This window comes from Calypte anna, chromosome 1, assembly GCF_003957555.1.
Source record: "Calypte anna isolate BGI_N300 chromosome 1, bCalAnn1_v1.p, whole genome shotgun sequence".
In the NCBI taxonomy this organism is placed as follows: Eukaryota; Metazoa; Chordata; class Aves; order Apodiformes; family Trochilidae; genus Calypte; species Calypte anna.
Window position 1 is genome coordinate 88133864 of NC_044244.1, and position 68759 is coordinate 88202622.

The following is a 68759-nucleotide window of genomic DNA, read 5'->3' on the forward strand; positions in this document are numbered from 1 at the left end:
AAGGTGCAAAGAGCATTCATTTCTAGTCTCAGAGCTTCAAAATACCTTCAGACTCAGCTCAAACTTTCCATGGCAGGCCTTTCTTCATATATGGCAGAAAGATGTAGATGGGAAGAGACCTCTGGAGATCTCCAGCCCAGTCAGCAGAGCTGACACCAAAGCTAGGTCACATCGCTCTGCTTAACCAGGAGCATTAACTGGTTTTATTTCACCAGCATGGAGTTCAGTTGCCTCCTCTCATGCTAAGTACCTGCAGCTCACCACCGTAGCCAGAGCTCTCCCCTTCAGGAGGCTGCACCTGTATGGTCACCCAACAAGGCCCACCTTGCATCCCAACAGTGTTGTCCTGGCAGGCTCAGCACTCCTTGCTATGGCCACAACACTCTCATGGTGAGTTTGCCACCCCAGTGTGTCCCAGTCCCAACCATCCAGTGACCCCTGCCATCCAAGCTAGGATGGAACCCAGATAAGACCTGGTAGTGGCTCTACCTGCTCTTTGAACTGTCATCTGTGTTTGCTTTTCTAAAACACACAAAATGTCTGTCAGAAGGGGAAATTATCAGTCTAGAGGGAATTCTATGCAAAAGCATGAATGCCCCACCTCCACAGCTCTCACATCAAGCAGACCCAGAGAGGGATGAGAAATCTCCAGTGTTCCTCGGTTGCCTGTACCAGACCTGCCAGAAGCTTGGAGCAGGTGCCATCAGAAGGAAGGAAGGGACCATGAACACTGGACATTTCCTTGACAGCTCTAATGATACTATGGTTGGAGCAAGCAAGTTGCATAAGGAAAGGCCTCCTGCCACCAAAACTTCTCTCAGGTGAAACCACTAAGGACTTTGTTCTGAGCTTATTTAAAACTAAGGTCTGGTCTGCAATCACACTTGACCCAGTGGTAAGACCTGATAAAAAGACAGTTAAGTTAATCCAGTACACATTTCTGTGAAAGCTCTTGCAGTTTAACCCCAGTATGGACTTCTAGCCTAATGTCTGGCAAAACTGATAGCTTTGAGGGAGTTCTGCCCCCAGCGGATGTGGTTAACAGATGGTCAGAGAAATCAGATTAGATGAGTGGAGAATCAGCACAGAGACAAGAAAGGTGAATAAGGCCTGCAAATGGTATAATTTCTTCTGAGAAATCACTGATGAAGATGGGCTTTGTTCTTACTTTGATGACAACAGAAGAACACTATTGACTGTGGAAGAAGAATTGGATTGAACTATAAAAAGCATCTTTAAGTTTGCATGCAAATCAAACACACAGGCAGGCTTGAGATCAAGTGCAGTGCAGAATGCTATGTCCTCCATTTTTTCTGGAAATCTATGCTACTTGCTGTGATCATCTAGTCAGCTAAAATACCACCAGATACAGTACGGATCTTTGCAGATCTAAGGAAAGGAAAGATACTCTCCAGATTCCCATTATGTTATCAGTAGACCTCACTTCAAGTCAGAGATTATGTCCTGCTGGTCAGCGAGATGAAAAAAACCCTTGGCAGACATTTTAACTATTTTTGTATCTGTAGCTGTATCTTCTAATTATCTTTTGCCAATGAGAAAGGTGTTCAGTAAAACTGAATAAGGTGGAAGGACTAACAGAGACATGGGGAACCTGGATGGCAGCCCTTTGTCATTTCCCTCTGTCCTGCAGTGTCTCCCTCGGAGGAAAGGAGGGATGACTGCTCACATTGCCAGTCCTGGCCTAACAATAAGACACTGACTCACTCCCTTGTAGTTCACCAGGTGGATAGAGCCAGAACTACTGGTGTTGCATCTACATAAGAAGCACAGATGTAGTTCTTTCTTCACATCTTATCGGCACGTACATTCTTCACTGCCCATGGTCAGGCGCTGCTGCAGTGGTGAAGTGCAAAACGTGTAATCAGCCTCTGCAGAGATTGTATCATCTGCTAATTATTTATCTTCGGTACCAAGCAGTAAAAGGTGACTGGGCACCAAAGAGTTTGGAGGAATCCTGAGGACCTGCTGCACTTCCGAAGTATCTTGAACTTAGAATCCACACTTTTTGAAAACTGAGCAATTGTAGGAATACAAAATTGCAAAAGCGCAACCAGAAAGATACATGCAGGCTGAAGCAGCCCATTGATCACAGCTCCCAGGGCGGGTGGGAACTCAAGAGTGTGTGGGGTTTGTGGGGGTGGGGAGTGTGTAGCAGATCAACCCCAGGCAGCAGCTCCCTGCTTTGGCAGCAGCTGTTTGGGGCGAGGGGGACACAGGGGATGGGGAAGGCACACACTGTCTGACTGTCTCCAGCTGCTGAGGCAGCCCTTGGGAAGTGGACAGAGCTGGAGTGACCATGGCTGTCAGCTGGCACAGCAGCCGTGCTGCAAAGGCCCCTGAACACAGAGCCCAGCACACGGCTCCAGGTGGAGATGGGGATGTCCCCGGGCCAGGGGGACTTCCTTGAATGAGGTCCATCCCTGCTGGAGGAGAAGGGCCCAAAGCCCCACCCTGACAACCAGATAGGAAGAAGGGAAGGGGCCAGGGCAGGAGCACCAGGTGGGAATGGGGGGGCCTCAGCAATAGCTGTCCCACTTGCTCCATGCTTGGGTCCCTCTGTGCCCAGGGGCAGCTCTTCAGCCACATGCAGCCATTTGGAGGCACAGGATTGACACTTGGTCCTTCCTGGAGACCAGCACCTGTTTGTGCTTCCAGTACCTGCTGTGCTTCTGCAGCTGCACAAGCAGGAAAACAGACTCTCAGACAGACTCTAAGACAGACTCTCAGACAAACGTTGCTACATTTACAGCTCCTGATCTTGGTGTCTCATTGCACGATTACCAGTGTATGAGTTTACAAAGGTGCACCAAGACAGAAGGACAAATGCTTGACGGCTCTCTCCTGAGGAACTGGTGGGACAAAGCTCCTACCTCCCAAATCACACCCCTGCTGCTGTGGCTGGGTGGGTCAGGCCTGCAGCCAAGCAGGACACTGTACAGCTAGAGCAGCACTTGGGCCCCCTTCCCAAACCTCTGCTGCCTGGTTCTGAGACCCAGCTGTGGTTCTGGCGGCTTCACAGTAGCCCTAGAGCTTTATCCAACCTTCATGCACCCAAGTGGGCAGTAGCAGCACTGGCACGTTCTGGTGGTCTCCAGCATGCGGTGGCCATTTGTGTGATTAACACAGGTCTTTTGTCAGATTTAAGAGTTCCCCTTTCTCTCCACTGCTGGTCAAGCCCCCCCATCTTTCAAACCAACGTCTACTGATCCAATCAGAACACAGCCCAAGACATACAGGCACAACCATCCACACAAGGTGTTTGAAATATTTTTAAACGCTTTTATTTACAGTGCTAGTTGAAAACAATATATATATTTATATCGATCATCCTCGTGATGTCTGTGCCATAGAAAATGCTGTGGCAATATTGCCTTCAATTTACAAAAAATGGTCACAAGAAAATCTGAAGGGAAAAAATGGAAATCAAAGTTTGGTCCCAAATTGTTTCTTGATTTGTTTTAAAAAAGCCTTCAAATTAAAAAAATAGGCAGTTCAGATGAAATTCATATATAAAAACAACACTTATCTTCTGAAAAATTCACGAGGGCCAGCTTGCTGTCATGTAAACTTGAAAAAAAACCAAAAAAAGCTTAAAGTAAATTCTGTCTCTGCGTGTGGTTTAATAGAACCATTATTTGCTTGTAACATTCTTTTTCTTTGTTTCTCAGGGTTCAAGGGGGAAGCAGATGAGAGGAGGCCTAGGACTGGAAAATGCACCATGAGATCTGTGCCTGCAGCCTCCTGGACTCAGGGAGGACACGTGACAGCAGGTCTGGGGAGCAGAAGCTGTCGAGAATCTCTGTCATACTAGTGACAAGAAAAGGAGGGGAAGTGAAAAGGGAAGGAGAGGTGGCTGCCAGATGAAAAGCCTGGCATGGGGGCCTGGCAAGGTTACGTACTGGGCCTCAGGAAACAACAAAATTCTTGAGGGAAGAGGATAATTTGTAAAAGGGGCACAGCTGAAAGGATGTGTGGGACTGGAATAATTTCAGCTGCAGAGTGCCACAGACGGGCTAGATCTTCAGGTGAGAAGGAAACTGCAGTCCTCCCCATTTGAGAGTATTTCTAATCTTTCCTCATCTGAGACTGTGTGAAGCCAGAGGCGGATGGGACAGCATAAGCACAGGCTGGAATGGAGGAGAAGAGATGGACGGAACAGAGGAGATGGGAGGGGAAGACTCAAGCTGAAGACCCATTTTCTGTCTTCTGTCTCTTTGGATCCACTTCATCCTAAGTAGGTCATAGAGAGGGGAAAAAAAAAAAAAAAAAAAAAAAAGGAGTTACCCTCTAGCAGTCACCCCACCAAAGCACACCATTTCTCTACAATTCTTACTGCTGTTCTTTCCTCCATATGGAAATCTCTGTTCGGCCCACCCTAAATCCCTTCCTGTTTTGAAGGATCTCTGAGTGCCTGACACAACTGCTCGGTTGACTGCTGCCATGGTTAAGAAGTGGACAGCTCCATTTGTCCATTTGCAAGGAGCCTGTTACTTTAGAGAAGTATAATAAGCCCAGACTCACATCACTTCAAACAGACCCTGAGATCTGCCCTTACAAGTCCATCTTCTGGCCTGAAGCCCAGGTGTCTAAGAGGCCACAGCCCAGCACAGTCTCAAGCACCTTGGCTCTCAACCACTCAGCATGGTGACTGCTACTGGAGGGACCTGGGCCCACAAGGAGTATACAGAGGTTTATCATCCTCCTGCCAAATCAGATTTGCTTTCAGCAGATTTTGCTGCTGAAATCACAATAAGACCCAAAGCCAATTTGAGAAGCTCAGCAATGGCACCTACGTGGATTTGATGAGCACACAGCAGGTAACCTAGTACCTTCTCACTGACATTACTTTTCACAATCACTCACCTCTTCCTCCTCTGCAGATCGTTTTTCTGCATGACCATCCTGCTCTTGCCCATTCTCATCTCCTTCTAAGCACAAGCAAGAAAGGAAATCACCGGTTAATTGAAGTGGCACTTAAGGGAATGTAATTTCACAGTCAGAGGGCTCAGAGGAAGAATTTCCCTCCCTGATCTTGCATTCCCCCACAGCCTATTTCCTCCTATTCTCCCTGTACCAATTATTCCTACCTTCATCCTCATCACCACCTTCTTCTTCATCCACATCATCAGGATTCTCTTCCTCATCTTCTTCAGCTCCATTTTCCTCATCCTGAGTGAAACAAATTGGTCAGAGCAGAAACTGGTATCAGGCTGACATCCCCATGAGCTTTTTCCTGCGAATGCAAGAACAATCTCCACAGCTCCATCCGATTCAGACTCCAGCCTCGGATGTTCAAGTGAGTGACCTCTACACTGTTATTCAGGCAGTCATTCCCACCATCCCAGCGGAAAACCTCCTGTCAGCCTTCCCCACCAAAACCAAACCTCCCACCAGGCCTTGCCCACCAATATAAAACACCTTGACTTCACAAGCTGCCATCCCAACAAACTGCTGCCATCCCATTCCAACAATGAGAACATCTCTCTGGTTACAGGCTATGCTTGTAGTACATCTGCTTCCACATCCCTTCTGTCCTCCAACAATGTGCAATTCCTCACTGTTCCTCCTCCACCTTCTTCAGCTTATACTCCTCATGCACCCTCGGGACACTGCAGCAGGAGCAAGGCCACTTCTCTGTTTGCTGCCTCCCTCCTAACTCCTCCTTGCCCCTGTGCCCACTCCCTTTCTGGACCCTTTCTTCATCACGCTGGGCCATGTCGGCTATACTAATTAAATCAAGGTTCATTCTCCACATTTATTCTATAGCTTGCTCTTCATTTCCTTATGAGCTTCTGTGGTCCTGTCCTCTGTCTTAATCTCCCATGTTCTCTTCATATTCATTACCTGCAGAGAGCCAGACTAATCACCCCCTACAAAACCCTCCCCGAAGCCTCTAAATCTATCCCCCAGAAGGACCTCACCTCTACTATTTCCTTCTTCTTTTCTTTGTGGACTGTTTTCTCCTCAAGTTTTTCCTTCTTTTCCTTCATTTCCTACGCACGAGACGAGAAAAAACATTCAGGCAGTCAGCAGTAAGAATATAAGACTGGGATGCTGAAACAAAGAGGGCTTGAAAGAGATGCGGTATACGGCTGAGGAGAGAAAACCCGTAAGGCGGCAAATCTGCCCTCTCCTGACAAAAGAAAAAGCAGCGCGAACGCGTCACAGCTACTTTTGGACAACGCACATGTGGAAAACAGAAGTACGGAAGAGTTTAATGCGCTTTTTTTTTTTTTTTTTTTTTGGTGTTTTTTCTGGCTTTTTTTGTTTTTCTTAAAAGCCTCGTCGGTCGCATCGAGGCGTTTCCGGCCGTCCCCCAGCGACAGGGTTGGAGGGGGGCGGGTGGGTGGGAAAGAACGTGCCCCCCCCCTCTTTATGTCCACACAACTTTAAGCCCTTCCCGCCGCCACCGTTCGTAACCGTCCCCTAACGGCTCCCCCCTCACAGCGCCTTTCCCCCACCCCCGCGCCGCCCCCGGGCCGAACGCAGCGCGCGCACCGCCCGGCCAATGGGGGGGCGGGAACGGGGCGGGGCGGGGGGCGCCCGGAGCTCTACGCACCCCCCCCCCCCCCCGCCCCCCCCCGCCCCGCCCCCGCCCCCCATTGGCCGGGCGGCGCGAGGCCGCCGCGCGCGCCCCCCGCTGGCCGGGTACCTCGGGCGGCCCCGGTGAAGCGGAGGGGGTCGGTCCCCACCCTTCCCCGGCCCTGCCCCTCTCCCCCCCCCCCCCCCTTCTTCCCCCCCGTTCCCCCGTTTCCCCCGCATCCCGCGCCGTTGGGAGCGGTGCGGCGGGGCTGGGGGTGTCTCACCTTAGCGGTAAGCTCCGCCGGCGCCTCCTCGACGCGTTTTTCCGACATCCTGGCCCCGGGTAGCGGAGGGAAAGCAGCCGGTGGGAACTGTCCGAGGGAACCCCGCGGGGAGAGGGTCGGGGGCAGAGAGGAGGGGGGGTGAGCGGCGGGAGCGCAAAGTCCCAGCGATCCGGAGGCGGTGGCTGGCTCCCGGCCCGGGGGCCAAAGTACCAGGGTCTCCCGCGGTGGGGGGAGACGCCGGCGAAGGGGATTTATACACTGCCCGGTGACGAGGGAAGGAGGGACCTGAGGAGGGAGGGGAGAGGGACGGGAGGCGGAGGAGGGAGGGGAGAGGGACGGGCCGCGCCGCGGGGAACGGGGCCGCTAGAACAATGTGCGCTCCGCTCGCTACCCGAGGCTGGCAGACGGCCGGTGGCACAGCGCAGCCCCTGCCTCCCCCTACGGCCCGTCGAGGCCAGGCGGGGGCACGACGCACCAAAGCCCTGTTTGGTTCTCCGACCCGAGCCGCTACACCAGGCACTGCCCGGGGTGGGGAGAGCTAAGCCCATTGCCCGCCATCCCTGCAACACGGCTCGGGGGGATGGTGGTAGTGGAGGGTGCCGATCGTACAGCCTATCCGCCCCTTCTGGAGAAAACGGGTGGGTGAGGAGCTGTGCCGCAGGGCTGTATCGGAGGGCAGCGCTGGCGGCGGCTGTACTCTCACAGCCTCCTGCTTGGAATTTTCCACTCCATTTGCCCGCCCTCCCGCCCGCCAGTAACGCTCCGGGCGGCGGGGCTGCCTCTCCCCAGCCCGCTCCGCCCTGCCCCGCCCCTCCGCCCGGCGCTAGGCCCCCGCACGGCAGGAGCGAGGCTGCTTTTCCCGCGCTCTGTCGGCAGCGGAGGGAGAGAGGCGGGGCCCGGCGAGGCAGCTGGCAGGGGAAGGGGGGGAAGAAGGGGGGAGGGCAGCGAGCGCCTCCCGATTCCCCATATTAGGAGGGTCCAAGAGGTGGGCGCCTGATGGGTTATTCAAATGAGCGTCTGCCTAGCAACAGGCTTCCCATTGGCTGCCTCGGAGAGGCTGGCGGGCGGGGCGGAGGGGCTGCTGCAGCGGAGAGGGAGGGGCCGCCGGCACGTGGGTCGCCAGGGAAGGCGCGCGAGGGACCACTGGCGTGGGGGGATCTCCGCGGTGTGTTGGGGCATCGCTGGGATCGGACCCCCGCCCAATGGATGAGGGAAGGGGTCCTGGTAGGCGGCCGGGGCGGCTGGAGACGAGAGGGCCCTGTTCGGAAGTGGCCGGACGCTGGCTTCTGAGGGCGCTCGGCGCTGAAGCCTGGGGAGCCCTCGATGGCCTCAGCCCCGTGTGCTGGACGGGTAGACGGCGGGCGTTGGAGCCGGATCGAGTCTTCCCTCCCTTAACCCACATGCCCCACAAATTCTGCGGCTGCCCGAGGCAGTGGCGGTGCCCCGCTGATGCTCCTCGCCGGGGAGAGCGGCAGCCGCCCGCTGCCAGCCCGGCCTCCCGCCCCGGCAGCGGGGGTCGGGCGGCGAACGTCGTGCAACACTGACCCCTGCTGCCGCGTCGCAGCCGAGGCACTGGCCGTGTCTCCGGGCACGCTGGTGGGAGGGAGGGATCAGCGCGCAGCTCCGAGTCTGCTTTTAGCGAAGGTCCTTTATGCGGAACGGCAGGCTGTGTCTCGCAGCTGCAGGGGTTTGTTGCTATCTGAACAGGTGTTCTTGTAGCTGCGCTTCAGACTGTTGTTTGTCAGCTTGAGCAGACTGGGATGACTAAATTCCCTTTCCCAGAAGATTTATACTGTCTGTCCCTTTCTTGGTTACAGGCACGCACAGCAATCTGCACGCGTTTGCAAGCCTACGTACAAAACTAAGCATGCTCAACAATACATATGGATCCACACAGCCATTCTCACAGGTACAAGGCAAGGTTATTAATCCATCTGGTTGGAGAATGTGTTCAGACATGCAAGTCCTTCTGGTACAAACAGTCTCTATACAAACCTAGGGTTTAGAACTGGTGCTCTTGAGTTTAATCAGTGTTTCAATTCGAGCTTTAGATAGAAAAAGCAATTGTTACTTGTAGACTGGGAAGGCAGTGTATACAGTATCTCCTGAAAGAAAGTATGAAAGAGATTGAATACAATATAATATAATCTGTGTGACAAGGAAGTAAGAGGTCCCCACCTTGTCACCTCCTCTGCAGCGACAGCTGCTTCTCTCAGATGATCTGACTAACGTATGTTCTTCCTAGCTACACACACTGCATAGTGCCTGCCCCAATTAAATTAATTGTGATATAACCCAGACACACAGAACTAGACTAATACCAAAATAACAAGCCATAAAAATGCATGCATACATTTTATTTTCTTTCTGTTCCATAAAGCCCCTCTGGCCAACTTGTCAGGCCTAGCTGCTATCATCATTCAAGTCCTGATTTGGTTCAAGTGCCCCTCCTTCATCCCTCTCCTCTGCAAGAAAAAAATCTTAATTTCTGGAGTTATACGCAAAAATAGGTACCAAAAAAAATAATTACAAAGTCACTAGATATTGCTCTTCTCTCCTTCGGTTTGTCAGGGGATACATGGCTCATGGCTCTGCTGGTTCAGTTAATCAGTCCAGATTTTTCATCCTTTCCTTTACACTCTTGGCTACTGAAAATGTAAAAATACACCAACATGCGTCCCTTGGCAGAGACATTTTCCTATTAATGCACAAGCAGGCCTTGACACAGCCTCCTAGAGGAGAGAAAGCAAGGATTATATACAGTGATGCTGCTATGCCCAAAACGCAATGGTGACACAGGCAGCACAAATGCAAATAGGTGAAGAGTTGTTTGTGTAAGGGAAGCGTGTTTCCAGCAACATGTAGGATGGGGCCACTTGGTCACCTCTACAAACAGTGCCAACTGTGGTCTGTTCCTTTGCCTTAGCACTTGCAGCATGCAGCCTCACACTTTCCCTTTCACTGTTTCTGCAATGTCCTCTGTGCATTTTTTACCTCATCTGTTGCTTCTCAACTTCTGCCTCTTACCTGTGTTCTTGGCTGTGTTCTTCACATGGTCCTTATGACATCCTTTAAACTATGTACAAAATTAATCTTGCATTTCCCCTTCATTTTCCATGTGTCCCTTTCACTCTGAATGCCTCCATCAAGTATGCTTTTCCCCTAAATATGATGTGGAGCTCTTCTTCACGCTTGTGACATGCTGGCTTCTGCATTCCAGCTCTTCTTGCTATTCAGATCCTGATGGTGAGATTCCCTCAGTTTCTAGTGTTCAGCTGCTCCACTCACACCCTGAGGGCATCCCTTAACTGTGTCAGCTAACTCTTCCCTGTGTCTCCTGCTCCTCCATCTCCTTTGTGCCCCTCTGCATTTTGTCTACCAGATCGATTCGCAGCTCTTTTCTGCTCCCCTCTCCCATCTGTGTTATTCCTTTTGTTGCAAATGTGAGTATGCTGATTGTGTGGTCCAAAGATGCCAGTCCTTTTTCAGTTAGTTCTGCTGTCTTTGCCTCAAATTGCTTCACCATCTCAGCAGAATATATGCCATCCTTTGTGGAGTCTTACATCCCTAAAAAAGAGAGGTGCAGAAGTTACGTGATACACCAGTGTTTGGGAACATAGAGAATATACCTGTCTGTCTGCAGTCCATAGAACAATATGAATGCAATTTTCTCTGTACAATAAGTTGCAATTTTTGTGCTGTACACTATTTTTGCTTTGTGTTGATGCAGGTGTGTGCATGTGTTTAGATGCAGTATGTGCTGTACACTGGTGATACTTGGTTACATCCATTTACTTTTGGGAGCATATAAAGTACAGTACTCATCTACTGATGCATGTGTTAAACTTGCATGTATCTTCATATGTGAGCATGTGCTTGAATGTGTGTCTGGTCTTTCATATGTGTTACATATTTTTCTGCTTCCAGCATATGCAGGGTGCACGCACTTAAGAAGCATATATTTATGTGTTTTGTTTTAATACCTTGATAGTCTTGTTCACTGCATGCTGTTCTGGGGGCGCAGGAGCAGGGACTTAGTTGCTTGTGTTGAAGGCTGGACTAACTGTGAGCCACTTTCTGAGCAAAAGCAAAACACAATACTGGGTATTTCAAGAATTTTATTTGCAAGCTAAATCATAAGTGGTTCCAGAAGTCTTCCACACTGTTTGCTGAACAACAGACGAGCAGAAGGTTGTGTATTTGTATTAACTTTTCTTAGCATTTACATAAATTCAGAAAAAAAAAAGAAAAACAAAAAATAAAAAAAAAATAAAAATAAATCTGCTCTTTGGCTTCAAGTGAAGCTAGCAAAGTCTCAGTGTGTGGAGGGAATGTGCTGGAATGCACTTATGGATTTAATTCTATCCTGTGCCCATTACAAATCCCGGCAGATGATCGGTTTTGCTCTTCTTACACGATGCTATATGCTGAATTCAAGAGAAAATATAAAAGAATTCAACCACTGGCCAACTCTGGGAGATGGCTTCCTGAGAGGCAATACGTTTAAATAAGCACTGCAGAGGGGTGGGAAGTGGGGTAGGTGACACAAGAAGAGGAAGCAAGAGGAGTAGAAAGGAGTGATGAGGAGTGGCAAAGCCTGTCAGAAGACTGGAAAGGGAAGGGAGGTTTTGAATCGTGATTTTTGTGCACTTCTCTTTGCTCACACAGCACAGACGGAGGTCGTGGTTCTCACAGTGCAACAGACACATTCTTAACATGAGCAAAATATTCTGAAAGTAATCACTGCCACGCCTCAGAATCTGCAGACACCACAAGCTGGCTGTAGCATCCCAAATACGAATTGTCAGGTTTGAGGATCAAATCAGAGCTGTCCTTCACTCAGGGTGCCCTTCATCTGAGGTCTGACTTAGCTGTTGTGTGAGGATTACGTAAGAGGCACAGAAGAAAGGAACCAATGAGGAAACGGCTGTGGGTAGGTCTGACTTCAGATAACGAGGATTTCTTTGTCTTACAGGCATCCACTGGGGCCCTGGAACATTTGGACGCATTAAAAAGCTGTTTCTGTCTTCATGGCCAACATGATGGATCCCTGGAAGCAGCAGGTAACAAGGCACAGTTTTTCAGCGTACTGTTTATTTATCTTCACCACGTGATACTCTCTTTGCTTTTAAATTGCTTCTGCTGTGGCTGCCCCTTTGGTTGGCTGTGCTGCCCAGGGCGATGGGCTGCTGGGAGGAGGCTGCCTGGCAGCCAGAAGAGGTGGAGCTGAGGGTAGCAGCGCCATTCATCCCTCTTCTACTTTGCCCTTCCCTCGCCTCCTCCCGGCTGCCTGCAGCGTTCCTGCTTACCCCACCCTCTCCCCCCATCCTCCACCACTTCAGGCTTAACCTTGTCCGCCTGAAAAAAAGAAAGGAAAAGGAGAGATGTAGTTAAAAGAGAGGCAGCCTAAATAGAGAATGCGACAGGAGCAAGAGGGGAGTCTTGCTTTTCATTCACACCACCATATGCTTTGTTATTCTAGCCTAGCAAGTAGCCATCCATGTGGTGAGGACTGTAAGAAACTCTCTCCTACAAATAACAGCTTCTGCATTCCTCAGAACTGTGGGCTTGTCCATGTTTCAGAAAAAGGTTGCATTTCCAATTCTTCTTGCCAGGATATCACCCAGCATTTGCCATCAGCACTTTTTGCAAGCAAGATTTGCTGAAATGGTAATACCACTGGTAATGTCATCTTTGGTAACATAGGTTCCTTTGGGTAGCAGACCCCTTGCAGAGAAGCAACATTAGGGTCAGAAAAAAAGGATCTGCAAAGCAATTTTTGTTCTAAACTCTGTTCTATCCCTTCCCTGTCTCTCTTTTTGGAAGGCAGCAATGCCTGACTTAGTATTTGGAAAAAACTGAGGGGCTCCTACGATCTCTGGGACATTCCAGGAGTGGGAGGACCACTGGTATCTGGGGGAGACAGCAAGTCATTTTATCCCAGATCAGGGGAAAAAAATACAACCATAATAAAATAAAAAAACTGCTTACATTCCTTCCTAAGAAGCTCTTCTACCTGCCTTTGAATCCTGCAACTTGAGGTCAACTCCATAGACTAATCAAACATCAGGACAACCCGAGAGCAAAAGGAAAACACACCAAACAGGAATGGCTGTTCTGACTGAAGGTCTGTGAAGGATGATTCAGGGTTGCAGAAGCAGCAGCACAGAGGCAGAGGCAGTATTAGCAGAGGCTCTGTGTGATCTTCAGGGCTCACAGATCAACTCTGAGCTGGTGACAGGAGTCTGTTTCAGCAGCTTGCCTATGAGCAGCCTCCATAACAAGCACTGCCCAGGGGTCTGTCACTGTTTAGCTCATGCTCTGCCCGTAGCATCTGTCTTTACCTCACAGCTCTGCACCACTGTGCTCTCCACAACTTTCATGCTGTGGACAATAGTTTCAGCCTCTGAAGGATGCAGTGGATAAAATGGGGGACACCTGAACAGTATAGGCATGAGCCCTCAGTGAGAAGTCTTCTGTCCTTTCTGGACAACAAGTTTTGAGACCCTCTGTAGCAAGAAGTGTTGCCTGTGCGCTCCACCACATACAGCACACTACTGGGTTATTTTCCCGTCTGACTAAGGAATCCAAGGAGATATCTCCTGCCACTCCATCTCTCAACCACACTGTACACACAATTGAAGAAGCCCGCCCTAGCTGAAAGGTATCTGAGTCAGTCTGAGCTCTTCCTTCTAATCCAGCAGCGCTCGCAGTAGATGAGGGCAACAACCAGCCTTCCCCAGGGATGGTGACACCTCACGGACTTGTATGGTGGAGTTTCCCTGCCACTGCTGTGGGTGCACTCACCAAGTACCTGTACTCCATCTGTAGCTCCTGGTGGCTGCCCAGGCCCACAGCCTGGCTCACAGAGCAGCCTCTCCATTTCTGCCCGGCAGAGCCCGGGTGTGCATACCCTGCCCGTACTGTGCAGAAGGCCCGGGGTAGGAGCTGATCCCTGCCGTGGCTCCAGCCTCACTGTGGATTCCAGCAGTGAACTAATGTACCCAGCCACTGCCGGGGTTATCCTTAGGGTGAGCTGCCAGGTGCCACCCTCCTTGGTGGTGGGCTCACCTGGCTGGTGAGCGTGGCAGAGGCACCCATCAGCTCACTCCTTCTCGTCCCGATCCATCGAGCACTCGCCAGGCCTGCCAGCTGCCCCTCTTACCGAGGTGGGAGGCAAGCAACACCCCGGTGCCTGACCAGCATCGCCTCTGCCCCGGGAACAATGGCTCCTTGTGTCTGGACATGTTTTCACTTGCTGCCAGCTGCCGCTCGCTCCCGGACCCGCCAGGCGCTGCCGTGCGCCGGGCCGGCTGGCGTTGGCAAGACCCGCCGCTCCGGTGCCCGCCGCTGCCGGGCCGAGGCCTCTCAGACGGTAAGGCGGGCTAAGGAAGCCGCCGTACCGCGTTCGGCCTATGACCCCTCAGGCCCGGGGCGTCCTCCCGCGGGTGAGCCCTTTGCCCAGCCGGCCCACAGGCGTCTCGCTGGCTGCGCAGGGCTGTACGGGGGCGCGGGGCTGCGCCGGGGGTGCGAGCTCCAGTGAGGAGTGGGGGCGCCGCTCCTGCCCGCGGGGGACGCCCGCCGCTAGGGGGCGCTGTACCGAGCAGCCCCGCCGGCTGAGCGCGCGCTGGGAGAGAGGCGAGGGGCGGGTCCCCCATTCCCTCGGCGCCCGGTGGTGCATGCGCGGTGCGATCCGTCTGGGGCGGGAGGGGCGGAGGGGCGAGTGAGGTGCCGGGCCGGGATGGCAGCGGAGGCGTGAGGAGAGTCCTGGTGCCGCGGGAGGGGAAGGGTTGCGCCCGCCGCTCCGCAGCCACCTGCAGGCAGGGGAGGGGGCGCGGCGGAGGGCGCTGGGCCGGGGCCTGGGGCCGGGATGGCCGCGGAGTGCGGGGGGGGATGGAGGGGCGGTATCGCGGCCTAGGGCGCGGTGAGGGAGCGCTGCTGCCGTCGCCGGTCCAGGATGGGGGCGGTGCAGGAGTCGCGGGGTGGGGAGGGCCGGTTCCGCCGCTCGTCCCCACCCCGCCTTCCGCCTCGGCTGCGCTCACCCACCCCCACCCCCCCTTCTTCCTTCCGCAGAGGCCACCCCGACCGAGGGAAGCAGCATGTTCCGGCTGATGAGGGATGGCGAGCCGGAGGACCCCATGTTTGCCATGTGAGTCCAGCTCGGCATCCTGCTCCGGAGGGGGGGTGCTGCGGCACAGGGCATCCTCGGGGGCTGGGGTGGGGGGAGGGAAAGGGGGGGGGGGCAGGTGTGCGCTACCCCCGCGTCCGAACAGGCGGGCCTTAGAATCACGCAATCGTTTCGTCTGGAAAAGACCTTTAAGATCATCGAGTCCAAGGGAAATACCGCAGCGCAGAAGCTGTCAGGAGAAAAATACGAACGTTCCCTTCAGGGGCTGCACAGGGAATAACCTGGTTCAGCTTGGTCTGGTTTCTGTAATAGGCCATGGGTTTGGAGGAAAGCTTAATTAAATAAACTAGGCCAAAAGGCATTGCGCCTGTCTGAAGAGGAAAGGGGCTGGAATCCCTCATCTTTTTCTTTGTGTTGGGGTTTTGTTTTTTTCTCATGCAAAGTAGGATTCCAATTCAGATAGATGAAATCTCCTGTCCAGTGTTTGTTGCAGTTCAGCACAGGAAGTCATTAACAGAGCTAGAGAACACTGCTAAAGGAGTTGGTTAGTCGTTAGAGGAGACAGCAAATAGTTTTGAAATACAAGTCTTGAAATCTAACAAAGGTCTGAAGATTTCCCCCTGGGATTCCTTTTACTGAATGTTTTTGCTTCGGTTCACAGAAATTGGATACAATTGATAAATTTTGGCAGTGAAAGTAAGCTGGCAGACTTTGCCAAAACAGATGAGGAATACACTGTATTATGGTAAAAATTTGATTATGTTAAGCACAGCACTACTATAAATGGTTGGTATTAATTTCTTTAGCAGAATGAAGTCTGGATTTTGCTTGTGAAATTGATAATAGGCAAAAATTTTATCAACTCTAAACAAATTAGCAGAACAGGAGGCCTTGATGTCCCAGTTAGTCACAGAGTGACTGTGTTCTCATTGATGTGGCAGGTATGAGTCTGGCTTTTACTATGTGAAGTATTTCCAGTAGAGACAGAAAAGTATGGGTTTGTAGCAGGTACTTTTGTGAGCTCAGGGATATTATATGCTGTTGAGATTAATCAGACTCAGAGGGATAAATGCAGACTATAAGATGCATGAGGAAGTGCTTTGGTGTTCCCAGATGTTGTTTTTTTTTAACCTGTGGCCACTTCTTTCTGTGACTGTCTGTATTCTCCTTTTTATCTCCTTGCTCCTCCAGCACGTGTGAATGTGACAGCCCTTAAAATGGAAGCTGCAGAAGAAGGAAAAAAAGGAAAGCCAGTTTAGGCAGCCCAGTTATTCTATTTTCTTCTCAAATCTGCAAAAAGCTGTCTGTGGTCTTAATCTCTTAGCAGGTGTACCACATAATATTGTAGGAAAATCAGCAGATGAAGATGACTTGGGGTGGAAGGATGTCACACAGTGTCAGGCCATACATTCTGTTCTGGAGGTTTCAGTCTAGCATTTGAGTGTGTTTGTGCACAAGTATGTGAAGGGGTGAGAGAACAATGTTAAGGAAGGCACACTCCCTGGTACTGTTAAGCATAATTTTCTCTTTGCAGCCATGAGGGTCTTTGTGAACCACCCTGCAGAATGCAAAATTGCTCTTCTAAAGTGGTTTGATTGTTTCACAGAGCTGTTAGTGTTAAGGGTTTTGATGGCACAAGAGGAAATGAATATGAAATGATGGTGGTATGAGAGGTGGCTTTCATCTGCTAGAGCAGTAAGGTTCTGGAATGGGCATGGCCATGCCTGGCCCTAAAGCGTTAGAGGGAGCAGAATTCCAAACAATTTTTGAACAGACATCAGTTGGTGCCTGCGAGGGTTCTGTGGTAACCCTACTGTTACAAGAAGAAAGATGGGATTCAGAGGTCCCTTCCAGCCCCAGGAATCACTGTAAGCAGCACTGAGTTCTTGGGATTCTGGATTCTCAGCTTTGAAAGGAATACACAGTTACATAAGAGAAACTCAAACTCATAGTGGGTGGATTAAGCAGGGGTTTGTCTTCTGTCATTCCTTCGTCACCATTGTTCTCTCAACCTTTCTGAAAGGGACCCGTTTGCAATGCACCGGCAGCACATGAACCGCATGCTCTCTGGAAGTTTTGGGTTCGGCCCACTCCTTGGCATCACTGATGGGACTGCACCTGGGGCTCGCCAGCCTGGACGTAGGATGCAGGTAACAGGGCCTGAGTACAGGATAGGATTTGTTAAACTGCCTCGTTAGCTTCTGCCTGCCTCTGTTGCTGGGCTGGGCATGCCCCTTGCCTTCGTATGAGTGGTGGGTGCAGAATTAATCTCTAGAGTGATGTCCTTTTCTTTGCTCCATGTGCATTAGTACATTGAATGCAGCTGTGTTCTAGGCTGAATGTGGGAGGAAGGGAAGAAATATGTGTTGTTTCTCAAGGACATAAATCAGTATCACTGAGAGGAATGTAGGAGCATTGCCTGTCTGGTTTGTTAGGGATGGTATGGTTTGAACCACTGTGAGTCTGTGGGGTGCTTTCCGAACTGTTTGTTAAATCTGAGTGTTCACAGTTCTGCTTCCAAGAAGAATGAGGGTGTTCTGAGGAGAACCTAGTGACTGGCTGTTGCAAGGTCATTCTGTGTTCTGTTTTTCTGTTGTCCTGGCAGGCAGGAGCTGTTTCACCCTTTGGGATGCTCGGCATGGTAAGTTCTCTCTTTTTTTGAGGTTTCCCAAATAATGGCTCCATACTGAGATTCATCAGCACTGTCTACAACTGGTGCTAAAATGTAGCCATCTGAGAGCAGGACCATCCATCCAACTAGCAGAGAGGGTGGGAAGGTGTGGAGAGTCCAGTGCTCTCTAGATTTATAGCACATGGCATATGGAATAGTGCATCGAACTGAAACTGGAGGCAGCTGGTTTCTGCTAGACCTGTCTCACTGAGTTGCTGCATGACTTAGGGCCTTTCCCTTCTGTCCCCTCATATCTTTGAACTGTCCCCTCATATCTTGAACTGGTTTAGAAGAGAGATATGAGCTCTGTTTATATGGTGATGTTGTATTTGCACCTTGACCAGAAAAGAGCCCTAAAGCTGTTATAGCCCAATATTTCATAGGAATTGGGACACTTAATATCAGAGAAGAGCAGATAGTCTCTTAATAACCTCATTTGTCTGAAAAGAAGCTGTGGATGTGTTTGGATGTAATGGAGGAGCTGTGACAACATGAGGAAAAGACTTGGCCGTCATTAGGCAGAGGTGGTGATTGAAACTCCTGTGCAGTGGTGGCTAATGGAAAAGCCAAACGAGTACTTCAGGTGAACAGGTTTGGAATAAGAATGACTGTGTATGTGAGAGCACCATGCTTGGAGCATGCTGACCTCTGTCATGCACTAAAATAATACTGTGGAAATAGGTTATTCCAGATCCAACAACTGTAGCTGCCTCGCTCTGCAGGGTTGCCTCAGAGAAAGAGATGAAGTGTCCCAGAATTGTAGCTCAGAGAAGGATTAATAAGAATACAAACAGATAGACTTCAAAGGATAATAACAGTGTGTGTGAGTATTGCACTGCTTTAAATGAGAACAAAAGGCTACTCGAGGAAACAAAAAAATCAGCAGGTTTAAATTGTCGTAGCAATTTTGTTTACATATTGCGCAATTAACCTGTGAGACCTGCTGGCCCAGTGTGTTACTGCAGCCTTTAGGTTTACAAGATTAAAAAGTTTGTAGGGAAAATAAGAAAACTTGTTCTTATGTTAGAAAGAATACAATCAATGGAAACTTCCTTGTGGGTTAAATTAAGAGGATGACTGTCTTACGTTTAAGATCACTCTAAGTGCATACCTGAGCTTTCATCTCTTAGCTTTGCCAAGTGCCTGGACCCAGTAACCCAAGTGCATTTGGAGTCAGACACAAACTAAAAGAACAGCCTTTGCTGTGTCTAGAACCTGGAGAGTCCGAACATTTGGGCAGTGCAACCTGAGAGAATAGTGAGAAGAGCAGTCTGAAATCCTGGTGAGGGTTTTTTTTGGCACTTCTGAAGGAAAGGGGAATAAACAAGGCTTTTCTTTTTAGGAAGCAGTTTTTTGTCCCTTGCAAATAGTTTGTTATTCTTTCATCCCATGTCTTCCCAAACTGATTATTGTTGTGTTCTTTTTTTATCAGACAGGTGGCTTTATAGATATGTTTGGGATGATGAATGACATGATTGGAAACATGGTAAGAACCCTCCATAAGCCATTCTATATCAAGGGAAGTACTGTAGGTGCTCCTGCCATCCCACCTGATGTTTCCCATCTTACTGTGCTTCTTTGGTTTGGCCTCTGCTCAAGCAGCCAGTGTGGCAGAAGTTGTGTCACATTTATGTGCTGACCGGGATGGAGTGACAGAAAGCGTGTTCCTGAGGTCTACCTGCTGAGTGCAGGGAGGAGAGATGGGAGAGGAAGTGTGGGGGTAGACTTGTTCAGCAAGAAACAAGAATTAATGTAACAGGAAGATGTATTCTCCAGAAAGATGGACCCATGGGGTTTATGTTCTTCCTGCTGTAATTTCTTCCTGCTTCATTGGAGAGAGAACTATCTGCCATCTCCTCTTTCCTCCCATTGCTTTATGCTGTTCCCCATTTTGTCTTGCAGGAGCATATGACAAGTGGTGCTAACTGCCAGACATTTACCTCCTCGACTGTCATCTCCTATTCCAACCTTGGTGATGGGCCCAAAGTCTATCAGGAGACCTCAGAGATGCGTTCAGCACCTGGCGGGGTAAGGAGGAGGTTGCACTGTGTCTTCCCTGCGTGAGGCTGCTGGTTTTGCTGTGGGTGGATGGGTTTCATTAGGTGGCTCAGTGCTGGCCACCCACAGCACTTCTGCTTTGGAGTTAGTTGCCATTCAGGGAGCAGGTTGTGACTCACAGAACCATGCTGAGGGCCACAGGGAGGGGATGGGAAGTGCTGGGAGTCCGTTTACCTCTTCATTATGTTGCATCTGGCGTCCCGGGAGTGGTGACGGTGCAACATGACTGAGATCCTGCAGGCAGGAATCCGAGTGCGTTGCAGGGCTGGGGAAATGAATAAAGTGGGAATCTGCCCCCAGATCCGTGAGACTAGACGGACTGTAAGGGACTCGGACAGCGGCTTGGAACAAATGTCAATCGGACACCACATCAGAGAGCGGGCCCACATCATGCAGCGTTCCCGGAACCATCGCACGGGTGACCAGGAGGAGAGGCAGGACTACATCAACATGGATGAAAGTGAGTACTTGCCCGTGCCTCCCTCCCAGCAGCAAACCCAGGTGCTGCTCCCCCCCCTCCTCCCTCTCTGAGCTGGTTCTCTCCTTGCATAGGTGATGCAGCAGCGTTTGATGACGAGTGGAGGCGAGAGACGTCCCGCTTCCGGCCGCAGCGGGGGCTGGAGTACCGGCGCCACGAAGGCGGCAGCGGCCGCCGGGCTGAAGGGACTCGTCTTGCGATCCAGGGCCCCGAGGATTCTCCCTCCAGACAGTCCCGTCGGTATGACTGGTGAACCCAGAGCAGACCTTGTGGGGGGTGCGGCCTGGCCACCCCCAAATCTACCTACACGCTCTTGTAAGTCTCAGCAAGATTTTTTTCTCCTTGTCTCCCACTGCACGGTTGCTTCCCAGCCCTTCGACTTTTATTTTCATTGTCTCAGTCTTACGTTATTTTGAAGTGTTGGTTGGAAATGGGTTTTCTCATTTAATGTAGAGAGGAGGGAGTTCAGAGGAATTACTGATTTGAGTTCAGAGGAAATACTGTTCTGAATGGGAAGGTGTTTAAGTTAGCTTTGTCATCAATAAAAAAGCCTAGTGTCAGCCTTAAGTGATGGTTGAAATGGTATGAAATGATGTGGGATTGCAATCTGCAGTGTTTTTATACTGTCATTGTATAGAACTTGGGCACCATTTGCTGTCAGTGCAGTTCAAAATACAAGTAAGTGCTGGTGTCTGCTCTCCTGTGTTTTGAATAGGGTTCACTAGGGTGTGATCTAATTCCTGAAAAGGGACCTTTTTCCTTTTTTTTTATTTTTGGTGTCTATATATCAGGTTTAAACATGTCTTTATCTGTCTTCTGTGATGCTTTCTAATCATGACTTACTCTTTATGTTCTCTATTTCCCTTCCTCCCAGGTACAGACAGTGAAACTCTGAAGCCCATTCAAAGCACCACTTGGACCCTCCTCAAATTTAGTATTAACCTCCCTCCCACTCAAGAATTGAAACAAAGCAACTAATCTTCTGCATTGCTGTTTTTTGCCCCATTTGGGTGCTACAGTGGGGTGTGGGGAATCTCACTGATGTGCAAGGAACGCGTTAATTGCCCATTCCCTTTTTGCTCTCCCTTGGTTCTGTTCTTTCTGCCAGTAGTGGTGGGCATAAAGAGCTGCTGCCTTGCCTCTTCCATCCTTTCCACTCTTTCTGTGCTGGGTTGGGCTGGTTTTGAAGTTTGTGTTTAGTCCCCTCTGAAAGAAGTATGAGGGAATTCTGCTAGAACGCTGTACTGGTCCCCTCACCAGGACAGAGGCTTCTGTTCCCTTCCTGCTTTTCGGTGCAGCTATGGAGAAGCAGAAGGAGGTGTGCATTAGAGAAGGGAGGAGCAGAACAAAAGCTGGATCAGCCTGTGGCCCTCCCCATTACCCCTTCTTCAATCACCTCCCCCACTTTTTTAATTTGTGAAACTTGTAACTAGATGTTTACTGAATAAAGAAACAAACTGTAAAGAACTGTTGGATCAATCTTTACCTTCAGATGACTAAGTGTGCCTGCTGTGGAACTCAGGTCCTTTGGGAACTGCTGAGGAGAAACTTTGTTTCATTCTAAGGCCTTATATAGCTTTTCCATATAGTTACAAAGTGAGATCATATTTAATATGCACACGGTGAAAGGAGACCCAAAACCGTGCCATTTGGAAAAAAAAAGTTCTATTTATTTATTACAATTTATAATACTGTAGTTTGGCTGTGGACTTAGTGGTAATTAGTCGGTCTTTCTTGCAGCCCTGTCCTTTTTGCAGCCCTGAATTGGGCCTCTGGCATTCCTTCGGGGCCAGGGAATAATCCCACTATTTTCTCTATTTCTCTGCAACGGAGATTGATGTTGTTATGAGTTACATTCTCTTGTCCAGTAACAAGTGCAACCTGAAAGGCCTTAGGAACACAGGGCCAGGGAAGATCTGCTGGGTTTGTCGAATCATTTGGAACAGGAGGCAGGAAATGGATGCAAGACTTGCACTTGGAAGTGGTGTGCTGAGATCTTGCCACGTATCCCCTTGTTTTACACCTGTACGCTAACAGAGGGACAGGCACCTTGCTAAGGACTCCTGCCCTGAAAACAGGATGGAGAATCCAGCCCCTTAGAGCTTAGGGCAGAGTTTGCATGTGCTCCACCCTTCAAGGAAGTGCAGGATGGCATTATAGTTGATGGGAGGTTCTGTCCCCCAGCAATTCCCAGTAGAAGTCGTGGTCTTCAGGTAAAGGCTCACCAAGGCTTCCACATCCAGGTGCAGTTGGAGAGGCTTCCGGAGTCCAGGTGTGCAAAGGGAGCAGCCTCAGCTGAGGCAGTGAAGCAAGTGTTGGAGGGGGAGTAAGGCAGGGACCCCTTTGGAGTGGACTGAGGGTCTAGAGATGGCATGCGTGAGGCAGGCCCTGAAGAGAGCACTGCTAAGAAGGAGGAGCTACACAAAAAAAGCAGGAGAGGTTTGATGGTTTTGGCTGGGATAGAGTTAATTTTCTTCATCTGAGCTGTTGTGTGGCTATGTTTTGGATTTGTGCTGAAAACTGTTGATAACACAGGGATGTGTCAGTTACTGCTAAGCAGTGCTTACACAAAATCAAGGTTTTTTCTGCTTCTCACACCACCCCACCAGCAAGGGGGCTGGGCATGGACAAGGAGTTGGGAAGAGGGGACACAGCCAGGACAGATGACCCAAATAGGCTGCAGGGATACTCCATACCGTATGACAGCATGCAAACTAGGGAAGAAGAAGAGTGGGAGGGGAAATGACATTTGGAGTGATGGCATTTCTTCCCAAGTAGTCATGGCATGTGATGGAGCCCTGCTTCCCTGGAAGTGTCTGAACACCTCCCTGCTGATCGAAACTAACAGATCAATCTCTTGGTTTGGTTTGCTTGTGACGCAGCTTTTACTTTACATTTCAAAATGTCTGCAATGTCAACCCGTGGGTTTTTACCACATTTACTTTTCTTATTCTCACTGCCATCTCACAAAGGAGGGAACGAGCAAGTGACTGCCTGGTGCTTTAGTTGTCAGCTGGGGTTAAGGCATGAGAGTGGACAAGTCATCTTGGGTTTGCCAGACTTTGACAGAGGGAACTGTAGCAGCAGCAGCCCTCATCTCACTGGTAGTCTCCAGCTGTCTCAAGATATGTGAGACCTGGTATTCTGATCCAGCAAAGAACCAACCAAGCTTAGAAAGGTGCTTACAGCGTTGAGACAGTGGTGGTAACCAGCTGCAAAGTGCTGGCCATTCTTTGAGGTAATGTCTGAGAAAGGATAGGGAGATGGCCATAGTGGTGGTGGGGATTAACTTCGACCTTTAAGATGTGAGGTTCCATTCCTCTTTGGGAATGGAATTCCTATTCTTGATCTAATCCCTAATCCTTTTATCTGGATTTAGCCTTCATTGGGTGTTGCCCTGCTTATTGATCCGGGACATTCATGTGTTCTTGCACCTTGGGGCAAAGGGTGTGATTTACCCAGCTACTTAGGTTTTGCTAATTGCTGTACAGTTTTTCAAGATCTCAGCCTTCTGCAGGCATGACAAAGCTCTGGTAGTCTAGGGAAATGGAAAACAGCTTCAGCTAGAAGACAACCATGTGCTAGCTCTGGATAGCGAAGACAGGAACCCAAGAGAGAGTTCTAGAGATCTGAAACCTAAAAGTAAGTACAGAGAGTGTCTTGGGAGAGTCTCCCCTTTGCTAGTTCTGAGGCTGACAGTTCTTTAACCTCTGACTTCAGAGAATAGGAGTATTTTTCCCTAAGAAGGGAACCTCCATTGACTCCTCCAGTTCTCAGAGGCACGTGCAGCTCAGGGTTTTACTGAAGAAACCACCTCAGCTACTCCAGGCTGGAACTGATCCAGGCACAGCAGCACTTTTTGATCAGTGGCTTGAGGGTCTCTCAAAAAGTGGGGACAGTATGGGAAAGCAAGGAGAAAGAGGGCAGACCTGGACCCCAGGGGGATTAAGGTGCACTACCACTGGTGCCTTATGCTGAGTGAGTGTGAGTTGTGCCTGAAGCTCGTTGGTATCACCAATACCCTGTTCTGATGAAAATTCACTTACTGATCACTGACGCAGGTTATTAATCCAAAGGAAGAGCCTGCAGAGAATTGCACCGGGGCAACAAAAAGGTACATGTGCACAATGATTTACTCCTCTTCCTTGGTGTTGAGACAAGCTGTGAGAAGCTCTAAATTGTTGTAAGCAGGTGCCCAAGCCTGCATGTGCAGCACTGCTGTGACAGAGCTGCCTGAAGACAGGAACACACGTGCAGTCAGAGAGCCCACTGCTGTTAACACCTCCCTGCATTTAGGCCACACTGACATCTGGTTGATTTTTTTTTCCCACTAGTTACAGTTTCAGGTGGAATAGTTTCTTGTTAAAAATTGATGTATCCTTTTTTATAAAGTTCTTAGCCTCACTGTCTCAAAATTGTTCCTGTCCATCAGCTGTCATATTTTTGGATTAAATAATGGGTTGGGTTCATAAAAGGCACTACAGCAACCTGAAGTTAAAGGCTACACCAGCACAAAGTATGTTACTTAGCCACACAAGACTATGCTCTGATTTGAAAGTAATTATTAAAACAACAAAAGGGCTGATACTATAAATGCTAGTTCACTGACAGATCTTAAGTAATGGGGGAATAAAAGAGACCCCAGAATATGAAATTATTTCTGGTAGGATGCTGCTAGATTTGGAAACGAATGCTCATTATTAACTGAAAGAAGATATTAAGCCAGTGCTGATGAAGCTTTCAGAGGACCCAAGGAACGATGAAGGTGATAAATGATGTAAAAAGATGAGATACACAGAGCAGTCAGTAGCTACTAGTGTGGTGTTTATTTATAAACAATAAGTATTTTTGGCTGGAGAAAGACATTTATCCAGGAACAGAAATATAGTCTGTGCTCTTTCAAGATGGAGGACTATTTTCTGGAAATTCTAGAGGGACTCCAAAAAGAATTAGGGGGTTGGGAGTTAGCCATGTAAAGGAATAGTATTTGCATAATTTCCCAGCTGTGGAGATGGGCTACAGTCAGAGGTATAAAGCCTCAGCTCCCCAGGCCAGGAGGGTCAGGATTCTCCCCTGTATCACAACAGTGGACTGATTGTGTGAAACCTGAGCACTTGAGTAAGGAGCAGCGAGGATGACTTGAAGCCTAAAACACTGACTTGCATCACAACCTATGATGAACTCAAGACTCTGAGCTCATTTCCCTTGAGCACGGGCTGGCGTTTCCTATCGGTGTCTGAGCCTTCTGACAGCAGAGGGCTCTTCAGCCTCGCAGAAAACCTGCAGCTACCTAATGATGGAACTGGTGGTGAGCTGCAGCCCTTCACCTGTGAGCATGATCATCAGAGCTTACCTGGGTGTTGCAGCTCTTGCTACTCCAAATCTAGATGGGGTGTCTCAAAAAATAGTTGGAGAATGGGCACAGGAATGGGGTGAGGTAGTTGTTATCCAGGAAACGTGATTATAACTGTCCCCTCAGGCTCTAAAAATCTGTGAATCAGAAAGAAAGCTGGCCCAGTGCTAGACTGCAGGTGATGATGAGAAGGGGGAGGAAGAGACCTGGGGACTTGACAAAGACTTCAAAGCATATGGGATCACAGAACAAGCTGCTGGAAGCTGAGCTGTATGTGGGCACAATGGTTTGGAAAACAAATATGCACTTCCATGGGGCGAGAGTATAAAATCCCACAGACAAATGCCATTCCATGGCATTACCTTCAGTGCTGTAGAACAGCAGGATTTAAAATAGACCTCAATACAGAGTCCAGGTAAAAGCCACCTGCTTGGTTTTTGCAACATTTTTCTACTTTGCAAAACTCTCAAATAAATGACTTGGTTTTCTTTTTCAGCTCTTTCTTGAGTGTAACTACTTTTTTTCCTCCTGGGAATTTTCTTTTTTAAAGACAACGCTTCCAAAAAAAGTTCTCATGGAGAAACTCCACTTTGGTTATTATTGCCTCCACCATCTCCTAACATCTCTCTGGTTTGGCTGGCTGGGTTTGTAAATTCTGAAGGCACTTAAATCAAACCTCAGGAGTAGAGGATGGGGGAAAGGAGATACAAAAGAAGGCGGAATAAAACAGACACTACATATCTCCAGCTGCTGGTGCCATAACGAGCAGAGATAAGTTGGAAGTAGAGATACCAGCCTTATGACATTTATTCCTTACTAATAAAGAGAAAAGGAGAACAAATGTTGCAAAAAAACCAAAAAAACCAAAAAAAAACCCCAAAGCCAAAAAAACCCAAACCAAAAAAACCCCATGAGTGAATAAACAAAACCCAGACACATTACCAAATTGGATGAGGGCATCACACAGGAGGATGTAGGCAGCCTTAAAAGTGCCAGTAACAGCAAAAGAAAGCTAGTAGCACAAAGTAAAAGGGAAAAGGCACAATAGGGCCTGAAAATCAAGACTTTGTTAGCTCTGAACTGGAGCCTCCTTGGTTCCAAGCAGCAGAAAGGACAGACTTAGGATCAGCAGTGATACCTTAACTGTCAGCACTTACTGAGGCATCAAGGAGAAGACACAGGCAATCTGAGAGGCGTTCCTAGTAGCTATAGATATGTGTTACTGTTGCTGTGCAAGATGCTGATAAGACTTCACGTGTGGCAGAGCACTGTGCTCATTGCTAGCCAAGAAAGCTTAATTTGAAGTGGAAGTAGGTGCAAGCTTGCAGGGTAGCCTCCAAGCTATGGAGAGCTCACAATGTATGGAGGAGGCTGGTTGGTTAGGTGTGCAAAGCGAAGTCTTTACTCAGGGGAAATAAACGCCAGGGAGAAAGAACAGCTACAGCTAAAGCTGCACTGACACAGGCGTGAGAGAATATGAGCTAACTATGAAGCCATTTAAGCTGGAAATGAGAAGTTTCTAACTACTACAGCAGCCAGGTTCTGGGACAGCCAATCAAGGGGATTTATGAGAACAATAAAAATCAGCTTTTGGTTAGCTTTCACTTGAGAAAGCTTTCACAAGGGATTATGAGACCATGTTGGTGAGAGACTGCATTCAGTCACCTGGAGGCTGCTTCTCACTTCTGCTCCCACCAAAGAGAGATCATCCATCTTCCCACAGCCTGAAGCCAATGCTAATGCTTCAGAGGCAAATGTGGGGAACCCCGCAGGAGACAGGGCAAACCCTCTCCAGGAACATTTTCTTCTGATATGAAGGAGCTGGACCCTTGTGTGTGCCTTGGAGCAGGAGAGCTTAGAGTTGCTTTTAATGCATGTAAAATGCTACAGTTATTCTGGCATATCTTTTTACCCACAGAAGGGTCACAGCTCCTGAATCCAGCTGACATTTCGGTATCTATTGAATTCATCACAACATGAATATAATTACACAAAAAATTATGCTGCAAATGAGCTCCTTCCCTGGCACTGGCAGAGCCTGCCACCAGCAGAAAAGGAATAGAAAAATCCAACCCAGTTCCACACTGCACCAGCAGTAATGCTTCTGCAAAACTGGAGCAGCCTTGAAGTGAAACACCCAAGAGGTGGGTGGCTGAGGAACCAGTACAGAAAGCAGGTGGGTTTTTTTTCTGAGCATTGCAGCTAAGCAGTGACTAGTACTAGGGAAAAGGAAGAGGAAAGAAAAGCCCTGTAGGTGGGAGCATAGATAAGCACCCATGTAGAGAACGTCAGAGAGGGAAAGAAGCAAGAGAATGAAACTGAGTAGATATTCCAGGGCATTAAAAAAACAAAAAAAAGGACGAGGATGTCAGGGATCTGAAAGCTGCATGTGCAGCTACTGATATGGACCGTGGGACTCCCCTGACTACTCCAGCTTGTACTGTGCTGCACTCCTGCAAAACCAGGACTTCATGCCAGTGTCCTGGTCTGGCAGTGGCAAGGGGCAGGCACAACTTTCAGTGGCAAAGCAGGGAGCCTTTGCATGACGGTACATCCCCACAGGAAGCACAGTGGGACACCCATCCCACTGTCTCAGTTCACCCAACAGACCAGGCTGTCAGGCACTCATCTTCCACAAAATGCTTTTGGATAGATGGTGATCCAGTGCCCTGTTGGAGGCAACCAACCCCTTAGATGTCTCATTTTGGGAACAGAGGCAAGGGCAGCTTCAGCTACCCCTATAAATGAAGTGTTGGCTGCCTTTTTGCAGGCCCCTATTGAGGGCCATTAAGCACAAGACCACCTCTACTTCCACAGATCCTCCAGCACAAATCACTGTAGGAGGGGGAGAACTGAACAGGTCCTGTCCTGCCTCCTCCCTTTTCTGAATCCAGATATGAAAGCCCCACATATAACAAGCAACGAGGGGTTGCAAGGAGTCTGTGCAAGAGTTGTTACACTGTCCATGCCAGGGCTGTCAGATATCCTCCTCCTCAAGGTGGGATGAACACTTCTCCATAGCCTTTCTTCTACCAGCCCCTTTGCCAGGGCTTGGGATGCTCTGTGTCCAGGTATATGTGTTCTGCTCTACTCAAGGTCTCTTTTCTCAGTCTTTTATTCAGGAAAAAAACAGGGTTGAAATGCAAAGACATTTAAAATTAAAATGAAAACTTATAATAATGCTCAGTACTTATCTCACTCTTGCCATCTTCAAAGTGATTTATAAATGTTAACTAATTAATTAATCTTCAAATCCTCTCTGACTGAAATTTAGAGTCGTGGCTGCAGTGAGCAGGAAGATAAAAAGTGTGAATTTCGAGGTGATGGGCAAAGGGAAACCTCTGCTCCTGCCCACTGTTTGCCACCTACCAAAGCAATTTGCAGCAGTATTTCCATTCTGCACCACACACTTCTCATTTATTTTTCAGTTATACCAAAGGTCTGAAGTAATTTTACCTGCTACCTTGTGCTTCCTTTTTCTTAATGGAGGTCTTAAAAGGCATTCCTATTGAAAAGAGAACAAAATGGAAGGCTTTCAGAGCTGTGTAGATACTTCTAGCTCATACATGTTTAATCCTAAACTCTCCTGAAATCCACAGCACAAACAGCCTTGAGAGAAAGGGGCAAATAAGAAAACAGGAAGGCAGAGCAAGGCCTGTGGATGAGCTTGCTAAATGTTATTATTGGAGAGTTGAGCTGAACCTCACGGAGGGGGGGACAAGCTGGATGCCACAAAATGAAGTTATGGCAGATGGATGCAGGCTGTAATTTAGCTGTGAGGATCTGAGACTGGGGCTTCAGCATAGCCAAGGTCTGGTGGGGCAAGGCCACCCAGAACCCCTTGCTGATCCATGCTCTGGTTGCTGTCACCCACATATGGGGTTTTGTGCTCACAAGACCAATGCCAGTGTGTGCTCAGGTGCTGCTCCACCTTGCCCTGTGATCTGCAGGGTGCTCACTTTGATTGCATGTAACCAGCACAGAGCTCTTGGCTCAGGCAGGCAGGCACCCAGCTCAGCTCCCAAGTTCTGTAGCCTGGATTCAAACTGCGGATTTTCTATGTTTTAAAACACCCTTTGTGCCCAATAGCCACAATACAGCTAAAGACAACAAAGCCCAGCAGGTCCTAGAGGAGCTGAGATGCTTGGGATAGAGCTGTCACAGCTGCTCTTCCTAAGCAGCAACAGGACTCTGTGAGGGATAAGCATCTTCCGCCACTATTGGTAACTCCCACTCTCCTTGGAGGTGACACTGTCCCAGCTCCAGTCAGACCTCAGCCACTAGAACCTGTGCTTTGTCCTGCTGCTCAGCTCCATCACAACCCCATTCTCCTCTCCCCTTCCCATCACACCCCAACAGCTTTGCAAGTGGCTCCTCTTTCAAAGGGCAAGGAGGTGCCAGACATTTGGCAGGTGCTCAGGGCTCACCAGGTACCACCGCCTCCCCTGCCGGCACCTTGGTCCTAGAGCAGCCCTTCCCAGGGAGCAGGAGAATCAGATGCACACAAATGCTATTGCATTGCTTCTCACAGACAAACGCAAATGCAGGGAGCACAGTGACTTTCCTCACCGAGAGAGACAAATGAAGGTGATGTGATGCAGAGGGAGGAAGGCTCAAGGTAATTTAAACAAAAGCCAGAAGCATTGCGACAACTCCTCCCTGCAACTCATGGAAATCACAAGTGACTCCCAATTGCTACAAATGAGACAGAATTCTCCCAGTGGGCTGAGACAACACTGGTTTAGCTGTCCCCTTAGGCACTCCTGCAGCCAGATTTACACCAGTTGTCTGGGTAACTGGAGGCCAAATCTCTCTGCCAGATGAGTACAGCTAAGGGGCTCAATGCCTAGGGGCACAGCATGGGGGAAAGGTGTGAAGGTGCCCTGGCTCTTGGACACCTCACCCCAAGAGAGGCTCAACCCATCCCTGCCCTTGGCCCCGGAGTCCAGAATAGCAGAACAGCAGTATTGCACAAACCAGAGTTTTGGGGTTTGTGGTGACCTTACTACCACTAAAATCAGCATGGTCTCATCTCCCCTCCCCCTTCATCACAAGGTTTGATCCCTCCTACACTCTCCTAGCTCCTGCTCTTGCTTCTCTGCGCTTAAAGCTGCCTCTGAAGAAAACTCAACCAGGCCAGTGAGTTGGAAAAGTCTCCATGCAAAGACCAGGGCTTTCCCATGTTGGTTTAGTTTTCCAGTGGTTTGCTCATGCACAGGCACTCAGGTTTAGGGAATAAAATTTTAGCGTTTAGCACAAGGGAAGAGGCGGAACGACACCGGGGGTGGGAGTCACAGTGTCAAATTACATTTACATCAGCATACACCAGGGATGAAAAGCTGTGCAACACTTACATCCCTCTGACTTGGCTTCAACCCAGCCTCAAGGATGCATCTTCTGAAGACTCGAGTGGGTTTTTTTTCTGGGTATCTCATGGGAGGTAATTTCATCTGAAAGATTTTTCTTCAACAGACTCCAACATCATCCAAGCACAGCTTAAGCAGCATCTATACCATGAAAACTCTCTCTCTCTTGAGGTACCGACTCTGTTACCTTCATGTCCCCACACCAGGTTCTCGTTTTGTTCAAGGTCACTGGACATGTAGTATAGACACTTTTTCCCCAGACTCCACACCTGACTCTGAGATTACCTGAAAAGCACCTCTTTTGAACATTCCAAATGCAAATCATGCATATGAGAAACTCTTGAAATAAGACATAATTTGTTTCCGTATTATGGATTCTCATCCCAGCTCTACTGAGCTACCGTGGCATGGCCCTTTGGAAAAGGAAGCAATTATTTTGAGGATATATTACATCCAGAAATGGGACAGAGGCTCTCAATATCACAACTTGGTTTGGAACATCCAGAATCAGTACATGTGACAAAAAGACACCATCACAGGCGCACAAGTTTCTATAGATATGTCCATAGATCTGTATTTTTATTGTTTAATATATATTTATAATATATTTATACATTTTTAAAAGAATCCCTTCAAAAACTACCCCTCCCACCTAGTAAAACAGATTAAACAATCAAAGATGGCAGCTGCATCCTGGAGCAAAGTATCCCAGGGTCTCATAGAGCCAAAATGATTGCTAAGCACCAGCGCACTCTTTCCAGGCTCCTGTGATGCCCTGCAGGTGCAAATGTAACCAACATAGTTTGACAGCTCTTTAAATTGACCTGTCGAAAGGCAGGGAGAAACAGATGGCCATGGTGGTGTGGATTTGAGGGGTAAGGGAAAGAGCATACAACTGGGAGAAGCTTCGAGTGTGAAATGCTGTAATGAGGAGGGGGGAGGCACTGCCTGGAAAGTTGGTAAAGGAGGTAAGAAAGAGAACACACACAGAGAAGAATTAGCTGGCAAGATGGATCACAGAGAAAAACTTGGAAGCATCACACTTGGGACCCTGGCTACCCTTCCATCCCCCAAACCTCTTCCTCTCACCCTCCCAGTTTTGAAGGGAGATCCAACTAGTTCTATTTAGACCAAATCTTCGCACTGCCCCGGAGCCTGTGGAGAGAGGGGGGAAAAAAACAATTCAGAGTGGACATTTAGGCTCATCCCTGACTTTCTTATCTGAATGCACACAAGGAAGAGCAGCTGACATTCTCAGCAAAAGGACACAAAGAAGGCTTATGAATGCAGCTTCAGTTCAAGAGTTGCAGAGATCTTCCCCAAATTAGCAGGAGATGACCTCATCTGGGACTACATCTCCAACTGTCCCCTATCCTGGGCAGTAGACCCCAACAGCCTGTAACCTCACCACTCTGGAACAAGCCACCCCTCAGTTCACCTCCCAAAAACACCCATGCACAGTGGCTCTGGTTATTTGTCCCTGTTCCTCACCCTTTGGCTTTGGAAGGTTTCTTGCTCGCCTGGCGCTGGTTGGTGCCAGGGGCTGGCTCCCTGAGCTCTGTTAGGTGCTGTTCCGGGTCTTGGGACGTGGCTGCTGCAGCTGCTGCTGTTGTCACTTTAATGGTTTTCTTCAGGTTTGCCACCTGCAGCAGCAGAAAAGCAAGAACCAAGGATTTTCCAATGATTTCTTACTTTGTTTTGTTTTTTTGTAGTTTGTTGGGTTTTGGTCTTGTGGGTTTGGTTTTTTTTTTTTCTTTTTTAAAGCAAGCCTTGGGTTTAAGAGCTGCAAGCTCAGATGAAACAAAGAACTACCAGTTTTCCAGACCTCTGCATTACAGAGGAGTGTTAAGCTGCTTTAGGACTCTTCTTCAGGCATAACCCCCTGTGGGGGGTCTGGCCTAGGGAAAAAGGTAATGCCTTACTTAAGCAAAGACTGCAAGAACCACAGGGTACTGGTGCTGGCTGTTTCTAATTGAAGGTCACTGTCTGCTCCCTCCTCAGCCCACTCACCTCACTCTCTATCTGCTGCTTAAGTGCCAGCTGTTGTTCCTTATGTTGGTTGGCCCTGCTAACCTGTTCTTCGATGCCCGACAAGACAACCTCACAGCCCTGGCACCTGGAGAGAAGACACAGAACTGAACAGGCCAGGTAATTGACACAGCATAGAAAGGAACATGAATGATGACAGATTTCAACTCTCAAGGCCAAAAAAGACCATCAGGTGATGGCAACACTAGGCAGGAAAGGCACAGGAGCAGGAGTCCACTGTAATGACATTATTATCTGGGAGGGGGAAAAATAACAAAGTGACCCGAGGTTAGGAACTACAGGTAGACACTGTGAAAGCCTCTTCTGTGCAAAAGTAGCTGTGGTCCCTTCAGAAAAAAAAAAAAAAAAAAAAAGAGGAGCATTTGGAAAGCTGTTTTTGGAAACTTACTTTCCATTGGAATACGGGAAAGGAGATGGAGTAGGCCACCTCAGGACACAACCCACCCAAAAGGAGCCAGGGAAGCCACCAGCCACTCCTGCAACTTCAGGGTTGTTAGCACTGAGTCCCTCCCCTCCTCACCACTCCTGCAGTGTGCGGGTGATGGTGCCAAGCTCCTCTCTCCGGATGTCCCTCCCAATGCTGTAGTCCACCTCCAGGCGCTGGTTCCGCTGATCCAAGCTCCCTCGCAGCACATCTGCATACACAGCCTCAATCACGAGGTCCTCCAGTTGCCGGACATTCTTCAGCTGCAACTGCTCCAGCAGCACTGAGTAGGGGATGCACTGTGGAAACATAAAGGTAACTAGTATGAGATAATCCCAATGGAAGGAGAACTCAGGGAAAAATAGGGCCACTACCTTGATCTTGGCAGCCAGAGTGACGACTGACAGGTGCCTCAGCTTGTTCTTCTGAGCTTCTGTCAAGGGCGGGAGGTTCGCTGCTTCAGCTATTGTCAGAGGGAAAAACAGGGTATAAGACTTTATGCCTTGCTTTCTCTTCCTGAGCACCGAAGCATCTGCAGCATACTTGTTTCCTAAAGCACCTGCACACCAGTCCTCCAAGCGATGCTTCACCTTGACAAGCCATCTCCATTTAATTCTTTGCTCAAAAGACTACTGAGCAGCCTTTCCTCCCCTTACCCTCAAGCTATCCTCTCCAGCTGTCCCACACCTTATTTACAGAGGCCTCCACATCCCAGCAGACACCTAAGTGGACACCCTTGCCCCTCAAAAACGCCTCTGTCAAGATTTTCTTAGAAACTACACACGCAGCTGGCAAACAGCAGCATTAATTATCATCAGGTGCTCCAGCGGTTTGGGCCCAAAGCACCCATAAGGTGCCTGTCAGGGCGCAGAGAAGGCTCTTGCTGCCACGGGGGATGCTTGGAGTGAGGGTCTACAACATCTCGGGGAGGGAGAGGAGGGCTCTGGCCCGTTCTCCACACCGAGGCACCGGCATCACGGGGATGGGAAGGGTCCCCCGAACCGCGTCGCGCCCCCGTGGCCTAGCTCACCCAGATAGTCCGCGTAGGTTCCGTAGGCGAAGATGGTCAGGAGGCGAAAGACGGGGGAGAACTCGCTGTCTGCCAGCTGCGGGGACACAGGGTCAGGCCCCGCCGCCTCCGGCCCGGGCCGCAGGCAGGGCCGGCAGGCCTGCCGCCCGGAGCGGTCCGCGGGGCCCGGGCCGGGCCAGGGCCAGGGCCGGTCTCACCTCCCGGACGGCGGGCATGTCCAGCAGCTCCCCGAAGACGTAGATACCCGGGGCCTCCAGCACCTGGTGGATGAGGCTGGCGAGGGCGGCGCCGCGGGCCGCCTTGGCCAACAGCAGGAACTGCTCCTGGCTCTGGCTCGTCACCTTCCCCTCGGCCGCCATGCCGCCGCTGCCGCCGCCGCCGCCAACCCGCGCGGGGCTCGGGCCCCGCCGCACTCGCCCTCCCGCAAGCCCCGGCCCCGCCGCCGGGCGCCACCCCGCCCCGCCACAGCTCCTCTACGGCACCGCGGTCGCAGAGCGGCCGCTTCCGGGTGCGACGCTGCCCGACCCCGCCGCACCGCGCCCGCCTCCGACCGGGGGAGGCAGCGCCACGTCCCGCCCCCGACGCTTCCCCATTGGCGCAGCACAGCGCCGAGCGCCGGGGAGGGATTGCGGCCGGGGCGCCCTGGGACGGCCGGGTGGGCCTCGCCTCGCCTGCCCGGGGGTTCCGCGGTGCTCCCCGCCTTGGCCCCGGGATCTCCACCGGGTGCGTGCTGCTGTCTGCGTCTCGGGAGTCGCCTGTCCCGGCGAGAGGCGGTGAGGGGTGCCTGGCGGGGCCTTGGGGCCTTGGCACCGCCTTCCCAAGGGCACGGCCGCGGCCCTGGGGGCTCCGCCGGAGACCATCGCACGGCAGGTCCGGGGCCCTGGGCCTCGAGCGTCTCCTGGGCCTGCCCGGGCTACGGCTCGGCCTTCCTCCCCCCAGGCTGCCGGTGGCCGCCGGTGTGTCACCAGCTCTGGCCACGCTGGGGACAGGCACCGTCTGTCCCTCGTTCCCCTTTTCCACCGCTCGTTTCGCGCCCTGACACCTCGCTGCTCCGTCCTTTGCCACCCGTCTCCTGTCAGATGCTCCCCTTGAGGCTCACAACCTACCGGAACGTGTCCCACACACGGCTGCTGGCATCGGGGATGCCATGTGAATATCTGCAAATTTATGGGTCTTTCCGTACATTTTGGGGGATATTCTGCCTTTATCAGTACGATATTTATGTTACAAGATGAGAAAGCAGGTAACAGTGCTTTATGGCCCAGAAGTTTTGGGTATTTCAATGACAACGTTCTGTAAGCACCACACCAGAATGAAAAAAGGATGCATAGAATACCTTGTATGTGCCTACACACTCTCATCTTTACTCTCTTTCGCACCATTGAGATCTCACTGTTTTGGGCACTGTTTTTGGAATATGTAAATGTGAAAAATCTTATGTTGCAAAGCATCATAGTCATGTATTTAAGCTATGCATTTCTTAAATCCCTGCATGCATCCCTTCCTCAACTGCATTATATTTTATGAAAAAATGGGTTTACTATCTGCTGAATCATTAACTGTCATACTTGTCAAGGAACATGTTCTTGATACAGGCAGGGTATGGCCATAAAAAGGTAGTTTAAACACTCTACGAAGATAGAAATGTTTATGGTATACTTTAAGTACCTCTTCATGGGCAAATGAGTCAGCGTAATGCGATTAGGAGGCATCACTGAGGGCATGCTTCCCCGTGCTCAGTGAAATAGCTGTTTTTACAATGATGGGTCTAAAAAGCAAGGGTCGTTTTGGTGAAAAAAACAAACAACCTTCATAGCCCTTCTTGTATAAATCATGTTGCAGGCAGAGGTGAGCTGCGAGGGGGATAAGGGGACTGTAAGGAGCATAGTCAGCACACTTGCTTCAATAAGCAGCATGAAGATGTTTGTCTGGGAGTTTCCATTCCAATTTCCTCATAGCTGGCTCCTTTAGAAATCAAGGGTGACTTTCCATGAAAGCAAAGGAGACAACAAACTGATGGGAGCCTATCGCAGGCAACGTGGGTTTAGCATCTTATTAAAATCTTAGTGCTGTATGGGCAAGTTTGTGTTCCAGCATGTGACTGCCAGCAAGAGAATCAGTCCCCAGTTTGATCAACTTAGCATGTATTAAAGCCAGCTGACTAGTGTTTTGCCAGACATCTGGAAATACACATAACACCTTGAAATCTTCACGTGGGCAAAGCCTAAGTTTGTAAAGGTTTAACTTGGCAGTATCAGCAGTTCTTATCACTTGCTTTGACTCTAGCTCTTCTCAAGCAGTTGCTGTGTCTGAGTTGTCAGGAAGGTTCCTTTGTGGTGCTGTGCTGCTCCAAACACAATGCTAGAGCTAGAAAACACAATCCCAGGCTTCCTTGGGGAGTTAGATCAGTGTGTCTCCCCATAAGAGAGCTCCAAGATCATTTGAACAGCCACTGGTATTGTCCCTAACCCTTCTCTGGGTCCCTGAGACTTGGTCTCAAGCCTGAGGCTACTGACAGCAAAAGGAGCAGAGCAGACAGACAGGGTCAATGTAGAAAGCCCAATTTTTAATGTGAACCATCATGCTGCTGGAATTAGGTGGATGTCACTCAAAACTAATTCCCAGTAGAAGGAGCAAACAGATGTTCAAAGTGTTTGGGCCTGAAAAGCAAACTGGTGCCCTGATGAGGGTGTCAAGACCCTCAGTCTTGTTCTGGTAGAGAACATATTCATTTGCATGCTCTGATGCCTCCTCAGGTTTGCAGTGTTTCAGTCTCATTTCCCTCATCACTCCTAGAGAAGTGTCCTGAACCCACCAATTCAGGACATGTCAGAAGCTGTCCTGCCCCCAGTCCTCCGTGTGAGAGGTGTTAAGGAGCATTTCCTGCACTCAGTCAGACACATCTTCAGGACAGACTGAAGAATATGATGGCCCAGGGCAGCAAGGAAGGGCTATCAATCTGTATTCTCAGAGGTAGAAGGGTCTGGGCTTCTCCATATAGCAGAATTAAAGGAGAAGCAGGGCTTATAAGGCTGGGTCAGAGCTGTGAAGGCAGGTTACAGGGCAGTATTAAAAAGAGGGCTATCTCCTTCCTACTTTTCCCTCTCTTTCTGTATTTAGGTCTGATTCATCACAGCCTTACACATGCTATAGTCATTTACAGATTGCATTCATATAATACAAATCATGATTTGCAGAGGTTTATTACTCTCTTCCCCGCCCCCTCGCCAGCTCCTTCCATCTCAGTTTTATCTCTCTATTGATCTGTTTCTCTCACACTCTCTGACACGCTTGCTGCCTTTCATGACCAGTCAGATAAACTCAGGCAGCCCCAGCATCTGAGCTAAATGATGCTCTCTCTGTTTTTCTTTTCCATTCTGACCTCAGGATCTTATGACCTGTGTGCTGGGTCCCCACATTTTTGTCTGCTCCCTCTTTCTCCTGCAAAGAGATAAAACAAGGGCAAAGACCAAAAGCCCCCTAAAAAATCAGATCTCCAAATGAGAAGCTCATTGTCTTCCTAAAATACACAAATTCTCATGAGAGTGCATGTTAACATCCCCACAACTTAGCAAAGTCTCTTTCTCATCCCTAGATCAGGGTGTTGGGTGTTGAGATTAAATTCCAGACTCCAAGTATCATTAATTCCCATGCTTTCACTTTGATCCCAAATAAAATGCCTCTGCTTGTGGTCACTGGGAAACTGTGAAATGTGACTCTCACGTAACTTAGAGTCAAAAGTAGGAGGTGAAGAGAGCAGAAGAAACCAGGTCTTAAGGTTTCATAATTTTAAGGTAAACCTTGTGACATGAGAAGGTTCTGCACTGTTGTTTTTTAATGTTTGGAATTTATAATCCTGTAACTGTAACTATTCCTTTCATCATGGCTTGCTTCTAATCTTGCTCTGTTCTTTCCAGAAAAAAACCCTTCATTCTCTTCATACTGTAGATCCACCTTCTTTCCTGTGTGCTCACTGTCCCACTTTAAAGCCTGTAGAGCTGTACTTGTTCTAGGCTGTTTCTCTCTTCACCACTGCAGAATCCAAATAACTTGTCAACGTGCCGGTGATATTTTTCCCCACTCCTACTCCAAACATAACTAGCATCACATTTCCTGAGACAATTTTTCACAACTGTAACACATACCCCAATGTAAAAAAACAAAAAAACAAACCAACAAACGCTGTGAGGACAAAGGAGGCTGGGATGAATAGCCTGGATACCAGCATGATCCAGGTTTTTAACCCTATAGCTTGTCCTGGTCTAATGCACCTGTACTTAGTTACACCTAAAGGCAGGCAGTATCAGCTGCTTACAAAGGGGCTTAAAAAGAGGGTAACCGACTGTTAACTCTTCCTTGTATCCCCTTGCACCACTTTTGGGATTTTGCAGAGCAGGAACTGTCTTCCAGACAGGCCACTGGTTGTGATTCAAAGGCTCCATAAGAGAGGATCTTGTACTTCACTTGGTAGTTTGTTTCTGTGATTAATCACTCTCCAGTGACTGGCTCTTGTTTTGCTCTGCCAGAATATCTGCTACGCTTTTCCCCAGGAAGGACGTGATACTGCAAGCAAGTCATGTCTCATTCTGCTTTTTGATACATTAAACAGGTTGACCTCTTTAAATGACTGAGATCTCCAGCCTTCGGATCACCTTTGATTCAAAGTTATTTTTAAAAAATGGAACATGAAGCAGTGCAGTTTTCCGGTAGAGGACCTACCCAGACACAGAAAGAGTTTTAATCATCTCCTCACTTCTCTTCCCTACTTCTGTCTGCACAGCCAGGGATCACTTCAAATCCATAGCTGCAGCCAGGCCCACTGGCCTTGTTTTGGGTTTTATGCCTGTAACGGGCCCTAAATCCTTCTCAGATCAGTTTTCAGAACTGGAAGTTGTTCTCTGCAGATATGGACATTTTTTTTTCCTGTTTGCAGCTGCACAATTTGCTTTCAGCTATCTTGTAAGAAGTTTTAAGAGAATGACATTACTGAGTGCAGTAGGTCATTCTGTGATGGTCCTATCCTCATTATTTTTAACACTCAAACAGTAATTTGTGTCCTCAGAAAGCCATGTCAAAATGAACTGTATCTACTGCTCTCCAGGCACTGAATAAAATGGTGAGTCACACCTGCCCCAAGATTTGTTCGTGGCATCCACCATAAGAAATGCTGCTACTCATGGTGGGCTTCCAGGGACGACCTCTTTGTATTTGTAGGTTGCTGAATGGAGTTAACCAGCTCACTTAACCTCCTGCTCTGTTAATATTACATGATGCTATTTTTTCTCATCAGCATGCTTTGGGATATTAATGCTTCCAGAAGCCTGGATAGATCTAAGCCATCACCTTTTCCAAACAAACCTGTAGTCACATCAAAGACTGACAAGAACAAAACAAGTTTATGCAGCAAGATGTTTCCTCCAAATCGGGCTGATTGGCATTAACTGGAAAATCTCATATCATCTCTTTGTTGCTTTGCGTAGAAACTTTCAGGTCTTCTATTTGCTATTTACAAATATTGGCAGGGCCCAGCTCACTTCCAGCCTTCTGGGATGTCTCTAATATTTCAGAGCTTATTATTTGGTGAGCAGGCCAAGGAAGATGTGTTCTCTACAGACTCATTTCCTATACATACTGCCATACCTTCCTTCCCACTTCCATACCTTCAGGCAGGGCATCTTGATGGCACCCTTTCCACAGACTGCCTCACCAGTGAGTGCTTTCCCTGGGTCTATAGTCTAGGTCACCGGGCTCCACCGCTTTCTAACATACACAGCTTTTCCACTATTTTCTGCTTAATTCTTTTGGCCTGCTGGATGGACTTCTTTAAGCTGTGGGGTTTTGGCCAGCAGCATGGCTGTGGGCTTTCTTCCATCATGGGCACCAATAGCATCTCTCTCCTCTGCCCGGCTCCTGGTTTTCATACAACTTATTGGATCTTATTTTACCTTTTAGGCTCTGTTTCTTTTACTAAACCCATGGCACCCAACCCAGACAAATGGACAAAGATCTGCAGATAGCAGCGTAACCATATGGGCCTCTCTGCCCCTAGGTAACAACAGTAAAACCAGCAGCAGTGGGCTGCTTGGCCTCAGGACTCTTGAGGGTAAATGATCTGTATGTGATGATATTGAAGTTACTCAGACAGAAAGAGTTAAAAGACTCATATTCTTCCCAGGTATGGCCTGGCTGGGAGGTACTTAATTCTTCTCACACGACATACACTGATTCTTGTCACCAAACAGCCATAATTCTTAAATCTCCATCTTCTTTCTATCACCACATCGCCCTCACTTGAACATATTCAGAATAAGACACTATACTCTCGTATTCTCTTCCCACATCTGTCCCACTGATCCTCCATCAGCTCACCTAATTCCATCTCTCCCATCAAATTTCCCCACAACTTTATGTTAGTTTTTGAGCCCACCCTATCTAGAGTACCTCCAGCTGCCACTTGCTTGTCTAAATCTTTGCAAACCAAACCAAACAAGCCATTCTCTTTATATCATGCAAGAGTCCTTGCACTCATTGCTCCCATAATCTCAATGGCTTTACTGACTCTCCCAACACTTCCCAAGATTTCCTTGGTCCCTACAATATCCTCCTCCTAGGTTTCTCTCCTACCTCTGGCTCCTTTTTCTTCCTTCTGTAGTTTTACTCTTCAGGGAGATTTTCACTGTTTGCATCAGTTGGATTTTCGCCCTTTAGCTGACCTTTCTCCAGTTGAAATTTCTCGTCTGTTTTGTGCTTCCCAATTATACTAAACACATTCGTCAAGAATTGAAAAGGTCAGAAAGAGTCTGTGTGGCTGATGTAGCCCCTTCCAGAGCTTTCTACCCTCCACTGACCCCAGGTAAGAAGGCAGGAGGAGAAGTGCAGAGAGTAAGACAAGCTGAATGCCAGCTCATGTCACACTGCTGTGTGTGTACAGGTGGTTTCTTGGGAAGAGTGTGCAAGGGCTCACTGTCCAAGCTTCACACACATTGTTTGTAGAAGTCCCAGGAGGGTTTGAGATTAAAAGGCTGGAGAATGCGACAGAAGCCAGGATAATCTCTGACATAAAGCCCTGTGTACGTGAGGGAGACAAAAGCCAGTGGGCTCAGACGTGTGCATGCCTGTTGACACACAATGGCGCTGCATCTCACAAAAATCCAGACCATGACATCTCCCCTGGCAGCTCCATCCTCCCACACCCTGACCTCCCAGTGACCATAAGCCTGAACGCAACTGCGTTCCCTTGCTGATGTGACCAAACACAGACTGACATTACTCACAAACAGTAGAAAAACCTGTTGATTCTCCCAAACATGCTCACAAAAACACACTCAAAACTCAAACCTCCTGACAGAGGAAAGGTAAGGTCAGCCTGGTTCATTAGTGCAGAAGCTCACCTGACAGTGGATCAGCCCCTTCAGTTGCCTGTCCAAAGTTGGCAAGACCTGTTCTGGGCATCCTGCTGTGCTTGTGGTTTTTTGTCATCTGTGTCCATTCCTGATGCAGTGGCAGGTTGCTTTAGATACGAGTACTGTCTCTGATCTTTGTGTTTTTTCCTTGGGTCAGTGACAGCCTTTCCTCATCACTTTATGATGAAAAGTTTGATTGTTTCTGAGGATCTGAGGAAACTGCTTTCTTGCTTCCTCATGTTTCAGACCCTGGAGTGGAAACTGTCTTTCTGTCATTGACTTTCTTCTTTTGTCTGTTGGTTGCTCAGATGCTCCCTTCTGATTTGGACTGTGCTTTCTGTTTGGTACTTGATGGTGGAGGAAGATTTTTCCTGTAAAACACCCATTCCCTCAAAGGCACATCAGCCTCTATCTTTCATTTTGCTGTCACACTCCTACCATTTCCAGAGGCATCCCATCAATCCCTGGAAGAAACGCGCTTGGGGACCCGTTCATACGACCGGGGTGCTCTCCCAAAACCCACCTTGGACAGACCTCTCCACTGCTTCCACAGTACCCGTCTGTTCCACCCGGCCCACGCGTGGGCCGCTCTGTTCTGCCCGTGAGGTTCGACCAGATCCCGCCACCCAGCAGGGGCTGCGCCCCGCCGGGGACACCCGCCTGCCGTCCCCCGCCCGGTACCGCGGCGCGCAGGGGAGGCCCGGGACCCGAATCTCGGGGGTGATGGATGCGGGGCCGGGGGGCGGGACAGACGCGACGGCGAGGGGCGGCCGAGGGGTGGCATCTCCCCGAGGGGACTGCTGCGGGGCGGAGAGGCGGGGGGTGGCGGCGGCGGGGGTGAGCCCGGAGGGTGGCCCGGGGGAGTGGGATCCCGGGGGGCCTCCGCCCCCAACGACGGACCCGTCTGGGGGTGGCAATCGCCGGAGCTGGAGCGACGGGTCCCTTGGAGACACCTCTCTCCATGGCAACCTAATCGCTTCCTGTGAAGATCCCGAAATAACCGACGAGACGGGGGAGCGGAGCGGAGCCGCCGAGCGGAGCGGGCAGCGGCGGCGGGGAGGCGGCGGGCGGCGGGGGGAAGGTCCGGCGGGCGGCGGGAGCGGGGCTGCGGGAGCGCAGCGCAGGCAGGCAGGAGCGGGAGCGGGAGGAGCCTTCACAGGCGGCCGCCGGGGCAGGGGGCTTGCTGGGGCAGGGGAGGGCGGTGCCCCCCGCCCGGCCGCTTCCCCCGCCCGGGTCCCTCGGCGCGCCCCTCGGGCTGCTGCGGGGGCGGCGGTGCCGGACGCGCCGGTGCCAGCAGCCATGGGGTTAACGGGAGGCAGTGAGCGAGAGAGACAGAAACGGAGAGAGAGGAAGAGGGGCTGGACCAGTCCTCGGCAGCTGTTTATTTCAAGGCATCTCTCGCTCCCTCTCCCCCAGCCAGGGCTCAATCTCATCAAACCTTCCTCCTCCTCTCCTTCCTTCGTCCTGGCCATGAGAGGCACCGGCAGCAGCAGCTGTGCTCCCCTAGCCCTCTGTTCCGCCACTCCGGCTGCTCCCCACTCGTCTCCCCGCAAGGTAAGTTCATCCTCTCAGCCTAGGGTTGGGGAATGGGGTGGGGACGGGGCTGCAGGGGAGAGGGGCAGGGAGGGATGCGTGTCCGTCTCTGTCATCTCTCCCCGTCTCCTTCCCAGTGTCCTTTCTCCCCCTTTTTCTTTCCCCTCTCCCCATCTAGGTGCTCTGTCTCCTCCTAGCCGTCTCTCTCCTTTTCCCCCGCTCCTTCTCTTTCAGTCTGGGGCAGGGGATGCCCAAGGGGCTGGGAGGGAGGGGGCACAGCCGAGGCATCGCTGCCTCTTGCCCTCCAGCTCTGGGCTCCATCGCAGACCTGTTGTACTGGAGAACTGGAGCCTGCGCTGAGGAAGGCGACTTCAGCCAAATTGGCGCAGCTGGAGAAAGGAAACAGAGGGGTCAGTCCTTCCTCCTGCCTGGCCAAGGGTGCACCATGCAAGAGAGAGCAATTCAGCTGTGGAGACCCAGCACCCGAAGCACTCGGATGCCCGGGAACAGTAGGGAACTGGGAGGCAGAAGACTGGCAAACTCATGACATGTACTGCAGGCAGGCACTAGATGGCAGGGGACCGGCATCCTAGAGTGCTGCTTGGATTGGGGCCACACTCACAGTTCCCAAATGCAGGGAGACTTAAGCTCAGAGGACCATTGATGGGCTTCACATGCCCATTCCCTAGCTACCGAAATGTCCAAATGCACCATCACCCTTACAGCCCCAGATTCTTCCTCAGCTTAGGAGGATTTCCGTATGCAGCTCGGAAACGCTCTCCCTGGTACTTTAGCACAGGAACTCCCCCCGGCAGCCACTGAACGCTACAGGACCTGCACTAACACGGGGTGAGCAGTGTCAGCCCCTCTGCGGTCCTGCCAGATCCTCCTGGGCGCTGCCACCAGCCCTCTCAGCCTCAGACACATCACATCAGCCTGATGTGAGACACTGCATTCTGACTGCCAGCCCCCAAATACAGCCCATTCTGCAAGCTATCACCCCTGGCCCCATGCACAATGCAACCCCTTCCTCGTATGGGCTTGTCCATCTCCCACCTCAGTGTACCAGCATTTGGATTCATGCTCCTGGCTGCTAAAACTCCTCTGAGTGCAGCAGAATTACCTCCCTGGGGCAGCTACTCTGGAATTCCTTCTTCTCCCTGTGCCCACACATCCAAATACAGCAGGATGTATATATAACCCCTTTTCACCAGCACTGGGGTTCTTGCTTCCTGTGACCAAACCTATAATGACTACATCTCTGCCTCTTGGACCATGAACTTTGGGATGTTCATGGCTACTGAGAAAAATATAGGTGTGGGGTCTCATTTCCAGTGCTTAAACTCAGTGTGTGGTTCCACAGTCCCAGATCACAGTCTCATATCGGTAGCTGTCACTGTAGCCCTTAATGCTGGCTAGGACTTAAAAACCTATCACTCTTTCTCTGTGAGGAGGGCTGGGTCCTCCTCAGGATTGTTTTGATTTTTATCACTGTTTTAAGTGGGATCGTTGCCGTGGGGAAGCGGAGGCAAGAAAGGATTTGCATGGAGCTCTCAGTGCTGTGGAGTTGCTAATAGCAAACGTTATTTCAGCTGGTAGTAAGTTTCATAATCTTGGCCCAGCTCCTGTGAATGTTCTGTTCCTCAGGGTCATGAGCCTTTTTCCCCTTCTTCCATCCCTTCCCCCTCTTCCCAAACTGGTTGGCAATTTCATTGTTCCAGTGGAATATATCCGTCATGTGAGGTCATCGCTGCATAAGGAGAGGTGATTGATTGCTTAGGTCACTGGGGCCTGTCCCATGCTGGGCTTTGAATGTTGGCTTGGAGACCTTGAACTGGACTCTGTGCTCACAGGCGAGACAATGTGGGGTGCAGAGGGGCACAGTGATGCATTACCGGCAGCTTGAGTCTCCGAGCAAACAGACTGCTGCATTCTGAACTAGCTGGAGTGCTCTAAGAGCAGACAGCTTCATTCCTAGAGGCACAGTATCACAGCAGTCAAGCTTGAGATGTTACAAAACTACAGATAGATCATCAACTGCCAACAGAGCCAGACAGAATTGGGTGCAACTCTTTCCCCATCCCTGGATGGAAGGAGACTCTACCCGCTTCTCACTAACACAGCTTGCGTGTGCTTCATCCAATTGCTCCTCAGTCAGAGTTGATCTCAGCTAGGCATCAAGAAAGCTGTGAGATTCTCAGATTTTAAGGCCAGAGGGACCATTTTGATCATGGAGTCTGACCTACAGCAGAGCACAGGGCAGAGAATTTCACCAATTTAATTTCCTGCGTAAAGCCCATAACTTCTGATTGAGTTGTTCCGTCTCTTTTAGAAATACGGCCATGCAAAGGCTCCAGGCAGTAGTGAATACACCACCTGCCTAGGTGAATTGTGCTGGTCTGTGACCCTCTTTATTAATAGCATTGTTCCTTGTTTGAATTTGTCAAACTTCAGCATTTTGTAACAGAAGGTTACAGATTGCATTTGATGCGAGGGAGCTACAGCAGGGGTATTGCCTGCACACAGCTGACACCTTGGCTCTTTTATTCCTGTGACAGCTTTTATACTTGGATAGGATTTATCTTTGGGACCACAGTATACAAGACTCCCAGACATGGACAAGGAGTTATTGGCAGCGAATTCTAAGGCTTTCCACGGTAGCATCTGCACTCTGGAGATCAGGGTATCAAATTCGGGATTTAGTCTGTGCTCCCTTGCTCAGAGCAGGAGTGCAGCAGGATTTGCTCCTAGCCATTAGTTATTGTGTAAATTCCCAGCCTCCATGGTGAACCTGGGTACGTGCTTTGGGGCATGGCTATGAAGATTTGCTCTCTCACGTCCCAGCAGCAGTGGGTCCAGGCTGTGGGAGACTTACAAAGAGGGAGGAAGAACATCTGGGTCCCTGATGCTGGGGAATGGCAGCAGGATTCATGCTTCATTCCTGCAAATGCAATGGGAGCAGCTCCTAATAGATTAGCTACAGGGATCTCTGGTCTGAACCAGTAGTGTGGTCCATATGCAGTAGCAAAGAGCAGTGTGATTCTTACTCACAGATTTTAAGCACTAAGATTCACAAACTGAGCTCGATGAAGTGCCCTGGGGAAATAGCTTTGTCATTCACACTGTCATCACAGGACTGGAACACTGTGATGAAGGCTCTGTACCTAGCGTGAAATTACACAGGTCCATCTTCGGACCCTGGGAGTGGCCCTGTCTGTTTTTATCACAATTAGACCAGAGAAACAAATCTGAAAGCAAGAGCCATGCCATGTGGTACTGGTACAGAAATCCATATCTCTTTTCTCTGTCACACAAAGGCCTTTTGGAGAGTGTAAGGTGTGTTGACACTTGGATTCATATGTGCAGTCTTCCTCACTGAAGACCTACCAGTTTATTCAGCATCCACATCTGGAGCTGCATACAGAGCTGAATGGAGGGTGTTTGTTACACTTGCCCTCCAACACAGCAGGGGCCGTGCCCAGGGCACAACCCCCACTGCTGGTGGCTAACTGTAGAGTGCCCTAAACATACTCTATCTAATGCCTTGTCAATAAACCACAGGGACATCCACGCTCTGTTTTGAACATCAGCTCTCCATGCACAGTGGAGTCCAGCCCTCATTGGCTGGTGTTTCCACTTCAAACCTTCTTTTGCTCTCACAGCATTCATGCTGTGGGAGACGTTTCTATGCTTTTCCCAGCTTCTCCACAACCACTCCTGAGTGTGCTGGTGTGAGACACAGTGTGTCTCCAGCCATGATATGATTAGCAAGCCAGAATATGTTCACTGAGGATGACTGACATTGCCTCATTCCTGCACTCACCTGGAGCCACCTTTGGGGTAGCGGCACTGGAAGTCATCTACTTTTCACTGTTAGCAGCAGAACCTGCGCACAGCAGTGTCTCAGGTCACAGGCTTACCCCTGATGTCCAAGCTGCCACTTCCACAGCATTATGTGTATGTGAGGGGACAGTGCTGGGGCTCACTCCTTCCCCTCAGCTCCAGTTACAGACATTACCTCCTCTGAAGGGCTGAAATCCAGACTACCAGGTGTGAAAGCAATTCAGGATTTAGCTATGTAGGGTTCCTTATTGCCAGGCTTTAGACCCTGGGATTCCATTGCCTGGGGTGTCGTTGCTGGAGCTCACAGATTTAGACAAGAAGTACAGTGAGGTCTTATAGTGAAGACATCCCACCAAGTGAGAAGAGCACAGTGCACTCAGCGACCCACCACATGGTGCACCTGCACCCAGGCATATTTCTGCTCATAGAGCCACCTGTGTCAAGAGGAGTGCTACCAGTTAGATGTGCACCCCTAACATACCACACTCCCCCATGGGACTGGCACAGAGTCTACCTGCACCTGGAGAAGATCTCTGCTCCTAGGGTGGCACTGTCCAGCTTCACATCTCCTACTGCCAGATGCAAAAGAGCCTCCAAAGACCAGATCTGTAAGTAAGAAATGCCATGTCACAGGCAGAGCAGGCCCTTTACCCCAGGGAACTATTGTCCCATGGTCAGTTCTAGGCACAGCCCTGGGCACTCCAGGCCACCTTGAAACCACGTTGGCCTTTTTATGTGTCCTCTGTCTCGGGGACTCACATAAGGAGGTTCTCTGCTTGGAATTCCCTCCCTTCACAAAGCCCAAAAGAAATTCTGTCATCAATTTGTGTTGCCAGATCTGATCCTCCACACTATCGTGATCATAATCCAGATGGCCAAGATCTTGCCAGCCTCTGGCTTCGGAAGTAACTTACTCTATTCTGCTGCCTCTCTGCAGAGCTGCATTTTAATACTGAGTCCCCTCCAAGGCTTAGAAGTTCAGGAGTGAAGTACAAAGAAATGCTGAGAATAGCGTCTCTTTTCTCCTCATCTTCATCTCAGGATCCCTCCAGAGACTGATCTTGCCCCAGAGGGAGGGCAGGGCACATTAGCCGACGATTTCTTTTTTTCCGTGAACTTTGTTTAAATATTTAACAGAAGGAAACTAAAAATATCCCTAGTTAATGCAGCAGGATCTAGACAGCTGCTCACTTTTGGGTGCCCTTCCTCCCAGCCCTTCTCCTCAGGTGTATATCTGGGGCATAAATCCCCTTACCCACAACAAGCACAGGGCTCTTCCCTCCATCAGGAGGGGCTGCAGTTTCAGTTCAGGGCATGGGTTGAGCAGGAGGAGATGGCAGGAACCCCTGGGGGTGCAACACAGCTGGTTTGGGGCTGGAGGTGCAGGGTTGACCCCTGCCTTGACTCCCTCAGCCAAGTATCCCTGTTCCTCCATCTTAGCAGCCACAGAAGGGCATGACCATGAGTTGTTGGCGTTCATGCTTCAGCTGAATATCTTGAATTACTTTTTTCTCTTTGTGTGTGCGTGCAGTCTTTATTGTGGAGAGGATCCTGGGTCAAGCACAGAACAGCTCACCAGGAAAGGGCTGGCTCTGCACTGTGCCTAGTCAAGGGAAGGGGCAGACAGGGCAAAAAGAACCCTGTGCCAGCCAGAGGGTGATGTGTGGCTGGTGCAGCGATCCAGCCAGGGTGATGAGCCCTTGCTCTGTGCCACCGCTGCTTTCCAGGGCTGCTTCACCATGGGAGGTGGGAGAGAAAGGGGAGGAAGAGCAGAGATGCGGAGGGATGGAAACACAGATGACACTAGGACGAGGAGTGTAGGAAGGTAATTCCATGTTAGCTAAGAGGAAAGTAAGAGGAGAGAAGGAGAAGGGAGGGGAGGGATGGGACAGCACAGAGGACACCAGGGCAAGGAATGTGGAAAGGTAATTCTATGTTAGCTAAGAGGAAAGAAAATACTAAATATTTGATAGGCATACTTTTGCTCTTAAATTCTTTAGTGAGGCTGGACTTTTCTCACTGATTCACTCTCTCTTTCTCAGTCATCTTGGTTTATCACGCTTGTGCTTCCCCTCTCACTCCCTCACTCTGGCACACAATGAAGAGGCTCTTCTTTAATAAATGGATTACATGCTCTACACTATAAATAAGCACAGGAATTAAGATTCCAACTTGTTCCAGTGATAAGCAAACAAAGATGCTGAATCCCCCCCTCCCTTGGCCCTCAAACAGGAGAGTCCCTAGGGAAGCTGTGCATGTGCCTCTGCACGTGTGCTCCAGAGATTGGTCCATGCTCTCATCTGCATGTGGTAAAGCAAGTGTTTCTGTGTGCTTCTGGGGTCAAGGGGGTGATGTACCTCCATGCTGGAGAGAACACAGGCATGGGGGGGCATGAAAGAAGGAACAGGTGAATGTGTGGGTGCCAAGAAGCTCCACTGCAATGCCCACCAGGGCCAGGAGCTGGCCCAGGGCAGAACATGCTACGGTCACCACTGGGTGAAGACACGGTGACACCTTTCCCTTTTGGTTCCCAGTGAAGAAGATGAGACAGGATCGTCACTGAGCAAAGACGCCGTTTCACCCGAGATGGAGCCCCGTGCCTGGTAGGTGCAGAGCTTGAAGATGAAGGCAGCGTGGGTGGCGGGCTGCTCCCGGCTGCTCCAGGCTTGGTCTTTAAGCAGGAGGGGACGTTTCAGATAAGGCTCTTTTCTTCCTCCCCCCAACTCTACAGCAGGATGCCTCCACTCCTCTCCTGCGTCCACTCCCTGCAGCTCTGGCATCTCCTCCTCCTGGTCTCGGCCGTCCCTCCTCCCGGCGTCTGGTCTCTTCGCTCTCGGGGTCCGGCAGCCACTCGGCCTCTTTGCGCACGTCGGAGCCCCTCGGCCCCACGGTCCATTTGCATCTGGGACAGGACCTCGCTGCCGGAGAGGGATTCTCGCTCGGCCCTGCCACGCCAGCGTTCCCTGGCAGCCCGGGGGGCAGAGCTGCGGGGGACAGAGCTGCGGGGGGCAGAGCTGCGGCACGTCGTGCGGCTGAGGCGCCAGGCAGTGGGAGCCCGCCCCGCCACCCCCTCCGGGTTTGAGGACGGCATGCCCTCCTCCCAGTACCCCTGGGCCATCGTGTGGGGCCCCACAGTGTCGGATGAGGATGGAGGGGACACCAACTCAGCCAACCCAGGCTTCCCGCCGCTGGGATACACCTTCGTCTCGCCGCATGGGATGGCAACGGCGCAGCCCAACTCCCACTCACTCCTGCACAACGCGGGGCTCAACCTACGGGAGACCCCAGCCACCCTACGGCCCTTCTTGTTTGGGCCCCGAGGGGAAGGTAAATCTGTCCTTTGTTTCTTTCACACCCGTCCCTGCAGGAGCAGCTGATTCTTCAGTACTTACAAGGGTCCTAACAGAAACCTCTCCTTGAGCTGCTACTCTCCAGGGACTACCGGGGGTGGTCGTTACACCTCCCTCTCTCCCCTTTTGTCTCACAGGTGTGGATCCACAGTTGTATGTCACCATCACCATCTCCATCATCATCGTCTTGGTTGCCACTGGGATAATTTTCAAGTTCTGGTGAGTGGGGTTTGGGCCGATGAAATCTGTCACCATGGCGGTGTCTGCAGGTGGGTGGGAAGGAGGACTGTGGGCTTGGGACTCATTTGTCCCAAGGGTGCGGATCTGGTGCTGGAAGCCCTTCGGAGGTTTGGCATGTGGTCACCCTGGGTTCTCATGCTGAGCATAGCAGGGTCTCATAAACCCCCCTGTCATCAAGTTCTGGGGCTTGTTTGAAGGAGCACTCTTTGTCTCACCCTTTGTCTTTCTCCAAAGCTGGGACCGTAATCAGAAACGACGGCGTCACTCAGGGCAGCAGAGCAGTGGGAGGCAGCAGGAGAGCCAGCAGCCCCTCACAGACCTCTCCCCTACCACCGTCAGCATCCTGGGGCCCTATAGTGACTCCTTGGCCCCCACGCCTGAGGCAGAGGAATCCAGGCATGGCCATGAGGGTGTGGAGAAACTGGGGGGTCACGGGAAGAGCACAGCCTTCCAGCTCAACCGGTGAGTGGCCGGTGAGCTGGAACAAGAGGTGATGGTGGGGGACAGGGGGACTGGTGGGCTGAGGCCGGGCAAAGGTACCAATCACTCAGCACAGGTTGTGGAGTGGCATGAAGGGCCATTGCTAATTAATTTCCAATTCCCTTTTCCCCCAGAATCCCACTGGTGAACCTGTGATGCTCACAGGAGAAGCAGAGCTGGCTCTCCCTACCCTGCTCTTACAGTCGGCAAGCACAGACTCCCACTGCCTCTGCTACCCCAGGAAAAAAATGACCTCCTTGTGCCACGGCCCACCACCACCATTATTAACTATCTCCACCAGGATGTGCCTGGGCAAATGGACGAGGTGGGCCCCCTCCGCTTCCTGTTGAAGGAATGTTGGGGACCCCTCCTGCCCCTGCAAGACAGGGTGATGAGAGAGCAGATGGTGGAGGGGAAGACAGCTGGTGGTGGTGTGAAATCTTGACCCCCTCCAGCCCCTCTCCCAGCACACACGCAGACACACACACACACACACACACACACACACTTGGATTTCCGCGACTCTCTCACCAATGCATGCCTGACATCGGGGACAGGCGAGGTGAAAAGGCATACCCCTGTCCCCATGGGCCCTAACCCCTCTGTGTGTCCCTTTCCATGTTGTGTATTTTGAAGTGAACATCTGGAGTTCAGTGGCTGCAGGATTGCCCCCTGAGGCTCAGTCTACCCTGAGGCAGGATGTAGAAGTCCTTCTGCTCCTGAGGCCTTGGTCCTCCCAGCGGTCCCAAAGTTGGGTGAAGCTTGGGCAGCAGAGGCTCACACAGCACCTGCCACTGCCTCAGCAATCCATTTTCTTGAAGGAAACATTACCCACCCACCCCCAGATGGAAGATGCTTCTTTCAATTTTTGTTCTGCTTAACACTCCGGCTTTTTTTTCTCTTCAGCTTGTATCTTCCTTCACCTCTCCATCTCCAGCTTTTTTCTCATATTTCCTCCTCCTGCCACTTCTCTTGCTAGTTAAAGCTGGAAAAGGTTCCTTCTGGTTTTCAAATGTTTTGGTCTCTTAGAAATCTCCTTGTTGTCCCTTTGCACCCCCCCAGTCTCCTTCATCCAGGGTTTAGTGAAGAACATCAGTCTACCATGATGTTCTTCAGAAAATCTGAGGTGAAACCCTCTACCTATCATGTTATTTAGCAAGCATCCTATACACTGGGACACTGCTGAAGTAGCTAAAGCATGGCATGTGTGGGGAACTTGAGTTTTGCTGGGCTGAGGTAGGACATTGCTTTCAGACAGTCATGCCACAGATAACAAGCAGCACTCTCTGTGCCTGGGATGACAAAGAGCCATTTACAGTTGACCTCAGGAAGATTTGGAGGCTTGCCATGTGCTGCTGGTAGGCCTCTTCTGGAATGCAAGGTGACTGGAGATCCGTGAGACAATGTTCACCAGGGGCACGAGAGGGAATTTCTGGAGTGCCAACTGTTGCGAGTGTATTGCCCCAGCTGGCTGGGAACCAAAAGCGATGGCACAGGTACTGGTGCAAACTGGTTGCCTGAGAATGTACTTGTAGCTGTGGTGGTCTGTAAGGCAGGCAGCCACATAGCCAGTTACATGTGTGAGCAAGATCAGTGCATCTCAACTTCTTCCTATTTGTGGGCCCATGGGTGTCACTCTGAGGAAGTGTGAAATGGTCAATTTCAGCTTAATGGGCATAGTTGCTCTCTGTTGGCTTTCATGGATACCTTCAGAGTAATTCATAGACCCCACAATTGAGAGCCACTGAGCTAAAATGGAGCAGACTTAGGTAAGGTTGACGCTATACTGTACAAACACCTTCAGGTGCTGCAGCCGGAGGCAAGAAACTCACCTACAATTTGAAGGTTCTAATGTGCCATACAAGGTCTCTGACAAAAGTCATCTTGGAGAAAAGGAAGTGTCCCTTTCTTCCTTTGTCTCTGCCATAAAAGCCTGTTCTCCATAGGACAAAGCATAGGGAGTGTCATGTGAGGCCAGGTGCTGCCCATTCACCCAGCTGAACTATTAGGTGATCTTGTGTCCCATCTGACTCACCATGAAGGACGTTTAAATGAGAGTGTAAATTGCAATAAGCTTTGCAAAAAAACAGTAGAGATTTGGAGAAAATGACAGGTCAAATAAAATTACTGCCTTATTAAAAGCACAGAATGGCTGAAAGATGTAGGTGGAAAAAGACTCTGGAGATCTGTAGTCTAAGCACAGGCTGGGTTTCACTTTCAGCAGGGGATATTATTGCTTTAGCATAGATCGGTGTATTACTGAGGCATTCCCTTATCCAAGCTTCTTTCAGGGCTTTGGTGAACGTTCAAGCTGTGAATGGATGGGACACAGAAGGGGGCAGGTGGCTGTTCCTGCCTGCTGCCTCACTCCCTATGGGCCCCGCCATCTGAGGGCAGCTCAGGGCTGCTCCCACTCTCGCTGGCACTTCAACGCTGGGGAGGGTCATCTGCAGGCAGTCTGCAAGAGTCTGCATTGCTTATTGCTGGCAGTTTACAGTATAATGCCTTGAACTGGTTTAAGTAATCTTCCAGGCTAGATTAATTAGATTGCTCTTTGATCAATAGTGCTTGTTGAAACGAGGCCAGAGTTTATACTCTACCACTTCAAGGGCTGTCCTTGGACTTTCCCTTTCCACACACTGCATGGAGAAAGGAGGTGTAGGGAAGACATTTTCCAACATTTGATGAGGAGAAGCCCTGCTCTCTGCTGGCCAGGCTTTTGTAAACTCTGCAAACAAATCCAACTTAAATGTTTTGTTGGTTTGTTGGTTTTTGTTTTTTTTTCTTTTCCTCCCTTTAATATGTCTCTGTTTCTGTTAAAAGTGTCTCCAGGGAGTAACTGATTTCACAGATGCTGCGGTAAGGGGGAAGCTGGGGAATGCAGTAGAGAAAACTTGTACAATGACAGAAGCTTGGAACATCTTTTCCAAGAAAAATTTTTTTACCCACTGTGCCCACAGTCATTCGCTCTCTCACACAAAACGGGAAACAACTTCATTGTTCTGCCCAGCCTTTCATTGCTACATTTTGTTGCCGAAACAAAATATTCAAAACAGTTGTGGACATACAGCCTTCTTCCAGTCAATAAATAGTCTTACTGGATCTGTTTACTCCATGTTTGGAGCCTTATAAACCATCTTCTCCTACACAAACTGAAGCCAGAGCATGCCTGCAGTCTCCTCCCTGGCCTAAGTTGGTATTTACTCAGATGGGTCAACGGCACCCAGAAGTCAGCACCTTCTCCATTACAGTCAGTCAGGCTTCCCAGTCTTCTAGGTGACTGGAGGAGAAAGATCTGGATTAATTTCTTCCAGTGGAAATATTACAGGAGGCAATGTGTGCTGGGATAATGACTGAAAATATTCATAACCTTGGGTTGAGCTTACCCAATGTTTCCATAGAATTAAAAGTGAACATCCAGGCGGGCTGGGTGAATTGAAGGACATGTGTCTCTGCTGAGCTCCTGGAAGGTCCTGGCTTTGTTAATGCATGGGTGGTCCCTCTGAGCATGGTGGGGAGGAGGGAGGGTCTGAGAGAGTCTAGGAGAGAATCTCTTCCCTCCACCTTGTATTGTTTAAGAGCAGGAACTGGAGTCTCCCACTGTTTACTCAGCAGCGTGGTGTAGCATGACCTCAAGGGCAAATCCTGCTTGGGCTTTCCCATCTGGCTTATTGTGACTGATGGGCAGGGGAGCAGATCTCCAGTGTACGCTTCCACAGCACTCCTCTGGTCTGGTTTACAGGGACTCACATCCAGCCAAGCATCCTACAGCTTCAGAGAGGGCTATCTACCTCTTCCTGAATGGCACCTAAGTGCCCTTGCAAATCTGGTCCCTGCATTCTCCACTCCCTTTCCCAATAAGAAAAAATGCTGGGAAAGGAGCAGGTTGTTCTTCTCCCTCAAGTTCTCAAACACGATCACTTCAGACTGTTTTAAATTAAACTGTATTTCTGGATTCTCACTCTGACAAACCAAGGCACAGCCTTTGAGCCAAATTCTACAGTACAAAAGCCCTGGGCCAAACTCCAGCTCCCCAGTTGCATCCGTTCTGATATCTCACTATAGCCCTGGACCTACCTTGGCAAGACCACAGAGGGGGGGCCTCCTTCCTTCACCAACTGCCAGCTCTCTACTCCTTTTTCCTGTTGTTTCCCCTTTCCCACTGTTTTCCCACTCCCCACTCCTGTTCTGTATCATGGTCTCCCTCCTGGTTATTCCTCCTCTCCCGCTGTTTTGCTCTCCCCACTCCTCTCTTGTTCTCCCTTTGCCATTTGGTCTCGTTCTGCTGCAGCTCCCATCTTTCCCTTCTGTCTTCCCTCCTGCTTCTCTGCTCAGTCTCGCTCTTCCCTTTCCCTCCCCTTGTGTGCTGTGATATATATTTTTGTAGGATTTCTCTTCTCGTGGTGAAATATTCAATTCTTGTGGGATGTTAGTTTCAACATTTTTAAATAAACCTTTGCAAAATACTGAAAGCAGATCTCTTGCTGCTGTGGAAGAGTCTATAATGGAGAAGTCACAGTGTGATGAGTGGACCCTCACCCTGGGCAGACCCTGGTGGGACTGGGTCTTAGACATCTGGCATCCCACAACCTCCTCTGTGGGTACGTACATAGGGTGATTTGGCCCTATATCCATCTACATTGGTCTTCTCACTGAACAAAGTGGCCCTTTGACTATCCTCATGCATTTCTGTGGGAGGCGGCCCCTGATGGAGGGGAGGCTGCTGGGGCCTGGTACACCCACTTCTCCATCTGGAATGGCTGTTTCACCTTGCGAGCTGCTGCCTCCCAGCTATGCTTTGGGGCTGCTTGTCACATGCCAGTTTGTGCTGGAAGCCAAGGTGGCCAGGAGAGGTGAGAGAAGCTGATCGGAAGGGAGGAAGACAAGAGATACAGGCACAGAAACCTCCCTCACTGTTCCCCGCGGCTGCCTCCGCAATTTCTATTTACAGCCCTGCTGCCTCCCCTCCTGGCCACAGTGCTGCTGCTGTTGCTGGTTTCCAGGGATGCTCTGTAATTAAACATCCTTGTCTCCTGCAACTCCTCCACTTCTCCAGCCCTGATGCTGGGGCAGGCATGGAAGGGGTGCTAGAGATACGGTGGCCACTTTGAAGGGCTCTCCCTAGAAACAGAAGGATTTCTGGGTGCTGGGGATGCTTCTCGGCCCCTGCTCCCTTTGTTCACTCTCTGCCCAAGTCCTTTGGGCACTGGAGGCATCCCTGATCTGTTGCTTTACAGTTGGAGGAAGGAGCAGCCCCCAGGCCAGACCTGGCCTCAGACTCTGTTCTGAGATCTCTGCCCATTGGAAGGACCCAGGACCATCTCCTGCCTCAGGACCAGACCTTTCCCCATGGCACCCTGCACTCTGGACAGGATACCTGTGTGCTGGAGGTGGCCCCAGGCCTATCAGAGAGCAGACACATGCCTTCAGTGTCTGTCCCAAGGCACACACGAGAGGAACCTCTTCTCTTAGCACCACACTGTGCTAAGTATGGGAGGAGGGAGTCCCTCACCCCTGTTGTTTTAGGGGGCTGGTCTCCTGCCTGCCTGGATGGTCCTCTCCAGTCAAATGTATACAGCAGCTTCGGGCCTGGCAGGCTGGAAAAACTTGACTGAGGAAACAGTAGATTCTCACTGTGCTGAAATTACAGACTCATCTACTCACTGGTGCAGTGAAATGTCTTGCACAAACCTCATCTGCTTCCAGCCAGAGCTTCACCCCTTCCTGCTGATTTCTCTGTCATCAGATGCTCTTCCTTCACTGTCCTCTTGGCACAAGATGAGGCTGCAGGCATTCAGTCAAATGTTCCCTTTCTTCATGAGGACTCATTCTCTGCCTCACAGGAGAAGCTCCAAGAGCTTTCCTAAAACACTGACTTTCCTAAAACACTGAGGGGACTAGTCTGGTCCCCTCCTATCACCATTCCCCACTACATCACTCTTGCCCACCTGCCCATTTTGACTTCCCACACCCACAGGTCCTAGCCCTGCCTCCTTCCCCAGCATCTTCCTTCCTGGTTTCCAAGCCTTGCCTCCTTCCCTATAGCATCTTCATTTAATTATAGAATCATTGAGGTTGGAAAAGAACTCTCAGAACATCAAGTCCAACTGTCAACCTAACACCACCATGCTGATGATGTGCCACATCTACATGTTTTTTGAACACCTCCAGGGATGCTCCATCCCTAGGCAGCCTGTTCCAAAGCTTCATCATTCTTTCAGTAAAAATTTTTTTCTTAATATCCAATTTGAGCCTCCCCTGGCAAAACTAGAGGCCATTTCCTCTTGTACTATCACTGGTTACTTGGGAGAAGAGACCAACACCCACCTCACTACATGCTCCTTTCAGGCAGGCATAGAGAATCATTAGGTCTCCCTTCAACCCCTTTTCTCCAGCTAAACAACCCCAGTTCCCTCAGATGCTCATCATAAGACTTGTTCTTTAGACCCTTCACCAGATTTGTTGCCCATCTCTGGACACACTCCAGCACCTAAATGCCTTTTTTGTAGAGAGGGGCCCAGAACGGAACAGAGCATTTGAGTGCTGCCTCAGCAGTGCTGAGTACAGGGGCATGATCACTTCCCTAGTCCTGCTGGCCACACTGTTCCTGAAACTGGCCAGGATGCTGTTGGCCTTCTTGGCTACCTGGGCACACTGCTGGTTCTTGCTGAGCCAGTTATTGACCAACTCTCCCAGGTCCTTTTCTGCCAGGCAGCTTTCCAGCCACTCCTCCCCAAGCCTGTAGGGTTGCATGGGGTTGTGACCCAAGTGCAGGACTCAACACTTGGTCTTGTTAAGCCTCATACAATTGGCATCAGCCCATTGATCCAACCTGTTCAGCTCCCTCTGCAGAGCCTTCCTACTCTCAAGCACATCAACACTCCCATCCAATTTGATGTAATCTGCAAATTTACTGAGGGATCACTCAATACCCTCATCTGGATCATTGACGAAGATATTAAACAAGGCTGGCCTCAACACTGAACCTGTTCTCCAACAGGGTGATAGAGTGGGGAGCTGCAGCCTGAACAAAAACAGCAGAGATAAGAGGAAAGGATGTGATCATTTCAGTCAAAGAACACTATCCAAAAACTTTAAAACCACATCAAGACACATGAAAATCAGACCAACAAGTGGTCATAAACAAGCATGAGTTATAGCTGACCACTGTGATTTCCCAGGAAAGAGAGCATTTCAGAAAAACATTATGAAACATCTCAAAGCTGGGATTTCCTCCAGCTGAGTGCCTTCTATGACCGGCAATAAATTATCCCATTATGTAAAAATAAATAAAATTCAGCTGGAGGTACCTGCCAATACAGGGGTTTGGTAATGAGCTGGAGTGCTTGCTTGCCTTTCCTGATCAAGGAGCTTCTCCAGAGCTGGGGCTGGAAGTTGGGACTGCATGCTCTGGCTCTGCCCTTCTCCTTGGGACTGTCCTATTAGTTATTGCCACTCTGTGTGCTTTTGCAGCACGCCCTGTGATAGAGCCAGCCTGAGGCTGTGGGCATGAGGGTAGTGGTGGAAGAGCACCTGTGGAGCTGTGAGCATCATTGTTCTTCTCTGGACTGCGGTGTGGAGAAGGCATGGCAGCTGGGCTGTTTACTTTGCCTTGGTGCACAAGGGACAGACAGCTTAAGTTAGAGGTACCTCTGAACCCTGCTAAAGGGATGTGGCTGTGTAGAAGGCCATTTAATTAGAAACAACACACAACTTACCACTGCCATGAGGAATCGCCCTGAAACAAGGAACCACTCATTTCGGCATCATGTAAAGGAGCTGAGTAGTTCCCTTAGCTCATTCCTGCTTTGATCCTCAGAGGCAGAATTGAATCTTTATCAAGGGCTTCTAAGTGCACATTGCACTCAGTGAATAGACCATTCAGTGATGCATTCCACATTGATCCAAAGCCCAGCTCTCTCTGGGAGTGACCAGAATACAAGCAAAACCATCTATAACTTCAGATCAATCCCTACAAGGGATCTGGCATGGAAAAAACTGACACTCTCTTCTCTGGGGACCTGTCCTGCATCTTTGTGGCTCCTAGTTAGAGCCTCAGTTGCAAGAGAGAAGATGCCCTAGGGCAACCAGTCTAGTCTGGAGCTCAGACTTCATCAAGAGCTGGACATACTATGGGGATTCAACAAACAAGCAAGCAAACAAGCCTGGGGTTACTAATTTTATGAATGCCAGAGGAACATATTGTGATCTCTACAATAGGCACTGGTCAAATCTTCATTACAGCCCGACCTGGCTGAGGAGATATCTGGTTTCTCAGTTAGTTTGCCTAAGGAAGGATGCCTGGAGAAGCAGCATGATTCCCTCAGGTCCCATCCAATATTGGTAAAGTGTCTATAAAGTAGAAGCTTTTTGAACCCTTCCTAAACCAAGAGGCAGTGGGTGTTTTCTGCTAGTGTCAGGGTGCCCAATCTAGCCAGGCTAGTGCACTGTGAATGCACACAGCTTTGCTTCAATGTGTTCACTAAGCAAAACACCAGGGTTAAACACACTTGCAGGGGAGGCTGGTGTGAATCTCATTACACTGATTCAAACCCATTTATTGACACCCATTTATGCCTAAAACGGTGTCTCTCCTGTGCCTTTTTCTGCTTTGCCAGTTCCTTTCTTGTGTGACATACTGTGATTCTGTGATATTGTATGTGAGTGAATGTCACACAGAGTGATGTTTGAGACTCTGCTTAGTGTTACCCTGCACTGGCTGGAAATGCAGCAAGAGCTGTAAAACATGGCAGAGAATTTCCTTATTCCAAGCTTCAGGGCCTTATTCCAAGCTCCAGGGCCTCCACAGGAAAAATGAAGACCAAAAATGTCCCAGATAAATGGGGGTTTCTTGTATCGTCTCATACCAGCTCACTTGTAGCTAGTGATACTGTGCAGTAATTCTACACCTAGCAAATTAGGAAGTGACAGATTTTCCCCTGGTACCTGCAAGTTAGAGGAGGGCTGGGATGAGATGGTGACTAAGCATAACAATGCCTCTTCCAGGGTTTTGGTGGCAGTTCTTTGCTGATGCTCAGGCAGTCCTGTGGTGAGAAACAAATTGCCTAACTAAAATACAAGGAGCTGAAGCTGTCAAGCACAGGCCTTAAAGAACAGAGTTATGAGGAAGCAGAAACATGAGGGAGTGCAGGAAAAGGCAGGGCAAGAAGGGAGCAGGCAGAACTAGAAATCATGGCTGGAATTAAAAGACAAAGCAGAAAGGAGAAGTAGGGTCAGAGGAAGAGATCAGGATGGAAATTTAGAGCTAGGATGCTTTAAAAGAGCTGAGTAAATTAATAGAAGATGGGTGAAGCAGGGATTTGGATGCTCACAGGTATCAGGGTGCTGCTGATGCTGAAGACTTTGTTTAGCCTGATCCCTGCGTCTCAACTCCCCTGATATTTGCAGCTGTCTCAGGAACAGCAACCATATGCACCCCCCAACCCCCCGCGACCTCCTCCCTCTCCATGCCTCCTGGAGAAGAAAGGGGAAGAAGACATGGTTTTGTATGCTCATGGCTCAGCCTTCAGAACTCAGACTCACTGCTGCAGTGCAGACCTGGCCCACGTGTCAGAGATGCAGCATTGTCATAATGTATAGGTCAGGGGTGAAAGTTCCTTTTGCAGGTTTAAAGGCCTCAGCCCTCCTGACATTCCATCCAAAGTATTCATAGGATTCACTCCTGCTTAAGGATGTTGGTCCCATTTCTTGCCAGCTTCCTTTTCTAATGTTAATTCTTGGGTCATCATTTTCCAGGAGCTGAGATGGAGGCCACATTGTCTGATCTACAGAGGCACTAAAAACTAAGCCAAAGTGATTGCATTCTGAACATGCACAGCACTTAGACTGCAAAAATGAGGCTGTCAGCATCTGCCCTTGGGCTCTGAGCGCCATTATTTTAGCCTCTGGCCTTTAGCCCTGGAAGAGAAGAACAGCACAACCTGGACTGTTGTGTGGTGAGAAAGGAGTCCCTCACATTCTGAGACAAATGTAGTAGAAAGCCCAGAGAGAATGATGCATGGGAAGAACATTTTGCAAAGATGAAGCCAAGGATGCAAATGCAAAGGAGTGAGTAGTGGCAGGATAGAGAGAGCACCACCCTCTGCACCAGCAGGGCCTGGTGGAAAAGTAGCACATGCTCATGTAACAATAATGTGAATCCAAGCATCCATCAGGATGGTGGCGATAATGTGAATACAAGCATCCATCAGGATGGTGGACGAAAGAAGGGTTTGGTATTTCACAACTTCTGAGCTGACTTTGCATTCTGGGTGGTTGCTGCCATTTGTTTTCTTCTGTGACAACTGTACGTCATTTCTCTGCACGGTTCACTGCACAAATGATTTCATTGATACTGTGCTTTATTGCATTTTGTTTAAATATGCAAAACTGCATGCAGCTCCATGTGACTTCTTATGCAAATTGCTTCTTATGTTACTGTGCATATTTGAAATTCATTTGAGTATGATCACAAGTCAGACTCTGAAGCCATTGTTTAGATTGAGAACTCACCCAGCTCCCCTGATCCTTCTAGTTATCTCAAGAGCAGCAGCCCGGGCCTCCCCCCTCTGCTGCAGCCTTGATCCAGAGTCAACCTGTGCTGGAGGTTATGCAGCCTAGGTGGAGTTCACATTCCAGGCCTCTGCAGAGTTTTCCAGTTAGCACAATTAGAGAGTGAGTATTTAACGGGGAAGGTGGAACATCAAACTCATCTCTGGAAAGGGTCTGCAGACGTGTACTCACAGAGAAAGACTTTTAATCCCTGCAGAACCAAGCTAGATTCTGGAGAGTGGCACGCCATCCAGCAGTTCAATAGCTCACTGAAATGTCCAAAGGCATCTAGGGTAAGAAAAAAGCACTGGTGTTAAAATATCAGGAATCAAAGTTGCTTTCTGGAGAAGCTTGTTTCCTAAAGATCTGCTCTTTATGGCCGTGGATCTGCAGATATAGGCAAATGCCTTATCTGTGGGTGCCCCATTCTTAAAAAGATCAGATTCCATCAAAAACAGGTACTAAACATACCAGCTGTAACACAGGCACCAATACAATAACTACGTTAATCTCTGAACACAAACAAGCCATTTCAGCAACATTCTTCATGATGATTTTCCCTTTTCTCTTCTGCCTGGTTATGAGTCAGCAGCTAGGTTTGAAACTCCTAACCTTCATCGCTGAGGAAGATGTAGACGTCACTCCAATAATGCCTTAATCTTCTATTAAGAAAACAGAAAAGTGACAGTCAACCACCGAGTTTGCTGTAACTCCCATTTTATCCCTGGTTTGTATAATCCACTCTGACCTAGCAGTGAAGTATTTCATGCAAGGATTTGTGCTGCAGGCAGCTGAGTGCAAATGGGTGCCTAAAGGCAGGGGTGCCTGGGGGCAGTGTGCCATGTCCCAGGGCTGCTGGTGTCCAGGGCTGGCAGCTGGAGGGAGCGAGGCTGGAGATGCTCCAAGGCAGACACCTCTGGTTCACTGCAGCACCCAGCCTGCTGTCATTTTTCCCCTTGACAGATGCTCCTGGGGCATCCCCTTCCCTCATCCCCTTTTGCCAAGCTGGTCTCATCAAAATGACTGCCCTCTCTGGGAAAGGAGTGAATGATGGGCCCTGGCCCAGGATAAGATGAAGATGAGTGTAGACAGTGGTGGAACTAGCCCCAAAGCCCCTAAGTGCCCAGCTCAAAAGAGCACAAGCTCCCCTAGGCTGTGGTGAGGAGGAGCCCTCTTCTGCTTGTCGGAAGTCCCCTCAGATCTGCAAGACACCCAGCTGTCACCTGAGGCAACCAGTCCTGGGCCTGCCTGTCACAGGCTGTCCCCTTCAATTTCCCTGCTAGCTCCAGAGCTGCTGGAGGCATTCAGATGTGCATCCTCCACTCCCGGATTATTTAGAGCCCTACAGCACTGTCTGCAGAGTCCCCAAGACACTGTCCCCACAGCCCTGAGAAGCCAGTGTCATTTCCAGGTGAGCCACAGGCACCCAGCTTGGCTTCTGCTGCAGTGAGGGCAAAGTGATTAAGAAAACTTCCTGTAGTTGCATAAGAAGAGGGGACTGTCAGAAAGCTCTTGGCCTGTGGTGGCCAGCCCCAGTTGCATACTCTTTCTCAGAGACTTCCATCCCCAAATCAAGTTCAGACTCTGGCATCGCTGTTGGTGTTGAAAGGCTGTTCCAGATCCTTGCACTGGCAGGTAGGAAGATCCTTCTAATTTCTAACCTCAGTATACCCGTGCCCCAGCCTGTGAAAACACATTCTTGTGCCAGCACTGTCCTCAGACTTGAATTCAATGTCAAAACCCTATGTTAACACAGAGTTAATGTTGCTTGGTGATAGCTTGTTCCTTCCCAGAACATTATGTTCATCAAAATGCAAACTTGTGGAAAAGCAGGATATTTAGAGTTAAAGTACATGCCCAGGCAACCCTACTTTTGCTCCTTCTGAGCTGGCAGCTGCCAGAGGGACTGCCAGCTCCCCATCTGCATTCACTGCGTCAAGTATAAAGTGCTCTGTGGTGACCAAATGGAGCATTGCCTGGGACACACTGCAGGACTGTGGGCACCGGAGGGGGTGGGCAAGCAGGGGAGGGACAGGTCCTCTGGGGGCAGGCATGGGGGCATGCTTGACTCCCATCTCTGTGGCAAAAGGCAAAGTGTTTCTGCCCATGGCATAGGCAGGCCTTTCAATGACAGTGAATGCATCCAAAGTGCAGCTTTCAATGACAGAAGGAGATGATGTGTAATTAGGACGTCCTGGGGTAAAGATTTCACCAGCCACTCTCCACTCTGCAATGGTTTAAAAAGAAAAAAACTTTCCAGCTGGGATGAGCTCAGAAAAATGTAGCCATGTGGCATCAGTCCTCTGAAAAGATCAACATCAGTGCTGGCTGAAAACATGCCCGTCCCACCTCACTGGGGTGAGGGAGAGCCACCTCCAGCAGCTTAGCCAGCCCAGCAGATTGGCTCTACCACAGCTGGAGAGGACTTAGTTCCTGGCAGCAGCAAAGATGTTGGCCCTTTTAGGTTGTTGCAGTCATGCTGCTTTGCCCCAGGGGCTGGTGTACCTAAGGTGAAGGATGCTGAGAGGTTGCCATGAGCTTCAGCCTTACCTTGGGGTCTTCCATATTAAGAACAGGGAATTAAAGCTAGGATTGCCAGCAGGTCCACAGAGATGCACAGTGCACAAAGGGTGAGGGACAAATTTTTTGGCAGTTTTAATACATAATGATTGCAGAAGCATCAAGCACAAAGAGGCACTTCTGCTGTACAACCCTCCTTGGTTATCCATGCTGCTGTCATATCCTGCTCACCTTCCTCACTACCTTAAACCATTAGCTCTTTACAAACTCCTGACTTTTAAAAAAGTTTCTTACAGTCTTTGCTGCTGGGCAGGTATTTCCTAAGCAGTGCCTTACAGGAGGTTCAGTATAAAGGGCAGCCGCAAACCAGGCCTGCCCTAGATAGGCTTCTCGGCATTCTCTCTTCCACTAGGCTATATGCTGGGCTACTTCTCTGCAGTGGTTTTGGGGTGTCAAGAAGCATTTCTTAAAATTTTCACCTACTTTCTATATGTTCTTACATGTGGATTGTGTGCAGAACCTGCCGTGTGCCTAGAATGGACTCCTTGCTGACCCCAAAGGGCAGGTGGTCATGCTTGCCATAGCAAGCACATGCAGATGATGGGAGCTGATTTGGGAGAAGTTGGGGCTATCAGCTGGCAGGCTTGAAGGGCTCCACTGCAGAAAAAGGGGAGAGAGAATGAACAAAGAGTAATTTTTCAGGTGGCAGCTGCTACCCAGACAGCGCCAAAGGCTTCTGTGACAGATGCTCATTCTGCCTGTGAGGCTGCAGGAAACAAAGCCCCAGGTGACCACAGTGCTGAAGAAGTTCCTGGAAAACAGAAGCATCCTTGATAAAATGAAGCTCATCGATGTTGCAAAAGATTTTCTAGGAACTCTTGAGCACCTCGATGTGAATGAGAAGTGCTCTGAGGATGTGGAGTTCATCATGCCAGCCTGCATGGGAGGAGGAACTCAGTCAATTGGGAAGGAAGCACCTGAACCTGCAGCTATACTACTTGCTGCAGCTCTGGCCTCACCTCCCATGACCCAGGGACTTGCTGCTTCTGATGAGGGACTGGGCAGGAAACCTGTGCCCCAGGGTCACACACCTCTCCAGGTAGGAAACCTGGTGGCTTCTGGATTCCCCAAAGCCACATTTAAAGGTAGAGCTGCTTACACCTGGAGAAAAAATAAGAAATCCAGGAACTCAGCTTTTGGATCTAGCAAGAGGCCCCAGGAACAGCCTTAACAGTGGAAAACTACCCAGAAACCAGAATGCACTGTGGCATGTGAGGAACATAAAGATGTAGTGTGGAAAATGAGAAAAGGACAGTGCTCTGTCGAATAGAAATAACATGCTCATAGATACAGGCAGCTGGGCACGCTTGCCTCCAAAACAGATGAACCACATCAAATTCTGACGGGAAGCACCCATAAGTGCTGAGGGACCTGTGGCAGATGTAATTGTGATATAATTGTGAGGACATTCTTGTTAATCTTTCATTGATCATAGCTACTGCTAGAAGTACCTGAAAACTGGAGGAAAGCAAACACCACTCCTATATTCAAGAAGGTCAAGAAGAAGGAACTAGAAAACTGCAGGCCAGTCAGCCTCACCTTGATCCCTGGGAAGGTAAAGGAGCAGTTAGTCCTGGAAACCATTTGCAGGCATATGAACAAGAAAATCCTCAGGAACAGTCAGCTTGAATTCACCAAGGGGAAGTCCTGCTTGACTAAATTGATAACCCTCTACAATGAAATGACTGGCCTAGTGGACAAGGGGAAAGCTGTGGATATTGCTTACCTTAACTTCAGTATGGCCTTTGACACAGTCTCACATAAGATCCTCACAGACAAGCTGTTAATGTATGGGCTATATAAGCAGAGAGTGAGGTGGGGTGAAATCCAGCTGAATGGCTGGGCCCAGAGGGCAGCGACCAGTGGTGCAAAGTCTAGTTGGAAGCCAGTACCTAGTAGTGACCCACTGTAACCCAGGGGTCAATACTGGGTCTAGTTGTGGTGAATATTTTCATTAGTGGTGTGGGTGATGGGGCAGTGGCCCCTCAACAAGTTTGCTCCTGACACCAAACTAGAAGGAGCAGCAGATTGACCAGAGGACTGTGCTGCCTTCCAGAGGTACCTCAACAAGCTGGAGCAATGGGCTGTCAGGAACCTCATGAAGTTCAACAAGGGGAAATGCCAAGTCCTGCACCTGGAGAGGAACAACCCCGTGCACCAATATACACTGGTGCAACACAGCTGGGAAGCAGCTTGGCAGAAAAGGATGTGGAGGTTGTGGTGGAAACCATGTTGAACAGGAGCCAGATGCATGCCCTTGCTGTAAGGAAGGCGAATGGTGTCTTAGTATGAATTAGATATATTGCCAGCAGGTCAAAGGGAGGTGATCCTTCCCCTCTACTCAGCTCTGGTGATGCCACATCTGGAGTACTGTGTGCAGTTCTCAGCTCCCCAGTGCAAGAGAGACATGGACATACTGGAGAGAGCCCAATGAAGAAGTGTTAAGATAATGAAGGTACTGAAGCATCTCTCCTTTGAGGAAAGGCTGAGAGAGCTGGGACTCTTCATCCTGGGGAAGGGAGAGTTCAGGGGGATTTTACCAACGTGTATAAACATCTGAAGGGAGGGTGCAAAGAATCACAGAAGACAGAGCAAGGCACTTTTCAGTGGAGCCCAATGGAAGGCCCAGCAACACTGTCACAAACTGGAATACAGGAGGTTTCCTCTGAACACCAGGAAGGTCTTTTTACTGTGAGGTTGACTGAGTCCTGGCACAGGTTGCTCAGAGAGATTATGCAGTCTTCCTCCTTGGACATATTCATAAACAATCTGGTCCTGCGCAGCTGCCCTGAGGTGGCTCTGCTTGAGCAGGGAGAGGTTGGACTAGATGACCATCAGTTGTCCCTTCCAACCTCAACCACTCTATGATTCTGAGAAACCACTTACTGGGAATGGTCCCTGAAGTGTGCTGCCCCCCAGCCATGCTTGGGCTTTGCCAAGCAGTAGAAGTAGCAGCTGGATTTGTTCAAAATTGCAGCAGTGGAGTGACAAAATGTGTGGTTACAGGTCCCCACTCAGCCTGGTATCCTGGGGCTGTGTACTCTGCAGCACAAATAGAGTCGTGGCTTCTGGAGACTCCTCAGGAGGTGGCAGGCTGAGGCTGTCCACAGTTGTGCCTCCTTGCAGCAAGGGCAGTGACTTCCCCACCCTAAATGGCAGTGGAATGGGGAAGAAAGACATGATGACAGGGAAACCATCTGTAACTTGCTCTGCTTCTCATCAGGAACTGTCCCCTCCCACCACATGGCTACACACCTTGTCTGATGAGGAAAAATAAGTGTCCAGGTATGTGATACAGGTTGAGAAACAGTGGAAGGCTTGCAAGATGTGCTGTGACTAGGTAACGCTACTGCTGCTGAGCTTAGCTCTCTAGGAGCTACAGGATGATGAGGAGGATGAAGTAATCTTGGGAGATAGGCTGCCCATGGTACAGTGAGAGGAAGCAAGACAGCTGGTAAGTTTTCCCCGGTGATGTTGTAAACACATTGGAAATATTACTTCCCTGAACATTATGTTTACCTGAAAGGTGGGAGCCCAAAGGGATCCCTGCCCAAAGGGATATACTCCAGACACTGGGGAAGCTCTGGGATACAATAATGGGGAAGAGCTGCTGAAAACTGAAAAGCTGCCCAGAGCAATGTGGCCCAAGCCTTGTTACTCTGAAAACCATTCAGTGTGTCTGAGTCTGTCATGAATTCCAGAGGGGTTCACAGACTTGCTGTGTCCCTGATGTTACAGACTATTAAAACACTTGTAGCAAACCATCCTTTCAGGCTTTTGGTGCTTACCCCACGGGCTGTGGGCAGACCCCAAAACCCAAACAGCAAATGTCTTGTTCAGCACTGCATTTTATCCTGGCTGGTTTTGCCCCTCCAGCTTGTCATGGCCCCAAGCCCCTCTCCCCCAAGCCCTTTCTTATCTCTGCCAAGCAGCAGATGAATGTATGAACTAGCTTCCCCTCCAATGTGTGCTTCAAACCTGGAAGAACCCCTCCAACATCAATTCATCAGGAAGATCACATCAAACCTACCAAACCTCGCTCTCTGACAGGGTAACTAACCAGGTGGACTGGAGGGGATGTAGCAGATATGATACGTCTTGACTTCAAGGCTTTTGATACAGCAAGACATGAAGCTCTCATAAACAAACTGAGGAAAAAAAACCCCTGCAGTCGGCATTGCCCAAAGGTGCACACAATTGCCAAAAAGTGTACACAGCTGGTTTGGGGAGATTGCTCTGTCAGAGTGGAAAGGCACTTTCCAGTGGGGCTCTCTGGAAATCAGCGGATTCATTTTCATCAGTAAAGCTTAAGCTATGTGGTAGGAAAAGCCTTTTAAGTATAGAGCAATAAAAATACTGGACTAGATTGAGCAAGGGAGCCCTGTCACTAGAGGC

General features: G+C 49.7%; 4 protein-coding genes across 7 annotated transcripts; 2 read left to right on the forward strand and 2 right to left on the reverse strand.

Annotated features, from left to right (window-relative positions):
• Positions 1–3279: 3279 nt before the first annotated feature.
• On the reverse strand, positions 3280–7417 carry PTMS (parathymosin). Its single transcript, XM_030444331.1, has 5 exons — positions 6828–7417; positions 5943–6014; positions 5109–5190; positions 4885–4949; positions 3280–4251 (listed from the first exon to the last, which is right to left on the reverse strand). The coding sequence occupies exons 1-5, from the start codon at positions 6873–6875 to the stop codon at positions 4201–4203; spliced, it is 318 nt and encodes a 105-aa protein (XP_030300191.1). The 5' UTR covers positions 6876–7417; the 3' UTR covers positions 3280–4200.
• On the forward strand, positions 6751–21629 carry MLF2 (myeloid leukemia factor 2). Of its 3 annotated transcripts, XM_030444310.1 has the most exons (11): positions 6751–6834; positions 8645–8736; positions 11803–11890; positions 14901–14976; positions 16979–17105; positions 17561–17596; positions 19059–19112; positions 19529–19654; positions 19985–20144; positions 20237–20477; positions 21037–21629. In XM_030444310.1, the coding sequence occupies exons 2-10, from the start codon at positions 8695–8697 to the stop codon at positions 20413–20415; spliced, it is 888 nt and encodes a 295-aa protein (XP_030300170.1). In that variant the 5' UTR covers positions 6751–6834; positions 8645–8694; the 3' UTR covers positions 20416–20477; positions 21037–21629. The 3 variants fall into 3 exon arrangements, with proteins under 3 accessions (XP_030300170.1, XP_030300180.1, XP_030300184.1); XM_030444320.1 differs by lacking the exons at positions 6751–6834; positions 8645–8736; positions 11803–11890 and adding an exon at positions 14109–14202; XM_030444324.1 differs by lacking the exons at positions 6751–6834; positions 8645–8736; positions 11803–11890 and adding an exon at positions 14503–14647.
• A 9812-nt stretch (positions 21630–31441) lies between these two features.
• COPS7A (COP9 signalosome subunit 7A) lies at positions 31442–34855 on the reverse strand. Of its 2 annotated transcripts, XM_030451564.1 has the most exons (8): positions 34582–34855; positions 34385–34460; positions 33729–33817; positions 33451–33653; positions 32892–32997; positions 32373–32524; positions 31971–32036; positions 31451–31656 (listed from the first exon to the last, which is right to left on the reverse strand). In XM_030451564.1, exons 1-7 carry the CDS (start codon positions 34741–34743, stop codon positions 32003–32005), a joined length of 822 nt encoding a protein of 273 aa, XP_030307424.1. In that variant the 5' UTR covers positions 34744–34855; the 3' UTR covers positions 31451–31656; positions 31971–32002. The 2 variants fall into 2 exon arrangements, with proteins under 2 accessions (XP_030307418.1, XP_030307424.1); XM_030451558.1 differs by having other exon boundaries at positions 31442–32036.
• Positions 34856–35035: 180 nt separating this feature from the next.
• On the forward strand, positions 35036–55701 carry PIANP (PILR alpha associated neural protein). Its single transcript, XM_030451550.1, has 7 exons — positions 35036–35107; positions 43204–43341; positions 49698–49766; positions 49895–50490; positions 50651–50732; positions 50988–51215; positions 51368–55701. Exons 3-7 carry the CDS (start codon positions 49750–49752, stop codon positions 51387–51389), a joined length of 945 nt encoding a protein of 314 aa, XP_030307410.1. The 5' UTR covers positions 35036–35107; positions 43204–43341; positions 49698–49749; the 3' UTR covers positions 51390–55701.
• Positions 55702–68759: the final 13058 nt, after the last annotated feature.

Excerpts from the sequence above, each read along its gene's own strand:
- PTMS (XM_030444331.1), bottom strand. The coding sequence starts at position 6,875 with ATGTCGGAAAAACGCGTCGAGGAGGCGCCGGCGGAGCTTACCGCTAAG. Across the intron at positions 5,191-5,942 it reads AGAAGAAGGAAATAGTAGAG|GATGAGGAAAATGGAGCTGA; the intron begins GTGAGGTCCTTC and ends TGTTTCACTCAG. Across the intron at positions 4,950-5,108 it reads AGGTGGTGATGAGGATGAAG|AAGGAGATGAGAATGGGCAA; the intron begins GTAGGAATAATT and ends GCTTGTGCTTAG.
- MLF2 (XM_030444310.1), top strand. The coding sequence starts at position 8,695 with ATGCTCAACAATACATATGGATCCACACAGCCATTCTCACAG. Across the intron at positions 11,891-14,900 it reads TGGATCCCTGGAAGCAGCAG|AGGCCACCCCGACCGAGGGA; the intron begins GTAACAAGGCAC and ends TTCCTTCCGCAG. Across the intron at positions 17,597-19,058 it reads CCTTTGGGATGCTCGGCATG|ACAGGTGGCTTTATAGATAT; the intron begins GTAAGTTCTCTC and ends TTTTTTTATCAG.
- COPS7A (XM_030451558.1), bottom strand. The coding sequence starts at position 34,743 with ATGGCGGCCGAGGGGAAGGTGACGAGCCAGAGCCAGGAGCAGTTCCTG. Across the intron at positions 33,654-33,728 it reads CTCTGGCTGCCAAGATCAAG|TGCATCCCCTACTCAGTGCT; the intron begins GTAGTGGCCCTA and ends ATGTTTCCACAG. Across the intron at positions 32,998-33,450 it reads ACCCGCACACTGCAGGAGTG|GTGCCAGGGCTGTGAGGTTG; the intron begins GTGAGGAGGGGA and ends TCTTCTCTCCAG.
- PIANP (XM_030451550.1), top strand. Across the intron at positions 50,491-50,650 it reads GTTTGGGCCCCGAGGGGAAG|GTGTGGATCCACAGTTGTAT; the intron begins GTAAATCTGTCC and ends TTTGTCTCACAG. Across the intron at positions 51,216-51,367 it reads ACAGCCTTCCAGCTCAACCG|AATCCCACTGGTGAACCTGT; the intron begins GTGAGTGGCCGG and ends CTTTTCCCCCAG.